A 70567-nucleotide genomic window follows, 5' to 3' on the forward strand; every position below is an offset into this window, starting at 1 on the left:
CCGAGTTCTAACCGACCACAAGAATCTGGTCCCATTCATGACCACGAAGGAGTTGAATGACTGCCAGATAAGGTGGATGGAACACCTCTGCAAATACAACTTCAAAATTGAATACCAACCAGGTAAAGAAAGTGGAAAGCCAGACGCTCTCACAAAGATTGCAAGTGACAAACCACAAATAAAAGAAGATGAAAGGATCAAACAAAAAACACTAGTATAGTTACCAAAGACCTACTTCAAGGCAATAGAGGTTATCCAATTTACATCAATGGAAGAAAAGAAAAGTGAGAAGGCAAATGAAGGAGACAAAACAATTCAGGCAATAAGAGAAGCATTGGAGGAAGGAAAAAAGGAGATGAAAGGAATCACTCTGCTTTTATGCCAATAGGAGGATGGAAATATGTGGTACGATGGAAAATAAGGGATTCCTGAAGAAGAAAAGATAAGAACAGACATCATATGACAACATCACGATATTCAAACAGCAGGACATGGAGGAACAGCAAAAACCACAGAATCCATCATGAGGTCATTCTATTGGCCAAGACTGCGCGAAGATGTCAAAAGATATGTCAAGAATTGCAACATATGCCAAAGGACGAAAACTGCAAAACACGCACCACACACATTACTGAAATCAAATGAAGTTCCTGAACAACCATGGAAAATAATTTCTATAGGTTTTATCATGGACCTACCATTATTGAAGAAATGTAATAGCATCCTGGTCGTGGTGGCTCATCTGATCAAAATGAGTCATTTCATTCCGGTCAGAAAAGATATGGACATGATGGATTTTATACAAACATTCTTTCGAGAAGTCTTCCAACTTCACAGCCTCCCAAAGAATATCATTACCAATCGAGGAACACCATTCACATCAGGACTTTGGAAAAAAGTAACTAGAGAAATGGTGATAATAAACAGGCTGAGCACAGCATTTCACCCATAAACGGATAGACAAACAGAATGGGTAAACGCAATACTCAAACAATATTTACAGGCCTACGTCAATTACGAACAAGATGATTGGTACAAACTGCTATCATTGGCCAAATTCACATACGACAATAGTAAACAGGAAACAATTGGCATGACACCCTGCTTCGAGAATTACAGACAATATCCACAAAGTCAGGCCACATATCATACGATTAACAGTATAATACCGGATAAGACAGACATGGGAAAACTATATGAGACATTACAATATGAAATTAGTCAAGAACATCAGTAAAAAGAACAATACGATAAACACTGAAGACCGGATCCAAACATACAACCGGAAGATATGGTATGGCTAATACCACGCAATATCTATACAACGCAACCATCAAAGAAATTGGACTGCAGGAAAATCGGACCATTTAAAATACTAGAAAGATTGGGCAACCGAGCTTATAAACTCAACCTTCCCTCATCAATGCGAATACACAACACATTCCACATCTCACTCCTCGAATTATATAACAATAAGTTTCCCTCACGAACAATTATTCCTCTTCCTCCAATTGAACTCAATGGAGAACCAGAATACAAACTTGACGAGATAGTCGATTCTTACTTCTTCAATGGAAATCTTCAATACTGAGCCAAGTGGACCAGTTATTCACCAGAACACCATAAAACATAGTACTCTGTACACAACTTCGAACATGCACAAAATGCCATCTCAACCTTCCACCAGTGATACCCAGACAAGCCCGGCCCAGATAACGATCACATTCAACCAAGACAAAGGCAAGGGAAAGGCTCCCGCGCCATTGCAACCACACGAGAGCTGGGGTGATAGCCACCCCTAAACCACACCAACCAGCCCTGAATACTCATTCATGGGGCCAACCGACGAAGAACTCAGAGAAAGGGAAAAACAAGCACAGCATAACACTATGTCATGGACGGTATACTACGATAATGGATGTCCCACAGACTATGGGGACAAGGAAGACTCAGAGTGGCTCCCGAGAGAATACAAAAAGTATGGTCCGTATGTGACCACGCCCTAAAGCACTGGAAACAGTGCTTCAACAACACATGCAAGATGTACAGGATGAAAAAAATCACTGTGGGATACTACCCACAGAAGGATGAAATCAAGAAAGAGTTGGACAGAAAGGAGACCACAATATGGCAGAGGGCTAGGGCCAGGAGGATGACGCCCTGGCAGGGAGGAGCCTAAAATTCATCTACGAAAACGGAACCGAATACCAGAAACCTGCAGAGGTAAATCGGAGGACTCCGGGAATAACTTGGCCAGGCCGAGACCACAATCTCAGCAAACAAAAAAACGATCACAGAGCTAAGACAGCTAAACGACAGTCAACGGCGCACGATCGAGATAGTGAATCTCACGTTAGAAATGATTGAGGATAAAATGGCCGGAAGCAGAAGACAAGTTCAATAGAGTTCGGAGGTCCTTATGTGTAATGATCCCTCTCTGAGTAGTTAGTTCTTGGCGACGGGGAATGATACTTCTCTTTCTGTCTTCTTCTTTCTTCGTCTTACGATAGCTCTAAGCCTCTGCCTATGTTACCGATAGTACAAGACCTTTGTCTTCTATCGGGAACGCCTATCGTAAGCTTTCTCTAACTCTTCCTTGTGAATAACCTTCCTCGGGGTAACGATAATGTTGCAATAAAGATAAATATCGTAAAGATATTTTTATATTCGTTAAAGTAATAAGTAGGAAAAGTACTTAGAACAAAGAGTGAAGAACCTATCTTCCTCAGCCACATCAGCCTCCTTATATAGTATTCTTCCCGCCCGTAGTCATGTAACCTAAAGTGGTCACATGTGCGAAACCAAATCATAACAAACTAGTCATGTGACCAAAGTGATCACATGCTGAAAACCCATGACCTCATAGCGAAGTCATGCACAAAACTCATAAACCAATCATAACACAATAAACCAATCATATGACTCGACTGAGTCATATGTGCAAAACCCATGACTTCATAATGAGGTCATGTGCGAAACATAAATCATCTGCGCAAGGCTTACCCACAAGGCACACTCGCAAGGCATACTCGCCAGGCACACGTCCTATGACTTATATTTGAGCCATGTGCGAAAGCATCACAAATCCCACACATAACAACTCATATAACCCGAATGAGTTATATGCGCAAAACAATAACATACCTGTGACTCATACTCATGTGTCACGTGAAAACCTTTTCCATGCTAAGCCATGTTCGTGACAATACGTTTGGCAGGACAGGAACTATTGAAACTTGGGGATAAAGCCTGATGAGACTTAGGCTTAGGAGGACAGGAGCTAATGTCACGAACATAGCTTGGCATGGAAAAGGTTTTCACATGACTCATTTAGGTCATATGACTTATTATGTTATAATTTGTGATATTTCATACATGACTCGATTATGAGTCATGAGATTTGCGCCTAGCGAATATACCTTGCAAGTATTCATTGTGGGGATGCCTTGCACATATAATTTATATTTTACACATGACCTCAGTATGAGGTCATGGGTTTCACGCATATGACTCAGTCGAGTCATATAACTTGTTTATTCCATTATAATTAGTTTATTATGATTTGATTTCGCACAGGTGACTACTTTGGGTCACATGACTACGTGCAGGAAGAACACTATATATGGAGGCCAAAGCAGCTGAGGAGGATAGGTTCTTCACGCTTTGTTCTAAGTACTTTTCCTCCTTCTTTTACCCCGTGTCGGTAGTGAAGGTTCGGTGTCAGTCCAATCAGAGTCCTTGATTTCTATCTCACGATATAGCTCAAGTCTTTAACTTTGAACATCTTTCTGGAGCTTTGTCATTATACCTCCTCCTACGTTTGTTGGAAGTCTTTTCTTCCTTCTACTTATCCTTTTGGTTGTTCACTACAGTCACCTCCTCACGGTCGCAATGGCTAAGGGAGCCTCCGCCCCCTCTGCCACATCTGCTTTACATTCAGTGGTGGTTCTGTCTCGTGCCGTCGAGAAGAACTTCGCCCTAGAGGCTGAAGTCTCTCGCCTTCAGCATCACATCTCCATCTGTTCTCGGCGATTTCATCGCACTGGGAAAGAGATATCTGTCTTGTCAGTTGCCCTCGAGAATGAATGTGCTATTAATCACAGTTATCTCACGATATTGGCAGCTGAAGCTCCTACAGTTATCCCTTCCTTACCTGTTCCCTCGGTCGCTTCAGTTGCTATGGTGGTCTCGGTTGGGGGGGGTAGGCTAGACCCTGAGAATTCTCAGGGTCAAGCAGAGGAGCTCCCTCGGGGGAATGTTACACCACCCATTATCCCTGCCCTGCCTGCAGCTTCAGCTATAGGTAGTGGTGTGGGTGAACTGGTTCCTGATTTGTCAGGTCCGGTTGAGGTGCTTGCTCCTGGTGTAGGTAGGGTGGATCCTGGTGTGGTGACACCAGCTACAGTGTTATCACCCCCTTCGGTGGGGAAGTTGTCTGAGTCCTCTGGGGCTGAGCCTGTAGCTAGTCAGGGTAACACCTCTGGTGGCGTCCCCCCTGTAGCAGTGGGTGGTGAGGAGAGTGGCCTGTTCACTCCTGTTGCTAGACCTGCACCCGGGGGTGGGAAGAGAAAAAAAAACCAAGAAGCGTCAAGTCAAACAAGACCAGACCTCACTAGTGCCACTTGTTCCCGACTTGGAAGGGCCATCACCTTCGCCGGTTCACTACCGCAAACCAGCTACTACAGAGTCCACAGCGGGGTCGCTGCCAGCAGAGTAAGCTAAGGAGTTGGAAGAGTTGAATACCTGGGCTTGTTAGGTCAAGTGCTGGCGGCTTGGGGACTATCTCGTCCTCGATGCTTCTGTCGAGGCTTTTGGGCTGCGCTGCTGGTGTGGTGCCCCCCTGATTCTCTATGACGGTTCATACCCCCTTGGCTAGTGGACATATGCCCTGTAAGTCGGCTTTCCTTCGGGTCTACGCGCTTGGGTTTTGGATGTTTCTTTTGTTTGGAATGGGGACGGGTGCTGGGGTGGTCGGCGGGGTGTCCCGAGATCATTGAGTGAGGGTGCTCAGGTGGGCTTCTTATGTGGAGGTTATTGCGGGGTCACATTCAGGTTGCAGTAGTGGAATTTTTGAATTTTGTACAGGTAACTTGGCTGACGGGTAGGCTGGGCTGAGGAGGATTTTCTTTACCGTGGATGGTTTTTGTACTTAGTATTCGTGTTAGGGCATGGCACGGGCATGTTTGAGGTACAGGCCGAGAGGTTAAGTTAGTTCATAGTTAGTGGTATCCGGGATGTGACAACCTGAGGGCCCGGCCCTAGGGCTCGTCGTATGCCAGTATTGGCGGTACGAGTTTAAATAAAATTAGATTGAATTCTAAGTACTTTTCCTACTTATTACTTTAACAAATATAAAATACCTTTATGATCTTTATCTTCATTGCAACATTATTATTATGTCAAGGAAAGCTCTTCACAAAGAAGAGTTAGAGAAAGCTTACAATAGGCATTCCCGATAGAAGACAAAGGTCTTGTACTATTGGTAACGTAGGCAGAGGCCTAGTGCTATCATACGACTAAGGAAAGAAACAGAAGGAGAAGAGAAGTATCGTTTTCCATCCCCAAGAACTAACTATCCAAGGAGGGATCATTACAAATGAGCTTTACCAGAAGTTGCCTCATAAGCGCACCATACATCTGGTCGCCACCAGCCTGTATCCAAATACAATCATTCCTACTTGCCTGGTTGCAGAAGAGTTAAGTACCAGTACACCAGGTCCAGTACATATCATAAACATTGGTTTCCTGGATCACAAGCACTGGGTTTTCAAGTATCGTCATTAGTGGAACTGGTAGTGATAGAAGTACCGCCAGATCTTCAGGCAGCCAGTGCCCGAGTGGAAAGTTCAGTCAGCTATCTCGTATCAATTCTTGATAAATTGTTTCCGGGCAGATAATGGACACTCTACTAAAATTGACAATGTTGCATATCTCATCAAGATGTTCTTTCAAAATCTGATGATAGGCAGGTGGGGCTGACACTGCTCTTATTTTCTCTAAATGCTCAACTACCTCTATTGGTAGATCTGCTCCGGTTCATCGCAGGAATTCTAAGTTCAAAAGTGTAATGTGTTCACAAGGTGCTAACCATGTTATCGGTAATAGATACGATAGTTGGCAGGTGGCCTGCTCTTCCAGAGAGGAGGTGAGAGCTGAGAACTAAAGGAGGCTTCGAGGGTGTACTGAGGAACAAAGAAGTAACAGTTCAATCAAGTATATTGAAATACTGTCTGTCGAAGTCTGCCTTTTCTATCGTAGAAACAGGCGGTCTTTAAATACACAAATCTGTTCATGTCTAGCATGAACGAAACTAATCAAAGGTATCAATCGATACTCTTTGGTAAAACTTCTTAAGTATCAAAGCGATACTTAAAACAAAACATAAAACAAAACCAAGTATCAAACGATACTTAAAACAAACCAAGTATCAAAGCAATACTTAAAGCAAAAATAAAACAAAACCAAGTATCAAACAATACTTAAAACAAACCAAGTATCAAAGCGATACTTAAAGCAAAACATAAAACAAAACCAAGTATCAAACGATACTTAAAACAAACCAAGTATCAAAGCGATACTTAAAGCAAAACCAATAACCGAGTACCCGTACCGGTTACAAAAAGTCTCATATGTACCATATACTGTCGGCCGTAGCTGCTTAGAATCTGTCGCACTGGGTCAATTTTGTTTGAACATTGATACCCATCCTTGATCTACTCCTTGTGTGAAAGCTCACCAAACTCGGTAGAATATATGAGAATATTGTCAAACTGGTCGATGTACTCACGAAAGTGAATTATTTGATGCATCTTAATAAAGTTGAAATGGGATTCGGCAGAGATCTGGTCTATACACTGGTCATTTTCTTCTTGGTGATCTTCCTCATATACCCAGTGCCTCTTCAATCAAGCGACTAACTAGTCCACTAGTGTACACTAGTGGCGTAGCTCCTTGCATCACTCATCAGTCTTGGCCTGTGTCTGTTTCAATATCCTCAACTCCGAGAAGATATCTTTTGTCTTATGAAAATATTTCGCATAGTTCTCTATATACTTTATAATCTCCTCCCTATGGCTTCGGTATTAAGCCATCATACTAAAATCAACTAGTAACCCAACGCAGATAAGTGCATGTTTGAAATGTTGTACTTGTGTACTATCTGGCTATCTCAATGCTATGGCGAGAACTCTCAGCAGACACAGTCCGAGAATCCTCATCTCATTTTCTTGCTACTGCGTAATCTCACAGTAAGCTTTTTTTGGGTGTATAGAATCCTGGATATGGTGGCAAAGCCTTCCAGACATCATCAAACGCCTGCTGTTGTGAGTGTTTCTTGAGAAATCTCTATATCCAGTCCATCATATACTTGAGTAGTCCTAGATAAATTATATGTAGCAAATCCGGCATGTGCAGATAAGGCGCCAAAACTCTTTCAAGTTCTTGAAAAATATTTTGCCCCATCTTTATACTAAGGCATTCATAATATTCAGTTCTTGTGTAATTTCTAGTCCAATAATGATTGGCGCCAGTTCCTAACTCATGAGGAGGGACCTCACATTGAGAACTGGCATTGGCTTTTATTCCATGTAGTGTTTTCAATATGGTCTACAATCCACCCAGACAAGATCAGGAAGCATCTCTGAATTTTCCTGTCGGCACAGTCTATTGGGACACCCTCTAGCATAGCAACTCTTAAGAGCTCAAAGATGAGTTCAAATACACCCTGAAGGGTGTCAGTATTAATCTGTCTCTGGAGTTTATCTGCTGCCAAGATCTTGGCGAGCTTGGGCGGAACGGACAATAACTCAAGAAGGAGAACTGCCATTGATGCAGGTCTATTATATCTAGTTGATGGGAGATTTCCAGTAGTAATGTAGACTGGCCACGCCTTCTTGTCCCCTGAGAAATTGGTAAGATGCATCTGATCAGACATCCCAATGATTGGAACCACCCTTGCCCCATCGGGAAGGGTTTCCTATGCACTGTTAACAACCTTAAATGAAGGAGGCTGAAAACTGTACTTGAACGTCCCACCACCAGTCGGCTGTATGCATTTCGGCATATATTCTCTGTTCATTGTGATCGAATTCCCGGCACGGCGCATATACTAAGTCATGTCGGTAGGTTATCTGCCGAAGAAGATATCTCATGCAGTCCAGGATGTTGCGATAGATGACTGGTAACGTGCTCTTACCGTCCTTACTGGTAACTTGTCCTTCGAACCATCATAGATATGGGCCATCCAGATCCAACGATCGAAGAAGATTCTCCAGCATATACATGGAGCTATAGCCAATTGACGCCGGGTCACTGAGACCATTTGCAAAGTAATCATTGATCTGTGACTTCGAGGATTTACTCTCAATAAACCAAGATGCAAGTTTGAAACCCTTCGCACTGGTGAATGGAGCCCATGGGTCCTCACACAGTTTGATAGGTTCTTGCTCATATCCGGTAACGTCTCCAATTACTTCCCCGGCACCTTCATAATGCGTCTGTTTAGCCGTGGACAAAGACGTGTCGTTGTTAAGTCCTTCAGTATCGGAGTTGTACGTAACGTCATTAATTGCGTCGCGTTCATATCCAGCCAGATCACTGGGAGGATCGGATTCGTAGTCTGAATCGGGGCGCTCACTCGGTTCATTGTAGTCAATTATGTCGGTTCTGGAGTCATCAATGCGATTCGGAGGTGGATTTCGTAGGGTGGAAGCAAGTATGATATCAAGATCTGCATGCGCTTTTCGGAGGTGCGTCTAGTATGGGCCTGCACGCATGTATCTTCGACGACAAAATGAACATTTGACCGGCATGGGAGATTTCAGCTCTGTTGATTTCAGGAGTCAAGTGTATATTCCGAGGGTCAGCGTAACTTGAAGGTTGTGGTGATCATGATCTTAACGCGTAAGGGTGAGAAGCTGGGCCCGGTGCCGCGCACGCTTTGAACAATCACAGTGGAATCAGTTTAGCGTTGTTTGTCACGCCATCACGTAGGTTCAGCTGTTTATCACTTTGCGTTCAACTTGAAACAGATAATGACCGAAACACTAATGCGCCTGTTCTGTCAATTCTTGATTCATCTTGGAATCAACTCAAACAATTCATGATGGTTTCAACCTCTCTTGAACGTTTGCGTGTTGTATATAGAATGTGGATTGATCCCGGTAGAAGGGAGTTCATACCAAGAATAATCTCACAACGTCCACAATATCCACCAATATCCACAGCATCCACCATCTTCACAACCTAAGACTCTTATCTTTCAGACGACTATCTATATAGACCAAAATTCAATCGACATGGCGCAAAATATCAACAATGTACAGTACGTCCACATGGCGAATCCGGGAGTGGGGCAGACCTATCAACTTCCGTCAGACTGTCTCGCAGGGCGAATTAGTATGAGTCGCTCGAATCCTAACATTACATCAATTACGGCTCATAAACGAACATGGGGTTCTCTGCTGTTCCAAAGGACCCTGTGTATACAGCATGGCGGGACCTTGCAAAAGATCTGATGATAGCAAGGAACTATGTACCGGGAATCAGGGCCAGTATTTATCCTGTCGCCGACTTCCAGCCAATCGTCGCAGGTATGAGGAGATTGCGCCCTGCATGCGATGAACTCGCCACAGCATCGCCTGCGAATAATCTTGCTCGTATGCAGGATATCGATGAGGCAGTCGTTCAAATCTTTAAGGACTGTGTGAGGAAGTTGTTTACCTCAGTAAAGACTCAGGGAGCTGGTGCCGCCCAGGGTCAGACGGGAGTCCCCTTTGTGCAGGTGATTGATCCGGCGATTTTACTAATCAACAAATGTCCCAGATCACTGGTGTCTTGCAACGGCTGTGCCGAACGTAGCCCCAGTTCACCAAAACGCTCCCCCGGGCAACGCTCCTCCTGCTCCACCTGGGAACAACCAAGCGCCAGGACCACCCCCCGTACCTCCCTGACCAGTTGCCGACCCTGCTCCACCTGGGAACCACCAAGTGCTAGCACCACCACACATACCTCCCCGACCAGTTGCTGCCCCTGCCCCTCCAGTTGATGACCCTGCATCACCGGTTGACGACCCTGCGTTACCAGTTGATGATGACCCTGCGTCACCAGTTGACGACCCTGCTCCGGCACAAATCGCACCGCCCCCACCGGCAAATCGCGTGATGGCCAACCGTATGCCAACAGGTTAGTTCTTTTCTAAATTATCTGCACCTTTCATGCTTTCACTTACTGACGAAGAGAATACAGATTGGAGCGCTCTACTTGGGCGCTCACGTGCCGTGCGTATAGCTTATATTGTGCCTTTGAGACATGGCCTGGAGCTGTCAGAAGAACTAAGGGCAAAGGTAAACGCCCCCATAAACTATCGCGTACTCCATTGGCGTCCCCCCCACATCGCTGGTCTAGATTTCGCCGAGCTAGATTCCTATGACATCCATGGACTGTCAGCAATGCTTTACAGATGCTTACCGAACCGCCGGATTCGCTACATAATTGGCGCCACTGGCGAAGGTCGTAGAAGGTTGTCCAGGTCTCCCAATCAGCCCTTAACCTTCATCGAGTATAACTTCATGGGGTGCAGTGAAGACGTACGCACCTGGCTTCTGTCTAATTCCGGTCTTGACGACACACTCGACCTCTTGGTATATTGCTACCGTGATCGGGATGATGAGAGACCAGCCACGCCAGTGCTGATCACCCTCCCCTATCTCAATCCACAGGCTGTGCGCCATTGGGCTCGTGACCCGACAGCACGTATAGGCCAGCCGCATTTTCGAAAACTGGAACAAGACGCCAGAGCTGATAGCGGGCAGGGTAATGAGGGAGAAGAAGCGCCCAGGGACGATACGTCCAATATTGTGTCCTCAGAATCTGCGCATAAATCGGAGGACATCTCTGGAATATCGCCATCCCCGGTGGGGGAACCCCCTGAATCGTCGGAGGAACCTGAGCCGAAGAGGCTGCGTGAGGATTCCGTCGCGAGGGAAGATTTGAAGTGCGATGCAAGACTTTCACCCAAGCGTCGATTGTTCGCCTGTTCAAACTAGATGAGCAGTGGGTTAGCGGTTTGTTTTGAGATTTCATAGGGATGTTTGTTTCCTTTTCTGTTTCGCGATGAGTTCAGCGATGAGTTCAGCATGTCAATTGTTTGCTTGATACGCCTAGGCATGTAATAGTAGTTTAGTTGCCGAAAGGATGTTCACCCTAGATCGCGTATTCCTTCGTCTGTATTCGTCGCTTTTTAGTGTGCGGTGATTACCGGAAACAGGAATAGTGGGAACAATCGGCTAACAACCAAAACTCAAAGAAGAAGGAGATGTGAGTATCATTATAGATAGCGTCAGGTACAATACACGGGGGTAAAAGAAAGATTTGGAAAGAGCAATCTTGAATACTTTAATAGTAGAAATAGGTTCATTTTCTGATAGATGAATAAACAGTGGATAAATAATACAAGAAAACTGAGGGAAAAAGGCAAAAGAAATAAACTGATCTCACTATTCCTTATTCTCCAAATTCAGTATCATTGAAACCATTAAAAAAATTAAAGTAAGGACTTTTGCAAAGCAGAGCTGTATAATAATTATAGAGAAAGAGAGTTGTACGACGCCGGCCTTTAGGTGGTACCCATCCTCTTGCACATGCTTGGGTGTAAAGTGGTCCATCTAGAGGAGTCTTAGAGAGTAGCAGGTAGAGAAAATACTGAGAATGGCGCTTTTCTGACTGGACAAGTAGATGGCTTCCAGGATGTGTTTGTTAGGAATACCGAGATCCGATACCTAGGAACCACCCTAGGTAGGGTAACCTCTCCCGAAATCGAAATCTCAGGTCTCCAACACCCCCCTCCGGCCCCCTTACGGGGCCCGCGCGTCATCATACATATCGATCTAAGTTGCGTCCTGTGAGTATTATACCACAGAATCGAAGGTGTTAAAATAACACCGTATACGTCGCCGCCGTCCGTCCAACCAGATCCTGTTCGCAGGATATATAAGAGGGGACCTTCGGCTAGGTCTGGAAAGTATAACGGAGTGAATCCGTCAACTACCCAGAAAGTTACAAGGCTTCAAGAACGAGATATCTTCGGTATAAGCCGTAAGTAACGGGACGTTTTCGCGTAAAAAGATGATGATGAATAATAAAGGATCTTAATGAAAGACCAATACATTCACATCTACCCTACGATAACCAGAAGAGTCTGGAACTCCTGAGAATACTACCATCGAACCCAATGAAGTTCGAGGAGTGTTACAACTAGGTTCCGGTACATACTGCAACCGAAGGGGTGACTCCCAAACCGGTAACAGTAACCAGAATCCTATTACCCACGGCAACCAAGGGTTACCGACCGAGGGATTATCTACCAATCCTATGGAAAGGCTTCCTGCAGGCAAGTAGGAAGTCCTCCGGAAAAGACCTATCGGTTGGGTATGGAGTTATGAAGAGTTGAAGTTAGATGACCTAGAAAGTCGGTAATAACAACTATCTTCTCAGATGCAACCCGCAGACGAAACTGATCATTCCGTCGACAAGGGGGACGATTGGAGCCAACACAGTTCGACTTGAGAATTGGGCCATTTGTCTAAAAAGACTCTCACCATCGGATAATTACTATTGGAAACAGCATGACTTCCAAATAGTCATATTATAATTATCAAAGAGGGTGTGATGGTTTTCAGGGTCTCCAGGTGTTCGCACCTTGGAAGAAAACCCGACGTTGCGAGTTATATTGGAAAAAGGTACATGGTTGTATGTTAGTTAGATGTAGTCCGCGAACACTCAGACGCGGAATATAAATATCGAAGTGCCTCCCAAGCTTTAGACATCATCAAGCAATGGAGAAGAGACCTTAACAATATAATATTGTTCCTACGATTTTACTTTACTTTACCCTACTTTACTTCGCTCTTAGTAGTCATAAACGAAACGAGTGAAGTCCGAGCCTTCCGAGACAATCTCCGTCTATAAAAACGAATCTCGATCGGCCTAGACAACTCTGAAGTCTATCAGGTTGTCTCCGCCTAACAGTGTTCAAATGATAGGTAGTGTAGAGCCTTTTGTCACATATCCTACAAATAGTAATTAGTTTAAAGAAAATAAGCAGTTATAGAATAAGAAAGCTCCACATCTCCTGTTGCTGAGAGAGAAGAATTTCCAAGAGGGCGAAGATTGGGACAATGGTGGCTGGTGGAATAAAAATGAGTAGAGAGAGAAGGAAGAAGGATGGAGGCTAGTAAGACAGAGAAAAAGGAAGAAGGAGAAGAGGAAGCAGCGGACTCAGACTGAGATTGAGAAAACAAGTTCGATCTGTGAAGGCTCATTGCATAGGTAGGATTGATAGAAGCAAAACCATACTGGACTAATTTCCAAGCAAGATTGACTCAATACTCTCGCTGTGGGTAAGACTTTAGTTCACAGCACTGTTGATACTCATTGCATATAATCCAGCTGTTGATAGTTGTAATATTAAGTAACCAAAAGAATAGGGTTATCTAGTTTCTTGACATACACAGCTGAGTGGCAGAATAGTACCGGAATTGATCAGAGAGGTCAACCCATTCATCTTCATATTATAGTCGATTGCAATCTGTAAAGTTGGTTGTGTCTTATAGGCTTGGCTTCCCTAAGCAAACTCAATATTTCTTCAATTATAAGGAGTAAACCGTGGACGGCAAGACTCTTTTAATGGCCAATTAAAAGTGGAGGAGGATGGATTAGGGGATCCAGTAATTAAGTGAACAGTAGTTAGAAAGTAAACAAGATTGTTGTCTTGCCACAGTACTGCAAGAACATTTCTGCATAGAACCCCTAAAAGAGTATTATGTGGAAAGTAAAACTTCCTTCTGCCAAATTTAATGGTATCAGGATACTCCTTTAAATTTGACTAGGCTGTTCCACATCCTCTAAAACCTATACTATGCAGTACACTAAGAAGATAGATATTAGTGAAATAGTTATCTATATATAAGGTAAACCTGTGGATATCATAGGGGAGGGCTGAAACTAACTGGTATACAGCTTTCGAGGTTTGGCTCAGAGCCAGGTCGACAGGATATAGAGATTAATTGAATTTGGCAAAGGAATCACGTCAGGAGATTAAGAGATAATTCCAAGTATAGCTGTACTTATATAAGGCTAAAATCTTGATGCCATGTAGAATAGGCTTGCTGGGAATACTCTGTTTGTATGCTAACTGATCTGTAAACCACAATATTCCTTAATTAATACTAATATTAATTCTGTGAAATGTCTGATATCTTACCTGTAAATTGAACTATCAATTCATCTACAGCAATATTGCTTGCTGAAATTAAGAATGTTTGAAACTTGTGAGAAATGTTGCCCGATAATGGTTCCATCTTTTGATACCACCCAGTACATGGGAGGGATTTATAGGGTACAGAAACATGAAAGTATTGCTTAATTTACTCAAAGCGAAACTTTGACATATACTTCCCTATACTATGCTGAAGCCACTTATATGTTTTCGCCCAGTAGTCAGTATATTGGGGAGACTGCCAAACCTCCATATATAGAATCAGAGCCAGAAATACACGTAATTCTGAAGCTGAAGTATTATACCATCTTCGCTTATATGAATCTAAGCACCCTTACTCAAAGTATATCTGTTGGTATTCTGAGCAAGAATTTCAAGCTCTGGCTCATCAAAAAATAAGGTAAAGAAGTCCAATGTGCTGCTTTAATTGCTTGAAATTGTATCTAGAAGTTGAAGGTAATGCTCATGTGGAGGAGCTGGGTGTTTCAGGAATTCGAACTCAGGTGGAGCTGGTAGAATATTTGACAATCTCTTTGGTATGGCGTCTTTTTGAACTATGATGAGCTTCAGGTATATCTTCTTCACCTTCCTTCTCATGACCATCACTCTCATTAATCACAGAGACTACCTCCACTGCCTCTGCTACTGCTCCGTCCCCTGCCTCTTCTACTACTGTCACTATTCCTATTATATTCCTCCTCATGATCTACTTGTTCCTCAACATGATCTACTCTCTCTAGCAATTTCACCTCTTCCTCTATACTCTCATTATCAGACTCAACATCCAGAAATACTAATTCCTCGTCTAGTTCCTGGTCGGTTTCAAGTGTGGTAGTAGTACCACCCGGGGTGAACTGTATTGCTCTTTGATCCGCCGGAATATGTGCATAGTTGGCTACCTGAAAGGTATTTTCCAATTCCATACCGTCTTTAATTTTTTCAGTATACCTATCTCACACCACTATTCATATGCGCAAGCTACTCATACATGGCGATGATATTTTTACTGTGGTTGCATCTTCACACCCTTTCCTCAATTGATCTTCTTGATACAGGGCAAGGTTGCTGTTGATCCTCACAGCAGCGCAACGCTAAAAAGCTGCGAAATCTGCACACAGATTAAGGGATGAGATTCAAGAAAGCCTAGATCACGAACGCAGTGTTGAACACTCCCAAACCCCCTTTGCGTAGGCATCGCTTTCTCTTGCATACCGAGAGATAGTCTGTGAGGCTACCAACCCCCCTAAATCCTAGTGTGCGGGTATAAGACCTAACGCGTCCTATTCAACACAAGAATCTACATAGACTCCTAGCCTTCATCACGCGGGAGATATATTTCAATTGTCATACGTCCTGATTTCTATCTTACCCAACGCTCGCTAACAGTCCAGTATCCCACCATGCATTCGAATTCATGGAGTCAGACAACTGCCCGAGTGGGCAATCTGAACGGGCGTAGGCGCGAAGTTGTACTGTACCCGACAGCATAGGATCCAGTCAGCCAACTCCCCAAGTGGGCAATCTGAGCAGACGTAGGCGCGGCGCCGTACCCGACACCATGGTATCCAGTCAGCCAACTACCCGAGTAGGAAATCGGAACAGGCGTGGACGCAACATTGTACCAGAGGGGTCTGGATCGGGAACGCAGCAGAATGAACCAGGCAGCTTCCATAGTACGCCACACAACGACCAGTTATCAAGTCGGAATTCTTGCCCACCACTAATTGCTGGACGTCTTGGAGGAAGACCGCCAAAGCGCCCACGCAGGAGCACAATTCAGACCACTGCGTATACCGAACCTGAGATGGAGCCTGGTGGACAAGGACATCTGGAACCTCTTCATATTAGCGACGATAGTGGCGATGAGGAGTACCATAATTCAGATGACGGGGAAGAAACGGAACCAGACACCGAACCTGATGTAGAAGTCCTCGATGGCGCAGATGGCACTCTATCCGGACGACGTCGGGGGTCTCAAATGGCTGAGAGACAGGGAAACAATGACTTAAGGACCGTGCGACTTTCGACCACCCCCGGATCGCAGGACGCAACTCTTTTCCGGCGGACCCCCGCGGCTCGTGTAAGGATAATTCCGGGCAGGGCCTACACCCCACCGGCGTTCCCGTCATCAAGTACAGCACGGTATTCGTCTCCACTTGGAATCCCTAGTACTACTACATCTGGTGTTAGAAGCTCGAGCCCACCAACAAGCAAACTAATTACACCATAGCCCGGGCGCATCAGGGGTGTAACCAACTCACGGCGAAACACGGTGACCGGGGTAGAAGGAGAAATAGTAGTCGTGGCAAAGTATCTGATGCTTCAGTACACCCTCTTTGTTGATCCACTCCCGGACCCGGTTACTTTGATGTCCGCGGTACACGGTGCATGGAGTCGCGCGCAGGATGAGATTGCTGACGCCGGGAATATTGAAGCATCCGAGAAAAGTGTTGACCTTGTAAGTGGATTCGGACGTGATAAGATACAGGGTGTTTTACTAACTATCAAAGATACGGCAAAAACACTCGGCCGTGCGGGGGCAATTCGTATATTATATAAAAAATAACAGAGAAATTATACGAATTGCGAGGTGACCTGACAGCCATCGCTCGTAGGGTCGAATACCTCCTCGAAGAGGACAGGTTCATGTGTTCCTCAGATGGATATGAGGTTGGTATCACGGATTGAGAAACCTGGACTTTAGATCACTACTGACTATGAACTGGGTGTAGGAAATAACCTTCCGGTTCCTTGCGCCCCAGATTGCTGAGGCAATATATGGTAAGTATTTCGACGGCAAGAGAACGGCGGGGATTTTAAACCCAGGTTTTTTAGAGTTTATCAATGAGACAATCGTCTGCCTCACATGCGCAATACTGTGCCATACCCTGCGGACATGGCGAACTGGGGCACATCTTGACCCTCCGGAGTTCAAGTCTGAGGCCGTCAGAGGTAAGAGTCTCCTGATCTCCGGGTCTTTCGTTCCTTTCGTTTAAGACGTAGAGAGCTTACAAATTTCGCAAGATCTTTTCTTACGGCAGAGGAACACTTGGCGGAGGTTTCCAAGGGCGACGCCAGAGCTGATGCTCCGGAATCTGCGTGAGACGATCATGGATAAGGTTAACCGAGAAAATCGAGTTCTGAAGGAGAGGCGCGAAGGCTTTGTCGACAATCATGAGGCAGTTCATGCGGAACTGGAGCGTCAGCTATCCAGCCGGAATCCGAGACGAGCCGCTGTGCGAGAACCAACACCAATCAACACTGGCGCGAGGGGCCTAGTAGGACACCTGGAGAGTCAACTGGAGCGTCAGCTATCCAGCCAGGAGCCCAGACAAGCTGCTACGCGAGAACCGACACCAATCAACACCGAGGGCAGGGGCCTAGAAGGACACCAGGAGAGTCAAGATGCGTCGCAGGAGAGCGCTAAGTCGTTCGACCTTAGCCAGACGGCCTTTGCTCGGGCGCTTCAAGGCTTGGACGCTGAGTCGGTGACTTTTCATGACTCGCAAGACCTGATCCTGGAGCAGGAGCAGGTGAGCGCTACCAACCCAGATCTAGCCAGTCGCCTCTCCCTGAACCTGGATAACTTTCAGGAAGATCAAGCAGCTGCGGGGGAGAACGTTCGCCAAAACGGCGACAAGGTCATGTAGAATAAATAGATTTAGTAGTAGGCCGAGCGGTGTGAGGAGGACGTAGTGATGGGCACAATCATGCTCTATCATCGAGCATGATCGTGCCCATCGTGCCCATCGCTAGCAGGACGTCGAGGCGATCACAATGTAATAGTAGTAGATAAAATAAAATATGGGAATAAAGCTTAATAGAGTACCAGGCGTGGAGTACTAGTAGTGATGAAGTCGTGAACCAGCGTCAAAGATGTATAGCAATCTCGAAGGCATCTGGAAGATAGACGTATAGAATCTCGATGACGTCAGGAGGCTTTGGCCTAGCCTCAGATGGTATCCTGCAGGCGTCAAAAGAACACGGAGCAGCATCGGGACGTAACAGCAAACGTAAGCTGCATCATGATGCGATTGGTCGACAAGGAGATCGTCAGGAGGTGAGAGGCAAGGAACAAAGGCCGTCAGGATGCGAGAGGCTAGAATCTGAGGCCGTCAGGATGTGAGAGGCTAGAGTCAGAAGGCGTCGGGACGCAGGGGTGGAGCATTGGACGTCTTCAGGAAGCAGAGAACGCAGGAATCGACGTCGGGATGGCGTCAGGACGCGGTGTGACGGGATGGCGACGTCCGGACGGAACGTCACAGGGACGTTGCGTCTAGAATCACGGTTGACGTTTTGAGCGTCCCGAGCGTCAGAAGCACAGGACGCATATAATAATTTTTGCTGATGTCCTAAGTGATAGATATCGAATTGTAGGTAGAATAAGATGTATGAATTCAATTGTCTCTATAGCCACCTCATTTAAAACCTTACTTGCTTGATCACAACTGACTACTATATCTTACCTGAAGACATTTAAAAGTAAGAGTTTTCCTTACAGGTCTTTGACCTTGGAATAGGATTTGTTGTAAAAAGGTAAATTTGAGTTCATTAGAAAGAATTGCTAAAAGTTGTGCTTTCACTGATGTTCAGGGTATCTTGATAGTTGTATAATGATAGGTGGTCTGTCAACACATTTCATATTTTATTCTGTTTACATTCTTTACTTACATATCTTACTGACCTTTTACCTGCCATCCTGACAGGCAAAATTTGTATTATATGGTAAGGTAAAGTAGTTGTAACTGATTTTGGTTATGCCAAGCTTATATGAAACAGCAAAGTATGATAAGCGAAGTTTTTCCAAGTTTTTCAACTTTGAATACCCCTACGAGTACTGTATGATTCCATTGCTAAACGTGGCCATCTGAGCACCCTGCAGCCCTAGCAAAACTCGTGCAGGGGAAGTGACAACCCTTAAACTTGAACCCCAGGTGTTCATGACGCTTTTGTTCCTACCCACCCTTACCAAATTCCCCGTCCTAAACATCGAACTCAACGATGAGTAGGTATGGTGTCCTTGTAATTGGGCCAGCAGGTTGCGGCAAGGTACAGTTACCAAGTCCCTCAACTAATATATACTCATTCCATGCTGACGAGGAACACAGTCAACCTTCTGCGCCGCTTTGATCTCTCATATCGCAAACACCAAGCGATCATGTAGTACCCTTCTGTAGCGCTCTTCTTAGGTTCTTGGGTGCTGATGTGAGAAGGTTTGTATGTGAATCTCGACCCTGCTGCTACCGACTTTGAATACGAGCCTGCAGTCGACATAAAGGACCTAATCACACTCGACGATGCAATGGAAGAAATGGGACTCGGTCCCAATGGCGGATTGATGGCCTGTTTTGAGTTTGTTCAACCCACAACCTTAGCTTATCTTACTTGTGGCGCCCGCTGACTTCTCCCTGCCTTTAGGTTCTTGATGGAAAACCTCGACTGGCTAGATTCCTCGCTCGATGATGTCGGCGAAGATACGCTGGTGATTTTCGACTGCCCCGGCCAGATAGAACTCTACACTCACGTACCAATCCTCCCGAACCTAGCGAAACACCTAACGGGCCACTTACAATTTTCTCTTGCCGCTTCGTACCTGCTCGAATCTACCTTTGTCATTGACAAGTCCAAGTTCTTCGCTGGCACGTTGAGTGCGATGAGCGCTATGATCATGTTGGAGATTCCGCATATCAATATAATGAGCAAGATGGATTTAGTCAAAGGACAGTACAGCAAGAGGGAACTCAAGAAATTTTTGGACCCGGACCCCGGGATCATCCTTAGTGATGTGCACAAGGACACGAATCCAAAATTTCATAGGCTTAATGAATGTTGGTAGACCATCCCGGATCCCACAATTTCCGGCCAATCCCTCAAGAGTTATCCTGACTAAGAATGGCAAAATAGGTGTCGTTGACCTGATCGACGATTTCTCGATGGTCCAGTTCCTTCAACTCGAGAGTCGGGACGAGGACAGTGTTCAGGGAATCTTGAGCTACATTGATGACTGTGTTGGCTGGTCCGAAGTACAGGAACCGCAGATCAGGGATGAACCTGAAATGGATTACACAGAACTAGTCGAGGATTGAAGCTTTCTCTTTTTTGCTCGCTACAATTTTCTGATGGGAGGTTCGCAAAACGTTAATCGTATGGCGCTTTGGCTTAATCTTTGTTTTACATTGGGGTAATGGCGGCGTTTTGTTGGACGGGCGGGTGAAAAGTGTGCTAGCGGAGGAGCTACTATAGATGTCGTGCTCTTGCTGGAGTAATTAATGAGACTGCCAAAGTATTTTGTAGGCAACTCGGATGAAGTGATAGGCTATGCGCTTTATGTTCCCACGACATGGCGATCCCTCCGGTGACCCTAGCACAAAAAAGTACCGCTGCTGCTTCACGCCTCAGTGTTACCCGGCCTTGGGCATCCAAGAAACCAAGAGTTATGCTAACTAGTCCCTCACCAACCAATTCCATTTTCTCTTCTGATCTGATCCCCCACCCTTTCCACCCCATCCCGATTAAATAAACCAACAACTATCCAAACTCCACTCACCAACCCGCCTCAAACAAACTCATTCAAGATGGTTATGCCAGTATGTCACTCACACCCTGCGCCCCCCCTCCCCTCCTCCCATGCAATACCCTTTGATCCTATTCCGAGAGATCAATCGCTGACCAAGTCCTCCTACGAAACAGAAGCAAGAGCAAAGCGGTATTTCATGTCACCCCTCGAAACGGTGTAAGCAGTGACTGAGAAGAAGGGGATCCGCAGCCCATACTATTTCCCAGAGGATCAGGATGTTGAAGAAGGTTCCTCCGGAATTGATCCCCTTGGGAGTCGTTATGGCGTAACCCCCCCCCCCTTTTTTCCATCCCGTTCCCCCTACGTCGCTACCGCACAATTATTGGTCTTTGCTGAAAGTTTCGGGGTGATAGTGCTGGTGTCGGAAGTATGCAATTCCCCTAATCCTGTTGATGGAAGGAAGTAAACAAATTGGAAAGGGGGCAAGAATGAGGGAAAGGCGGAAGCTAGTGGAGGGGGACTTGTGCTAACTTTTAACCCCCCATCGTAGTGGCGATAGTTTCCATGGGAAGGAAATTATACACCGACAAGCAATTGAGGCTTTCCCGTTCTTCCAGGTCCGATCATTAAAGTATGTCATTACAGCGGGTGTGAATAGGTCATATAAGTTGAGGGATTGAAAATTGAGAGACACAATATCACGGGACAATCGCTAGTTCTCATGTTTCGATTCTGATATTATGGTTACCTCTGGTTGGGCTGGGGATGTTCTCTCCTTTTTTCCCCCTTCTCTCGATAATGTGATAGAAACAAGAAAAACAAAACTCCCAATGTAAAAAGAAAAGAAAAGAAAAGCCCATGTCATATCATACAAGATGCCCATTTGCCACCAAGAGTTTCGCTCGCCGTACATAATATACAAGTACAAGTGAAAAGGTATGTATCATCACTCAGGCTTAGGCCCCGCAACATCCAGCCCTTCAAGACCCTGCATAGGATCAACTCCTTCCTTCGCCATAGCTTCCGCCTTAGCCTTCTCAGCAGCAGCCCTATCCTCCTCACTAACCTCATGCTTTGCCAACCACGATTCCTGTATCCCCCATTAACCCCATGGCCCAGAGAGGAAAATAAAAATAAAAAAATAAAAAAAACCCACCTGAGCCCAAACCGCAACCTTACTCCCAAGCACAGTCCCCTCCTTCTGTGGCTTCGCCCGCATCACGTTGAGTACCCGACCCGCGAGCACCGCCTGGTCCATATTATCGATAGCAGCGAGCGCGTCGCCCACCGCCTCGAACTCGACGTAGCCAAATCCCCTGTGCGCCGTGTTCGGTTGACGGTCGTCGCGGGGTAGCTGCACTTCCTGGATATCGCCGAAGGGGAGGAAGGCACTGTGGAGGATTTCCTTCGTGACGGATTGGTCTAGGCCGCCTGGGACGTTGTGTTAGCGGTTTCGAGGAGGAGGAAGAGGGGGGGGCGAGACCGATAAAGATAGTGGATTTAAGACGGGTTTGGTCGGACATTGGGCCTATATGAATTTATGTATGGTAGCGTTGGTGTTGTTGGTTGTTGGGGGTGGGTGGTTGTTCTGGACAACTTTGGTGATTGTTGGATGGAGGGTTCGAGTGCCTGCACCGGTAAATTATCATATCTATCATACCCTACTGTACTTGTACTTTATCTGTCTATCATATCTATGAAACGCCATGCCCTAACCCCAGAATAGGATGAGCAATAGTAAAAACAATCGAATCTTGTCATACCATACCACGCATGATATCATACCCATCATACAAAGACTCGATTCCTTACCCCCTACCGAGTTCAACCTGTAATAAACCAGATATACAGTACGAGTACCGTACCCTCGAAAATATTGTGACCACATATTATATATACGGAGTACCCCATTTCCAATATGACAACAACGACTAACTATATTTCCCATCTTGGCACCCACCCAACAAACAACCTCACACAAACTCAACCAACTTATCAAACTATAGAACTTCCGCTCCGAAAGATCCCAAACAACCCACAATACTTGTACTCTCTCTAACCCTCTAAATCTTCTTGAATCCTCCACCGATTACCTCATCTCCCTTCGCCTCCACCTCTAAATGCCCAGAGCGGTGAAAGGTATCTCATCACACATCCGATCCACAACTATTATTGCTAAAAAAAAGAAATCCACCAATCCACAGGCGTCCTAATCGAATGCGACCCCTCCATCAAAGCCATAATTCTCAAGATCGATAAGGATTCTGGTCACGGGTATATTGTCGAGGACCTCGACGATGAGACGCTGGTGGTGAAGGAGCCGAAGCTGGCGGAGCTGAAGTTGCGGCTGGAGAAGATTCTGGAGAGAACGCAGATGCTGGAGAAGGATGAGGAGAGCGACCCTGAGAATCCGGGCTAGGAGCTTGAGAGGATGTTAGGACTGCTGAGGGGATTGGTACGTGAAGAGGGGGGGGAGGAGAGTGCTTCTGGATAGTGGTGGTCTGGTTGGTCTGGTCTGGGTTGAGGTGGGCGACAGCAATTTGACATAATTCCGGCCCTTTCCCCCTTTTCTCTCGATAGAAAAAAAATACAATTGAGTGGCCGCACAGCCCTATCCCGACCCCAGTTTGTCCCAACTAACGAACTAACGCTTGGTAGTATTGTTGTTGAAGGGACTGGCGATTTACATGTTTCTTTCTTCCTTTTCCCCCTTTAAAAACTCCAGTTTGAACATCCAATGAAAGAAATTGTCGAATATATGGAAAGAAAGTCTTCTGATGCAGCGACAGAAGCAGGAATGACAAAACACAAGATATCTTACGGGAAAGAACAGAAAAGGGGTGAAAAGCGAAGCGGAGACATAATACTTTTTTGAGTTGAGGGAAAAGTGAAGGGATGGGGGGAAAAATGGGTCGTCAAGATCTGAGAATGTATAAAACCAAAATGAAGAATGCAAAGAAAAATGTGAACCAAAAAAGGGGGGGGTAATAATAGGTAGAACAGAGAACAAAGATGAAAGAACACAAGCCAATTGTATTACCATAACTCATTCATTATACGCGGTTCATTACCCATCAACCCATAAATCCCTTTAAACTCCTGACAATTTCACCAACCTCGAATGCCAACCTCCTAATAACCTTTTCTTCCCAGGCTTTTCTCCCAAGTTCCCCGACTTCTTTCTTCACAAAAACCACTTTTCCCCCCTCTTTCGCCTCAACCGCATCTCCACCAATGCTCCCATTAGGCACATTCACAACATATATAGTCATGTCCGGTCCAATGCAACCCCGCCACACAGTCGCACACCACTGCCAATGCTGGAGCGCTGAAAGGCCATCGGATGAGAGCTTTGCATAGGCAGAATTGCTTCTGGAAACCATATACCGATTCACCAAAACCATTCGTTGAGATGCGCCGTTGCTATGCATCACTGCATTCTTGATCCGGAGACATCTCCTCCTCCACGAAGCAACATGATCGAGGTATTTCGCAGCCTCAAGGTCATCTTCGGCGTCTTTAAGGACACCTGCCGAATCGAGATCGTTACCGTCACCTGCCGGCATCAACAATCCATCGCTTATCTCGGTACTCTCCTCCAACTTGTGAGGCTGCTCTGAAACGGAAATATCCGGTTCATCAATGATATCAATAGGGTCAGAATTGGATATCAGCTTCGCAACTGCATGGAAAAGCTCTGATACCGCCTCAATGTCATCGCCTTCGATTGCGATAACCGGCAGTCGAGAAAAGCCCGCACCGGTCGGAAGGGGTTTGCATATACAATTGAAAGCTCTTATTTTCTGCATCGGAGATATCGGTTTGGGGATGTGGGGCTCTGGCAATTCTGGGGAAAAGTTGGAAATCTGGTGTGGGCCGCTGGTTAGGCTCCCGTCAGCATCTAGACTAGGCATACTTTGCTCAAAGCTATTTTGCTGGAGGAAGGGGTCGATGTTAGGATTATGTGACTGCAGGGGGAAATGGCCCGGGTATAGGCTGTGCTGTAGCGGTGATGTCGTAAGCGCATCTGTCGTAGGGGATCCTCCATTCATCTTCTGACGCTTGGTAGATGCTTGGAGTTCTGTAGCCACGATATTTTCGTCATCACCCAGATTCCCAAGCTGGAGCAACGCTTCAATGCCCGCTTGTTCGCCTACCGGACCGGCTGGGCTTCCCGTGCTACATCTGGGGGCATCGTCCTCTGTGCCAGCTCGCCTTCTTTTCGATGGAGGGGGGACCGAGGTTGGAGTTCGTGCACTATGTGGTAGTTGGGACAGTCCAGGTGTCTTGGGCACGGCCGACCCTGGAGTTGCAGGTGTTTGGGGTGTCGAAAGACTCCCAGTACGACCACCGCACGTTGAGCATATGGCAGTCTCGAGAGGCGGTGAAATAGCGCCCCCGGAGGCACTCCCAGAAGCACCTGCGGCTGCGGCAGCATTTTTCTTGCCATTCCTACGAGGCTGGTATCGGTATTCTGGATATCTCGCGAAGTGCTTCTTTTTCTCTTCCTATATAATTCTATTAACTAAAAGTGAACAAAAAAACGGAGGCCAATGGTTGACAAACATCAGCATGCCTTTGCCAAAGATTCTTTGCTTCTTGCGAACTTTCTCTCCACATCTCACCAATTATCTTGGATATTTCCGGATTAGGTTTGCCAGGATGCTTTGCAACAACAGCAGCCTGGTTATGTTGACGAAAAAGAATGAAGGCTAGAGTTTTAGTTAGCTCAAGTCGGAGAGGGTTTGTACAATTCGACACCGGAGCAACGACACATAGGAAATTGCGGACTTTGTTCAAGGGAATTTTTACCATTTCTCGGTCGCGGAATCCTTGCAGGTTGTTGGCAGAGGCATATATTCGACGGTGAGACAACTAACAGAGCTAGATCGGAGGTGCCAGGGGTACCAGGCATTCCATTCTCCTCCTCCACAGTGCTTCTTGATGGGATCTTGATAGGTGCGGCATGTGGTACAGTCTGTTGTGGTAGATCTTGTGTGACGGTGGAGGGGGGTGGGGGAGTTGACGATACTGGTACTTTCTCGGGCGCCTGTGAATGAGCATTATTAATGACATGCTGTAGTTGCGGGTGGTTCTGACGGTGATTCCGCTCTTCCGCAGCATCTGCCTGTTCCAGAGCGGCAGCAGCCCGAGCTTGATGGGCGGCGGCGTGCTGTTGAGCGACCACCATAGCATTAACATCCACCTGTGGCGAAGTTGAACCGGCGGCCATAAGTGAAGGTGTATTATCCATCAAACTTCGTGAATCCGAAAGATCTTCTTCGAGCAAAACCCTCAAACCACCAGCTTCTTCGTCGACATTTGGAGCTTCAACCACTGTCTCTGCCATGGTTCTTTCCTTCCGCCTTCCAAGCTCTCTCAGAAGGAAATGATAGCAAATTAAGCTCCGGAGCTCCAACCAACTTTCTAAGACAGAATTAGACTGCCCCAGGCCGAAACTTATGGCTAAGAAGGATGAAATTGGTCTCGAGGTCTGTTCTTCGCCGTTCTTTGTCAATCGCGGCAAGCTTCGTTTCGCGTTTAAAGTGCAAGCTATCCCAGTGATACTCGTACCGTACCGTATTCCGCAAAAAAACTGTCTTCTAGGTAGCCTCTTCCGTAAATTCTGCTGGTCGTTAATAAGGCTTTTCCCCAGGAACTTTTTTCTAGAAAAACATAAAATTTAATGAAGAGGAACAAAAAAAATTAAAATGCGTTCGTTAGTTGGTTGTAGTCGCACACAAGGCAGTAAAATTCGTTGTTTCTCATAAAATCCGTACGGTATGATACGACAGAAGCGGGAGGCTCCGCGGGGAAAATCCCCTAAAGAGAACAAAAAAGAAGGTTAAGAGAAAACGGGAGAGTAAAAATAAAAAAATAAAATAAAATAGAAAAAGGAGCTGCGCGCGCACCGGCCCGCCAAATCTCGTTTGGCAAGGAGAAGGGAAGAGAGAGAAAAAAAAAAAAAAAAAAGAGGCTACACAACACCCCTCGCTGTCTATTTCGTTTATTTTTAACCCCAGGTTCACCAATGAATTGGTCAGTTATGTTTTCTGCAGGGAATCTTTTTGTTTGCTTCGGTGGTTGAAGAGAAGAATGGATTGTATAGGGGACAGGAGGGAGACACACAGCGATTGTTCGGGCTTGTTGACGGGGGGACGGCGAGAGGGGTGAGGAACGACCCGCGGCTGATTAATCGAATATATTATCCCAGTCATACCAACATGGCTTCAACCTGCTGAGCGCTTGAGCATGTCGCTACGAGTACCAGTACCGATGGCGGACAGCGTTTCTTTCAGCTTACGTAATATTTATCGTGAACGAAAATCCTTGGCGTGCTGACATGAAATAAAGGACCCCCCATGTCAACCCCAGCATCCCTTTTCGTTCTCTTGAAGACTCCCAAAACAGTAGCAAACAGAAACAATAATAGCGACAGACCGAGGCCCAAACAAATCCAAATCAGACAGAGATCTTTGGGTGCGTGCTCTGGCCGAACAGTTGATCAGTGACTGGCTGATAATGGGAAGCTACCATGGGCCACCTCCCAGGCGCCCGGGGAAAGGTGGCATTGATTGCAAATATACCCGCACCAGGCAATTCCCGTGCTCTTCAGCAGCAGTCCGCTAAGGGGTCTCACCCCGCCGGTTTTGCGTGGCTCAAACAAGAGATTCATACTGTACCTGTAGTTCATGAACCGCGAACTGGAAAAATGAATTGCCATATGACACTAGTGCTAGCTCTAGAGTTGGTTTGCGAGGTTACATTGTGAGACAAGAGGTCTCACCACGTACTACTATGAACCCATTCGAACCGTACAGTAGCACACATCCCAGATCCGAACCCGCAGTGAGACCGCCTACTACTTTTCAGCAACAGACCAACCAGAGCCACCAGCAGCTGCTTCGAGTTTTGCCAAACATACGGAACGAGCATCTCCCCGTTCTCGTTTGACCGGGCGGTATTACTAACAGTCCAACCAGACAACTACTATTAATAACACTACTTTGCTATCTAGTTTGAGTTCCTCGGGGCAGCTACTAGGGACACGTCGTGTTCTTTTGTCGTTCACTCGCAAGTGCTCTTCGAGCATCCGCCGGTAATGGAGGTGAAAGTCGTCAATACCCTATAACCCCCGGGTGACCACCTGTGGGCCGCTTCGGTAGTGCCCGATCTTCCCTCATTACCCGAGCACGCCTATGTTGATGAGCGCAGGATGCAAACCATATTCTACCTAGGAATACCATTCTACTAGTAGTCTCTCACCAGGAACTAAAAATCCATCGGTACAACCATTGACCCGTCAAGCATGCACTCGCCCCCGGTAGGGAGATAATTTAATCTTCGGGGGACGATTATAGCTTTGGAGCTTTGGGTACACCTGAATCAAACCACTAGGTATGCGATCAAGTTCTAGCGTATCCCGTGTAATTTCACGGGGGGTTAGAGCTTCACGGTATCCTTGATGGAACCATTTTGTGTGGGAGTTTAGAATAGAGAATATCTCCTAGGCTCAAAGCGCATATCACTATGTAGGCGGTAAATCCGCACAATGTTATGGAGAGCCAAAGCTACAATCACAATTGAAAGGTTCACCCACGTATTCTGTATTCATAATGGAACAAATTCCTCCGATGCCGGTAGCCAAGGCTCCGGTACAAGTTCCATACGAGGACGGTACAATACATTTCAAATTTCCCTCCTTCTACTGGACAATAACTTGGTGAAAGCGATAGGTTTTACTCTCGAGGTACCCAAGGTGGACCTTTACGATAATATTATAAGAGCTTAATTCTTAGGTAAGTGGTAACCAGCTCAAACGGGCGTGAAGCTTCATAGAGGCACTGTGATATGATTAACAAGTGAACCCCCATGTGCACAGTACCATGTGGCCTGGAAATCGTTCAAGGCTTCAAATGCTCTATTACAACAAATGAACCCACACACAGCACCACTAGCTCTTCTCCCACAGAAATAGTTGGACGAATGGCCGTTGGATCTCCGGCGATCCTCTCCCTGCACTTCTTCTGGCCGTTTTGCAAGGAACCATGTAATGTACTGCCACATCCGTGAAGCTCCTTCCATCCCCTTCCTTGTACCCCGGGGGCAAATGCCTACCAATAGCGGAATAATAGCCGGAGCCTTTTGGATAACTTTGTTTGGATATGCCTCTCTAGAGGCATTGTAAACCTTTATCACAATTTGTTTTACTAGACAGTGGAAAGCAAGGACTAGCGAAATATTTCCAGAAACTTGTATAATAGCGCTTGGAAAGGGATAGGAACTTTGCAGACCGGTCCGTAGAAACAACCGTTAATAGACCAATATATTAAACCCCCCCTCCTGTTCGGGCAACTCTTTCTGCGCCTAAATAAGATTATATGGGTGCCGGTATGGATATAAACGGTAAATGTAATTTTAGTATCTGTGCTTAAACGGCATATGATGCCCTGAAAACAACCAGCCAGGTTTTCCAGAATTTGGAAGAGGACAGGAGTCAGCCACGTGTGGGCTGGCCGGCCCGTACTCGGTACTGTTTTCGGAACCATCAGAATGTTTTCCTGTGAGGATTTCTGAGCGCCAAGGATTACTGGCCATGGATCTCAGAACAACGGTACAGTAGTGACTATGATACCCTTTGAGAAATACCGTACCGGTAGGTTGGTAACAAGACAAAGCTCAGAACTCAGCCATCCCACTGGATTCTCCATGTTACAATTACGGGCACGATAGTTATTTCCCCACATTCCGTTAAAATGTGTTTTTTAAATCTTTAAAAGGAAAGGAGGCGCCCGAATTCCACAATACCGTTTTTTACGACTCCTATATGTCTCATATATGTATCATATACGGATGCATTCGGAAAGGTATTTACCTATGAAAACTACTGCCAAAGTATGATGGACATATTACATTGGGCGATGGGAGAAGGCACCAGCACCGCTCTATCCTGGGCGGGCAGAAAAGTCTTAAATTATCATATAAGAACTATGCTCAAGTCCTTGGTGACCTGGGGAGATTTACCCTTATGTCCTTCCTATATTAAATTTTTCATTAAAACTTACTAAACTCTGGTGGCTCCAGAGACCGGTTCTTGTATGAGTATGGTTTTCTTTTCTCCCCCCAGAATCCAGCGGCTGCACTCACACTGCACTCAGTTTGCAGAAATGCTGGACGGGGCGGTAGTAGTAGATATGCCGCCAAGTACCTTGATCGGCATAACCCGTTAAATTATCGAGCAGGGTACCGGTACTGTTCCAAATCCCCTCCTGGCTGGATGGCCATTGGCACCGAGCGGTACACGGGTGGCTGCCGGTACTCGTAGCAACAAGAGACCGGGCAGAGGCGAGGAAGTAGTTTACATTTAGCAGCAAACAAAGGAAATAAACCAATTGAAACGTCGGAGTCCGGGAGGAAGTTTCAGAATAGTAACGTCTTGACGGTGAGATCAATATTTTGACCACCACTGAGCCATCCCCTGAGTATTGGTGCATAGCAGGTACTCGAGTATATACCACCAGGAGGGTACTGGCGCAAGGCTTGGGCAAGGCGGGTCGTGGGCAGCCGGGAAATGATCGGTGGGAGACACCGTTTCTGCTAGAAAGAACCTAAACCCACTCAAATTGATGGCGTATTCCAGGACTTCGCTCAAGAAACAATAAAGAAACAACTATATTCCTGTCCGCCAATTGCCCAAGTATTCCAATGATTCTGATGCATCTCTAATAATTGCGATCAGAAAAGTGCGCCTGTGCTGTTGGATATGTTGGAGACTGTTCTATACCACACATTAATCGGCCCTAGTATGCATGCTTGTTCATGGTCCTATCATACTGGTAGTGGAGAAACTTCACCCGCGCAAGAAAGAGGCCACAGCAAGGTTGTGAACAAGACTGACAAAACAAAAGACCGTCTAAAATCAGTATCGTGGATCATTGGGGAAAAAATTTACGGTTTGGGAAAACTTACTCCATTTTTCGCGAAATCAACTCCAAAAGGGAATCACTTAAGTCACATTACATGTGGAAATGGTCAATGCCCTTACTAGTGATAGTCACTATAGGCGACGGCTGGATTTATATGCATTTCCGAATAAAGAAACAGTCTCTCCCTCCAAACGAGCGGGAGCTCTAGTTTTCCGTGTATCATACTGTCCCTAAGGTTACTTTGGAGGGTTGGGATTCCCTAACAAAGAGCGGCTAACCGTGATTGAATGGATTACATTTTCACATCATGTGTGTGGTAAGAAGTAAAGAGAGCAATTGTTTCTCCGGGAGAAATATCACCCTCGTGGCGCCAGCCAGCCCTCGTATGGCTTTGAAAAATCTCCTCTTTTCAGTTCCTCTTGGCTAATCCATCTCCATCTTGCTTCCCCATCCCCTATAAGCAAGACACAACTCTTAAGGAATAAATTCGAACTTATCTGCAAAAGTGGTTCCATTTCATGGCTCTTTGCCCCCTACTCGGCATCATGTGTCACGCACGATAATACATATCGTAGATAATAAACTGCCGGATTGAACCTATGGTCGGCCCAGGACATGTTCGGCTTGGGATAGAGTCAGGCTGTTAGCGGATATCCACTCACATCTCAGTACTCACCAGACCCAGGGATGAGATTCCGCTCTCCTAACCCTAGGTGACCTTCCAGCTCACTACTTACCTCTCCACTCACCCTCCCACAGCAAGCACCATCCACGCTTTCAATTATTCTGCAAAGTTCGCCAATATTGTCGATATTTTTTAACCATACATACTATTCACTTGGATTGAGAAGATGGTTCATTCACGAATTGTCACTCGGATGTGGGTGAGTGGCATACTGTATTTGGAGAATCCAGTGTATTCATGGCCGGGTTTACAGCTCGTGTGATATCACATTCACAGGGACGGGTGGTGGGAACGAGGTTCACTCAAAGTTGCAAGGGCGATACTGTTCAGGGTTCCAATTCCTCGTTGGTCAAATTGGTTCACAGATATAGAGGCGCTCTAAGGCTAGGTGATGGCTAAAGCCTCATAATCTACCGTATCATTCAAAAACTAGCACACATCCCCTCAGAGCAGCACCTGATGCGATGCATGTCAGCGGGTACCTTAAAATATTGGTAGTCACCCTAAATCTTCCGATCAAATCTGCGACTCGGTTCAGCGCCTCCAGCATGCATCTGCGAAATGAACATCTGAATACCCAATGGATGCTGTTCTGGGGTGTTAAGGCTGGGAGGGAAGAACAAGTCAGGGTTATATTCTCGGAGCCGCACATACATCCATGAAGGTAACTATCTCTATTTCACTGGTATTTAGTTGTTTTCATTTTCACTCGAGTAAATGGAGATTTTATGGGCTGCCATTTTTTGCGGGGTTTGTTTGCAGCTCAGCTCGCCCATTCAGAAGCCAAACAGAGACCAACTAGAGTGGCATCATGGAATGCTCAGGTGTGGAGCTTGAACTGTGTGGGATCATCCAGGTTCTGTGCTTTGAAGGTTTATATTTAAGACTTCAAAGAGCGCTTGGGCGGGATTGTTTCATCGAGATGCAGCATTGGGTACGGGTATTTGAAGGCATTCGCTCGAAATGGTTAGCGAGGATCAGTATGTTATGTTCACTGCTCAGGGGCACAGCTGGTCACGGCACTACCAGGATGACGCAAAATCCGTTTTGACTCTCTGTCCGCCCCTTTCTGCTTCATGAGTTCAATCTTGCTCACCCAACTCTAAAGCCATCCTTTTTTTATAGTCCAACCTTCTTCATTTCTGGATAAAGGGGTCGAATCCTTTCAAATTATTCCTCGGAATGCCTTTAAAGGCCCTTCCTTCTGCTAACACTTTTTTTCCTAACATAGCATGTTTACAGAACATGGCACCAAGAAGCATCGAAATAATATACTTACAGCGCGTCAGTCGGAACTCCTTGGAGTGATCTGAATCTGAAAACAAACATCTGCCCCTCTCACGCCAGTATGTCGGATCAAAATTTCTCACTATTCGGTCGATTCGAGCGGTCTCGCGATTCTGGAGTTGCGATTCAAACATTGTTGCAACTAGCGGACAGGCGAGCGTGCAAACACGGCGGCAAACAAATCGCAACAAGCTCCATTCAAAATGCATAGGGAATGCGGATAGCATCCTAGAAATGCATTTCTTTGAGATACGGTGCGTTTATTCGGCTCCGATTGTGGGGGTTTTCGTATTGTCGGGTTTTAGCGTGGCGGTGGTGGCATTGTTGGCAAGTGGCGAGCCTGGCGCAACCCGTTTCATTCTCGCTACATACCTCATCAATTCATCACAATTGGCCTTTCCATCAGTTGGGCATGTGCAAGAGGAATGAGGAGGGAATATGGGTGGGGATGGAGGCGTATGTTTTGTTCAGAAGTTCCTTTGGTTTTTTGTGCCGTACTTCCTTCTTTGCTTGATTTCTCTTTTACGGCTTCCGCATGAGGTTTGTTGGAGACATGGTGTCAAAAAAGGGGGTTCATGGTACCGTAGTTATCTGCAGGAGTGAGATTCCGTGAGAAATTGGACCAATAGGTAACCCTGGTAGAAGGTCCTTCCCGGAAGGGCTAGGGTTGATATGCAAGATAACTCCTTGGCGCACTGAATTGCCTGCTTGTCTCAGCCAGTGGGGCCGAATACAAAAGGAAGCGCTTTCCCACGCACCTTCTTTCTCCTTGCTGTTCATTTTGCGGTCTCCTGCTCAAAATTTGCATCTTAACGTTTTTCTTTTTTCCATTATCCATTTCCCATTCGATACCCAACGCGAGCAACAGGAGTTTTTCACCGTGTTAAGCGGCTGATAAACTAGAGGAAAAACCTACACGAGAGAAATTAATTAATTTATTTATTCCGATATTGACCTTTTCACGCTGCCTACTCACTGAACCTTTTTCGTCTTTTTTTTTTCATTTTCATTCATTTTTCCTTTTTAACCATCTCCCTCCATTTCGAGCCAACCCTTTTTGACCCAGGCTATTCCGAATTGGAACACGCGTGGCGCGTCGGGCAGGGATATCCAGGAAACAGCTGAGTCATTCTGGCTCGATCAGCTTTAAAGCACTTACCCTGCCAGCTTTTCCTTTTCTTTCTTCCTTCTCGCCCTCTTCACCGTCTTGCAACCACATAACCCTCTCACCACTCAGCCGCCTCCGTTGTCGTGCACAACCACTTTCCACTCCACCCATCACCACCACAAAACACCCCCTAGCAACGACACTACCCCTCATTTTTTTTTATTTTCCTGTCGCCTTGGACGCAAGGCAGCAACAACACAGCACATACACTTACCCACGCGCACACCAGACGCTGGTTCCATCCATTTTATCCCCACCCCCTTGCTGACTACTCACCCCGCTCATCCGCAACCCTGCTCCCATACCTAAAACCGATTCTCCCCATTTACTTAGTGTACGGTGACACAGGAAGACGATTCTGCGGCTCAACCCCAAAGCAGTGGATGCTCTTTAATATCTTACCGTAGTTTCGCCTCTCTCCTCTTCCCACTTCATCCACCTTCGACCCCACCTTTTTCTTCCCTTCTACCCCACCTCTTCCGCATTTGTTTGCAACCTCGGTATCTACAGCTATTTCATCTCCTGTTTCGCCCGCGAATTCTCATCGCGTCCATCCCGCAGTTGTCGCTGTCGCTGGTGGACGTGGGAGAATCATCCATTTCAAACGCTCTGGCTGGTTCGTCTTTGTCTTCCATGGCAGTTATGAGTCCGCAACTATCGGTAAACACGCAGTCAAGCGAGCTGAAGTCCGAAGCGGCCGCTCCTCTTCTCGCTTCGGCGGCAGACGGGAGCGCTGCCTCGGAAGGGGCGATGGCGATGGACTTGGATCTTAACGGGTGAGTTTGCCCTGTCCCTGTCTGCTGTTTGTCGCTGCTTTCTTTCCTTCCACAATCTTGTACCCTCGTTTTATCTCGCAATGTATCTCCTCGACTAGTGTCTTGAGTGAGGATCATGTAGCTGAGATGATGTATGGATCCAATCATGTCGCAAATTTTCTTTTTTCTCCGGTTCCATCGTTTTCTTGTACCAGTATTTTTTTCTTTAACCTTGTATTTACCATTATTATGTTCTTCTAGTTCCATCAAGCAAGATGATAGTACCTCGCCTCAATTTGCTCCATCATCTCCGAAGGATGACCACGTCAGCAACGGATTACGCACGCCATTTGTGAATGGAAGCGCCCCGGACGCGAAGATAAATGCGCCTCCTTCACCCCCCATCCCCACTCCACCACTACACTCCGATAACACACATGACCTTTCTGATCTCCATATCACGTCACCCGCTGGCTTGCCTGGGTCTACAGTTATGTCATTCCAGGAGGCCGTTGGATCGGGGAAGCCGGCAGGAGAACCAATGGACCAAGGTGTATCTGGGGGTAACGTCAAGGATGATGAGAAATCTAATGAAGGGAAGGACATCGGCTCTAATCGGTCGGAGCCACCCCAAAAGTCGGAGCCATCAGGCTCTATGGCTGATTCCTCCCATGATGCCGCTGCCGATAGAACTATGACGGATGCGCCTACCTTCAAGGCTTCACGCAGCCGAGACGATGACGATGGCGAAGGCCCTCCATTGAAGCGAGCTAAAACTGAGGAGGAAATGGATGTTGTTTCCCCAACAACCGCGGCATCTTATAATTCTACCGCTCCGTTGACGGCAACACAAATTAAATACCTTCTGGTGGTGATTCGGAGTTTGCGGCGGACCAAGGATGCTCGTCCCTTTACTATGCCGGTTGATCCTATAAAGCTCAATGTTCCTAATTACTTTGAAGTTATTACCAACCCAATGGATCTTCAAACTATGGAGAAGAAACTGAACAATAAGGAATACTCGTCGTCGCGTGACTTTTTAGCTGACTTCAACCTGATTCTCACGAATTGTGTCACTTTTAATGGCCGCGAGCACCCGGTCTCCGAAAATGGACGAGTTATGAAGGCTGTGTTTGAGAAACATATGGCTGGATTTCCGTCTGCTGACTTTGTCGAACCTCAAAAGTCGAAATCTACTAAAAAGAAGGGTGGGGGAAACACCACCGTCAATACCGCTGCGCCTAAACCACCAAAGCCGGTAGCACCTGTCCCGCAAGCGATTAAAGCGACACAGACTAAGAAGGAATCGAAACGTCCCGTGCCAACCGCAGCTATTACCGCAGCCTCCCCTACATTTGGTCTCCAACCCTCCGGTATCCCCCAAATCCGCAGAGATTCTACCGCAAACGACAGGCCCAAGAGGGAGATACACCCACCAGCGCCTAAGGATTTGCCATATTCTGATGTCAAGCCCCGACGCAAGAAGGCTGCGTCGGAGCTCAGGTTCTGTGATATTGTTCTCAAGGAGCTTCATAAGAAGCAGTACCATGATACGGCATTTCCATTTTATGTACCAGTGGATCCTGTAGCGTTGAACATACCTGATTACTTCAAGATCATCAAGAAGCCCATGGATCTAAGTACAATTTCGACAAAGCTGAAAACGAATCAGTATGACAGCGCTAGTGATTTCGAGGCCGACATTCGCTTAATGTTTTCTAATTGCTACAAATTCAATCCTTCGGACCAGCACGTTCATAAGTGCGGCAAGGCTTTAGAAAATATTTTCGATCAGAAGTGGGCCGAAAAGGCTTCCTACACTCGGGATAATCCTGGCAGCCATTCTCCAGTTTCTGTTTCGCCCCCTGTGGAAGATGAGGATGAGGATATGAGCGGAGATGAGAGCGAGGATCAAGAGCAGAACATCCGTCTGCTCGAGCAGCAACTCGAGGCGATGAAAGATCAGATATCGGCGATGAAGAATGGGCAAAAGAAGAAAAAGACTCCTCCTGCTACCTCTACCAAAAGGTCGAAAGGAGGTTCTTCTCGGAAAGGCTCGTTAGTGTCTACAGCCCCCCCGGCCAATCCTTCTAGACCAAAGAAAGGCAAGGAGAAGAAGGTTCCTTACATTACTATGGAGCAAAAGACGGAACTTTCCGAGAGGATAAATTTTCTGCCAACCGGGAAGATGGCTTATGCTCTTAAGATGATAAGAGAAAACATGCCCGATCTGGGAAATGTATGTACCTATATCTGCCCTTACTATCTGTACTTTTACTAACTGTGTATTAGACAGCTGATGATGAGATTGAGCTCGATATCGATGAACTAGACCCCCAAACATTATACAAACTTCACACATATGTTACCAGACATGCAGAGAAGAAGCCCAGCGGATATGTCCCACCGCCACCCCCCCCTGCACCAGTCACAGAACCAAAGTCGAAGTCCAAAAGTCTCCCGAAATCGAAAAAAAACAAACCTATGTCTGCTGTCGAGCAGGAAGCTAAGATCAAGGACCTTCAAGCTAAGCTCCAGAACTTTGACAATCCAACCCCGCAACCATCTAACTCTGGTATTTCAAAGCCCCTTCCCTTAGAGTTGCACGTTGAAGGACCCATATGGCTAACGATGAATCTAGCTGCCCATGGCGATGATAGTGACTCGAGTGATGATGATGACGAGAGTTCGGGTTCGGAGAGCGAAGAAGAGTAGACCTCTGGTCTGGCGAAGAAAAACACCCTTTGCAGCAAAAATCTGTTACTTCCAAAAACTTAATTGCTTGAGTCATTTCAACTGGTATGAGAGGGGCGGGTGACATAAAAAAGTGCAAGTTCTATCGTTAAGCTATTATTCATGTACCCGTCTGACGAAAAGAACATGGTCCACTGTTCATTTTTGTGTTCGGGGGAGAGTAACCTGCTTGTACTGTGAGCCAGCGTCTGGGGATGTGAACATAGGGGGATAAGTGCGGGGTTTGTTTTAGGGAGAGAGGCGGAATGTTGTCCTATGAGAGACGTGGCACGGGCGGAAGGTTGCAGTTTTTTTTTTTACAATGGCGGGGTTGTCGGCGGCATCTTGGCTTTTTTTCTACATTTTTTTCATTGATTGATTGCATGCTGACTAGCTGACAATTCTTCCATTATAACTTGACTAACGTAATGACCTTTCTTCATCTATACTTTTCTCTCTCCTCTTGTCTTTTAAAAAAACATCCTTGGGCTTCTTTGTTCTTGCTCCTCCTCAATTTTTACTTTTTACTTCTTGTATCTTTACATATTTTTTTTTTATCGGCACAGGGGTGTTCTTTGCTTCATGTTATTTTCTTCCTTCTTCCTTCTTCTCTCTTTCCTCCTTCACTGAACATATTCATTCGGATCTTTTGTATGCATCGTGATGTTCCATTTATCCACCTGTCAAGCCATCAAAATGTCATCAACTTCTCCGACGAATGCCGAGAGAAAACAAATTGACCGAGCGAGAGCATCATAGCATCATGACAAACTCGCAGCCCAAGCATTAAACCTTTTATTTTATTTATTATCTTTTTATTCCTACCCCTTCCATTTCTTGTACAGTACCATGATTCTTTTCTCGTTTCCATTTATTTCCCTTTCATCTCGGCGGTTCACATGATAGCTTAAAAAAACAATTATATTGTACGATAATAGGTGGCATTCCCACAGTATCAATTATTTTATCCGTTTCTGCTACCCTTTGTGCCCGGTTTACTCTTATTTTTATTTATACCACCGTGCATATGATGGTCAAATACCTTCTGACCCTCAGGCTTTTTACTTGAGTTTTTTCTCTCTCCTTTTCTTCCTATTTTTATTTTTATTCCTATTTCCGACGTAGTATTGCCGGTATGAACGTGACATGACGCCGGGCGGGGGGGGGGAGGAGGTTTGGGTGAGTGAGTTTTACGGGTCGAAGTTACTCGTAGGGTGCAGGTGGTTGTTGGGAGAAATTTTTTTCCCCCCTAACTTATTTTCTTGTCAAGTTAGGCTATATTGATTGATGGTGGAACGGATCGCTGATCGTGTTGGCCGTGTTTGGAATAAGTGAACTGAGGTGCACCGAGATGGGATTGAATACAGGTAGTTTAATACAGATATTACTCGTACAGGAGAATAACCGACAGAGACGCCCACACTACGCAGGGTTTGGAAAAGGTGTGGAAATGGTGAAAAGTGTCAAGTAAGAAACGGGCGAATAAGAAGAAAAGAAATGTTGGGTACAGTACAAGCGCAAAAAGAGAGCCAGCTAGTCAGAGAAAAAAGGGGAATCGTGGTACAGTACAGTACGACAGAGAGTAAAATGTACTGGTACGGTGGACCTATCCTTTACACTTATTGCATCCCTTCATACCTTTCCTTCGCTTTTTCCTTGGTCCGCTTGACAAAGTCATTATATCCACCCCCGCCACCCTTTGCAACCTCTTCAACATCTCCAACCTTGGCCCCCTTCATTCCCAATCCAACGCCCTGAGTGTACATTTCGGCAATAACATGCTCCGTCCTTCCATCCCCGCTCGCTCCCAACCCCTGTCCAGAGGTCCAACCCATCTTGCCTAGAAGTGCAGCTCCCCTGCTAGGCAACGCAGGCTCGGGCTCAAGCTCAGGCCCCTCCTTCTTTTTCTTCTTAGATGAGGACTGTGGGGCGGTGGACTTTCCGAATACCTGTCTGCGTTCCTTCGCGCGATCTCTGTACTCGGCTGTGTCGTTGGGGGTTGACACGATTCCGGCTTTTGTCAATTTCCTCATGGCAGTTTCCCGTAGTTTAGGATCCCTGAGGTTTTGGAGGTGAAGGTTGCTGACCCTTTCATGCTCGTATATCTTCTCCGCAGTTTTGAACTGTCGGCTACAGAGGAGACAAGCGAGCTTTTTTAGGTCCGCAAAGGACTGGGGGGCCTGGGTTTCATCAGGTTGGTCCTCGGCCTTACGTTTCTTCGTAGATAAACCGGATCCATTGTTTTCGCTTCCGGATGTGGACTCATTGTCGCCTTTGTTTTCTTGGACCTGTGTAGGGATCCCGTGAAGTTCCGAGTGTCGATTCTGCCAGAATTGAAGATGGGCGGGAACGGACTTCTTGGTTACGGGCACAGCCGCTCCGATCACTTCCTTGTCCAACTTTTTCTTTTTCCCCTTCCCCTTTTCCTCGCTACCTTCTTTTATACCTTTCTGCCTTTCCTTAATTGCGTCATCTGATCCAACGCTGGTTTCCTCCGGCTTTGATACTGTGTGCTCGGAGACAAATCCATCATCGTCCCAATATGCTAATCTCAGCCCATTGCCGACGTGCGCACTCATCGCAGTAAACGTGAATTTGTCCGCACCTTTTGGCGCGTTGTAGACTGGTACAAAGACCCCAGGATGTATGTAAGATACAGTAACAGGTTTGCTGCTAATGGTAAACTTCTCCACTTTGGTGTAGGCAGCCAATGCGGCCTGGGCATCGGATGCTGTCGAGAATTCAGCGAACCCGTACCGCCAAGACTCATTTGTCTTTCTGTCGCGTACAAGTAAAATACGTTTTAAGGAGGATTCTTTTGCACCGATTGGTCCAGTTTTTGACGTTTCGGGAGTTTCGGAATTCGGAATCGTGAGTTTGAGGGCTCCCTTGGCAAGGAGCTCTTCATTCACCGAAGACTCAAGGTTGCGGAACAAGAGGAATTGAGAGGGTGGCGATGCAGCCATATCACGCTCCCCATCGTTGGTGAAGTGTGTAGGAGTAGGGTGAGTCAAAGTCCCGGTGACACTTAACTCTAAAGCTTTTCTTAGAAACCAGTAAGGTGTTTGGATATTCAAGGTGAATCGTACCTGATTTTGGAGTTTGACAGCGGAAACACTCCTGACGGCGCGGGTAATTTACTAGAAGGCACTGTATTTGTCAGTTAGCATTTAGTGGTCTTGGAAATAATGCCCCTGGACATAGTATCCTCTGGGGCAAGGGTGTGAAGTATGGAAACACGCACAACTCTGCATTTCCATTCTTCTTCGTCATCTCGCCTGCGGCTTCTCCGATCGCTTTCATCGCGTTCTCTCGAAAAGGCAATACGACATCTATCAGCTGAAGGACCTAAACTAACAGTAGGATAATACTGCTCCAAAAAGGCCCTGGACTGTTGAACTGTGGTGAAGTGTATGAAAGCAAACTGCCGTGATATGCCTGGATTGTCAAACCACTTGTTAGTTTCTGATAAAATTACGCGAGCCTGCGCGGTGTTTGGGTACCAGTTTTTCGCTCCCTAATGACAGCTACTTTTTCAATACCCTCAACATGCAGTTCATGTCTAAGTTCATTTATAATCTGCAATCCCCTCGACGGCCGTAAGAGACCCCCCAGGCCAAACTTTCAGCAGAGGTCCATCTAAAAAATGCGCAGACAAAAAAAAGAGAAAACAGTCAAGCTGTGTGAAAATCAGGGTGACGATGGTAAGTGTGGTGATGATGGGTGATAATGCCCAAAGTATTGGCACATCAGTCCAAAGGGGAGGGTTAACAACGTATTCGTCATCCATCTCCGGCCCAAGTCCCTCTATTATGACATCTCTGCTTGCTGGTCCCCCGTACCACTCTCGATCCCTGCTCCCGCTTCTGGAACGAGGAGCATCGCGATCATAGTAACCTCCTCCTCTTGGCTCCCGCCCGCGGCTGCGTGCTCTGTCACGGGATCGGGAGCGCGACCGGTAGCCTGAGTGTTGTTGGTGATAGCCTCGTGGTCCTCTGGGGGCATCCCGGGGTGGTGAACGACGGCGAGGCGAGCGGGACCTAGAACCGGAGCCCCCCCTGTAAGCTGGGGAGTAGGGTGAGCGATGAGAGCGATGGCGGTGGTCTCTCAGATCTCTGTCTCTGTCTCTGTCCCGGTCCCGGTCCCGCTCGTGGTCTCGGACGCTAAGGTTTTGGCGGTGCGGGCGATCAGCATAGTAAGGATCCTCGTGTTGGTCTTCCTTGTATCTTCCCTGGGGTGATAACGGTTGCTGATAGTAGGCCATCAGTAATCCGTGGTGCGCAATGAGTATATACGCGGGATATTGTGTTGTGTCTAGATGTTGAAGTAGTTGTTGCGATGTGTTTAGTGGGGAAAGAGAGAACAAGAGATGAGCTTGGCCGCCAAACAATCGTTTTGTAATTCGCGTGAGGCTTGGCAAACTCAGATGAGCAACAAAATTTGCGGACTTCTCCATTTAGGGGCATCATGCACACTTACCGAGTAATACAACAGCGCTTCCGCCGTGTCTTGAAATGCCTGGTTCCGTGTATATTGCCGTAGCATTAGAAGAGCTCATTCAAGAGAACAAAAATGGAAACAAAAGCAGTACAAGCTTGTCATAGGATCTCACTCGAGCAATACTAATGTACCATGAGTTTTGTATTCTTAGGTTGGCAATAAAGTTGGTGCTATAGACTAGACTACCTTGATGAATTTTAAGAGTTTGACGCGCAGGCATTGGTGAGGGTTTTTGTGTTTGGCAGCATGTATTTTTTTTTTTGTATCAAGATTCATTTGTATTCTAAGACAAGCTAAGGTACATGGGTTATATCACCTAATAGTATGTAGACCTACACCTCCACCCCTGTCCAGGTCCTGGTAGCTGGAAGAAAAAATGCTCCTGCCAAAGCAAGTAGGTGGAAAAAGACTCCCCAGAGTAGCAATCTGCAGTGCATACAACCAGAAAACCACATCCTAGTAGGTAAGGACAAGGAAATCCACCACCCTGACAGATGACACTCCTCAGGACAAATGAGAGAAATACTCCAGAATAAAGAAAATCTGATAACTAAAGGATCTAAGTCTACAACTATGGAGTATAAGGACTGGGTTCACATAGCCCCAGAAATCCATCAACAGCTGATCCTGAGTACTAAGTTGGATAAATATATCTGTAGGCATATGGCTTGGTAGCAGGAGTAAGGGAAAACAAGGAAGTAAGGAGAAGATATCTTCTAAGATAAAATAATGAGTACATAGCTGGAAAAAGAAACCCAGGCCATCATCTAAGAGGGATTGGGATAAAGGGTACATGGTTTAGAGGAGTGAAAATAAAGGCAATAGGATACTAGCTAGTAGTAGGTTACTAGTTAGGAGAAAAGATAATGATTGACAGTTGGTGGATGTTAACTGGGAGAGGAGAAGAAGAGTAGTATGGTTCTGACTATCTATATACAATTTCTTGGGCATTGCATTGCAAGACACCTTAGCATTAACTTAATATTATACAATATTAGACCACATACAAATTAGATTGTAAGTATATGTAATGATCTGCCTTTTGAGTGATTAGTACTTGGCAATAGAGAATAATACATCTCTTTTTATTTTCAGATATGATAGCTCTTAGGCCTGGGCCTATATTAGTGATAGTACAAGAACGATGTCTTCTATCTGTAATGCCTATCGTAAACTTTTACTCATTCTGTCTGGTGTAGAGTTTGTTCATTATAATAATAATAGAGGTCATGATAATAGTAAAGAGCTTAAAGGTGTTTTACATTCGTAAGGACATTAGTAGTAAGTAGGAAAAGTACTTAGAAGTCAATCTAATTTTATTAAACTTGTACTGCCAACACTGGCATATGACGAGCTCCCCCCCAACACAGGGATACTGCTAACTAGTATACCACTAACTATAGGCTAACTAAGTCTACAGTCCTGCACCAACTATTCCTGAGTCATGCCTACATAAAATCTAATTACAAAACCATCAAACAACCTAGTACTGTCCGTGGTCCGAGTCCGTAGCCCCTCTGGTATGAAGTCAACCAGTACTAAGTGTAGCTGAAGCTGAACAAAAGACCAATCTGACGAGGTTCTTTGTCCAAAAAAATGTGAAATACTATGCCTAGTCTAAATACTGTCCCATAAAGCCTCCCCTACAATAGAAGCTCACTTGAGCATTCCCATACAATGATCCTGGAACACCCCTACTGACTACTCTGGCAACTGGCCATAAAATTCCCAAAATAAAAGAAATACCCATGACCCAAGCATGTAGACCTAAAGGAAAGCTGACTGACAGAGCAAGAGCTCCCTAGTTAAGTGGGTATGATCTATCTTAAACTATTCGAGGTGCATCACAATAGCAGTGCAGCCCAAATACCTCAATAGAAGTCACTAGAGAGATTGTATCCCTGAGCCATCGGCACCTGGCTGAACATACCCAGACATTATTCTCCACGAATTCCTCAACTTCCTCTATAGATGGCAGACCCACCATGGACTCTGTAGTAGCTGGGCATAACTAGACGCGTACTGGTAAGGGCGATGACCTATCAGAGCTAGTGACAAGTGGTAAAGGTAAGGATTAATCTCATTTAACCTGGCGCTTCTTGTTCTTCTTCTTTTAACCCCTAGGTGTAGGTTAAGAAACAGGAGTGGATAGACCATCCTCATCACCACACACCACTATAGAGGGGACACTACCAGAGGTATTATTCTGACTAGCTAAGGGTTCAGCCACAGAGGTCTCAGGCACCTGCTCCTCCGAAGGAGGTGATACTACTATAACTGACGCCACCGTAAAGAGAACTACATCACTCACACTAGGAGCATACACCTCCATCAGACTTGATGAATCAGGAATCGGACCACCTACACCAGTACCTACCACTATAGCTGCAAGCAATGGCGGGAGAACCGCTAGTATAACATTCCCCTGAGAGGGCTCCACTATTCCTCTCCTTGTCCTCTAAGTCTTTCTTTGAGATTGTGTTTTTAACAGTTGTAAGAAGAATATTGAGGTAGTCAGAAATCTGCTGATATTCCATCTGAAGCTTGTGTAACCCAAAGATTCTCCTTCTGGTAAACTCAGAGAAGTAATGGGTTAAAATAGGCTTTCTTGAATAACTGTGAAGAATAGGAGGTATAGTATTTAAAGGGAAAAAAATCAGATAATGTGATTGAGTTTTGGTTGAGTTGATACAATTTCTTTTGATGGGGTTGAAAATGGGGGGAGGAGTGATGGATGATGGTTGCCACGTACCTTGGGTGATTAGTTATTTTTGTTAACTAACAATAACCATAGCAACTGAGGGGACAGGCAAAGAGGGGATAACTGTAGGAGCATTGGCTGCCAGCATAGTGACCAAACTGTGAACTGTATTACGTTCAGAGACTAGGGCTACCAACAGAGTAGACACTTCCTTCACAGTATGAGGAAGTTGCTGAGAAAGGATAGAGACCTGGCGCTAAAGGTAAATGACTTTAGCCTCCAGGACTAAGTTCTTCTAAATGGCACAAGATAAAACCATGGATGAACATAAAGTAGATGTGGTGGAGGCGGCAGAGGCTCGCTTGGTCATTGCAATGGTAAGAAGGTGACTAAAATGAATAGCTGTAAAGATAAGTAAGAGGAATTAAGAACTTCTAGCAAATGTAGAGGGAGGAATAACAAGGAAGTCTAAAAAGGTGCACAAGGTTAAAGAAGTGAAGTATATCATGAGATAGAAATCAAGGGCTCTGATTGGTCAAAGACAAACCTTTACATTTGGAGATGGGTTGAAAGTAAGGATGAGAAAAGTACTTAGAACATTCAATCAAATTTTATTTATACTTGTACTACCAACTCCGGCATATGACAAGTCCCCACCAGGATGTGGTTAATACAAAATAGAACTACTACTAACTATAAAATAATTAAACCTCTAGCCACATAATTCAAACATTCCTGTACCATGTCCAAACACAAACACTAAATACAAGACCATCAACAGTAAAGAAAGCCTTCCTCGCCTATGCGCCTGAAGTCCTTCTGATATGGAACCAACTGGAGCCCTTGCCGCAAGTCTGTATCATACCTGACCAAGGAGTTCTAAGGACAAATCTTGGAACACCAAGGTGTATGGGTAACAGGTGAGACACAGGCTGAAGCTCTAAAACTACAGGGGTACCTAGTAAATGCAAGTTTCTTGTACAAAAAACTAAAAATCACTACCATCCCATCTATATACCATCCTGCAGTCCTGTTTACTATAAAAGAAAATAAAAAACAATTTAACTCTACAAGCAGCACAAAGATAGGAAGGAGGTGACCAAAATGTCCACTTCTGTATTAGGCGGAGACAACCTGATAAACTTCAGATTTGTTTAAACCAACTAAAATTCATTTCTGTAGACGGAGATTGTCTAGAAAGGCTTAGACTTTGCTTGTTTTATTTATGACTACTGAGAGTGAAGTAAAATAAGTAAAGTAGAATCGAATTGTAAAGATAAAATTATATTGATAAGGTTTCTTCTCCATTGCTTGATAATGTCTAAAGCTTAGGAGGCACTTCAATATTTATATTCCACGTCAGAGTATTTGTGGACTACATCTATTTATTATACAACTATGTAACTCTCTGATTATAACTTACGATACAAATATCTAGAGACCCTGAAAATTACCACAACCTCTTCGGCAATTACGATATAACTAACTAGGAACTATACTGTTCCCAATAGTAGTTATTCAATCATTAGAGTCTTTAGACTTATGGCCTAGTTCTCAAGTCGAACTGAGTTGGCTCCAATTGTCTCCATCATTGATGAAATGATCAGTTTCATCTGCGGATTGTATCTGTGAAGGTAGTCGTAATTATAACCTTTCTAGGTTGCCTGACTTCAAACCTTCATAACTCCTTATCCAACTGATAGATATCTTCTGGAGGATTTCCTACTAATTCGCAGAAAGCTATTCCACTGGTTTGATAAATATTCCCTCAGTTGGCAACCTTTGGTTACTCTGGATAACAGGATTTCAATCGCCATTGTTGTATTGGGAGTTGTCCCCACAGCCACAACGTATTCCGAAATCTAGTTGTAACACTTTGTGAAGTTCATTGGCTTCCATGGTAGTATTCCTAGGAGTTCTAAACTCTTCTGGTTATTGTACAGTAGATGTGAATGTATTGGTCTCTCCTTGAGATCCATTACTATTCGATAGCATTTCTTTATGCGAAACGTCCCATTACTGATGGCCTATGCCAAAGATGTTACATTATTGAAGCCTAGTAACTCCCTGAGTAGTTGTCCGATTTACTATATTCTACTTCTCAGACCCAGCGGAAGGTCCCCTCTCACACATCCTGCAAACGGGATTTAGTCGGACAGACGGTAAAGGATGTATATGGTGTTATTCAGACACCTTTAATTCTGTAGCATTGTAGTCACAGGACACAACTGAGATTGATATGTATGATGACGCGTGGGCCCAGTAAGGGGACATGAGGGGGGTGTTGGAGACCAGGGATTCCGATTCCGAGTGGGGTTATCCTACTTAGAGTGATACATAGGTATTGGATCCCAGTATTCCTAACATGAACTCCCTCCTCTTAAGGCTTCGCCCCAATGCCTTTTGGGTACATACAAAATATATTACAAATTAAAAATTAAATTAAAACAATAAATCATTAAACCTGAAACATTAGCTTCTTTAGGAACTAATGAGAGCAAGGTAAAAAACCTTCCGCATTTGCTTGACCATAGTAGGAAAACCTTTTCTTCATTGTTCTTCCTCTGCTTGTTGTGACATTTCCAGATTATTATGATAGAATTCTTCAACCATTTCCCTTGTATTATCCATACCTATGGTAGGTTTCTAGGTATTCTACTCTTTAGAATAATCATACCTTTCAACAAAATACCATAGTTCACGTATCTCCTGGTCGCGACCGCGTACTTTCTTTATGTAAGAGCATATCTTACTTCTTACAATTTTCTCTATTTCCCATTGAAAGTCACCTTCAATATCTTCGGGCTCTCTGGAAGGTTGTTGTCTATCTATATGAATTGACTTCCTGTGAGGTTCTAACAGAGATATATAGAACACTGAGTTCATGTTCTATCAATCTGAAATATTGAGTTTGTAGGCTCAATTTTTTCATTTTTCCAAGATCACAAATTGTCCATATAATTGTAACGATCCCTTTTTGGATGGTTAGTTCTTGGCGACGGGGAACGATACTTCCCTTCTCTTTCTCCTTCTTTCTTCGTCTTACGATAGTGCTAGGCCTTTGCTTACATCACCGATAGTACAAGACCTCTGTCTTCTATCGGGAACGCATATTGTAAGCTTTTTCTAACTCTTCTTCGTGAAGAACTTTCCTTGGCATAACAATAGCATTGCAATAAAGATAAAGATCATAAAGGTATTTTATATTTGTTAAAGTAATAAGTAGGAAAAGTACTTAGAACAAAGCATGAAGAACTTATCCTCCTTGGCCACATCAGCCTCTTTATATAGTATTCTTCCTGCCATTAATCATGTGACCCAAAGTGGTCACATGTGCAAAACCAAATCATAACAAACTAATCATGTGACCAAAGTGGTCACATGCTCAAAACCCATGACCTCATAGCGAGATCATGTGCAAAAACTCATAAATCAATCATAATGCAATAAACAAGTCATATGACTTGACTGAGTCATTTATGTTTCACAAATGACCTCATAATGAAGTCATGTGTGAAACATAAATCATATGCGCAAGGCTTATCTGTAAGGCACACTAGCAAGGCATACTCACCAGGCGTACCTCCCATGACTCATATTTGAGCCATGTGCGAAAGCATCACAAATCCTACACATAACAAATCATATGACTTGAATGAGTCATATGTATGAAACAATAACATACCTGTGACTCATAGCCATATGTCACGTAAAAATCTTTTTCATGCCAAGCCACGTTCGTGACATTAGCTCCCCTCCTCCTAAGCCTGAGTCCCATCCGGCTTTTTCTTCCAGTTTCAATAGTTCCCATCCTGCCGAGTGCCTGGTACTTCTCAACTTGTGGAACTTTTCGTCTGCTGTCCTCCATCTGACCCTTACCGATTCTAGAGTCAGATTTGCCATTTCAATTGTGTGCCACAGATTATCATTCAGCTGTTTTAGCTCTGCGATCATTTTGTCATTTGCCGAAATTGTGGCCTCGACCTGGCCAAGTTATTCTCGGAGTACTCGGATTTGCCTGTCCAGGCTCCTGACGTCCGGTTTCATGTCTGCTGAGGAGTTTTGGGCCCCTCCCTCCCTGGACCGCGTCCTCGTAGCCCATGCCTTCCTGGTATCTTCTCCTTCCAACTCTTTTCTGCTTCCATCCTTCTGTGGGTAGTATCCCCAGAAACTTTCTGTACCCGGTGCATCCTGCATCCATTTCTGAAGCATTGTTGCCAATGCTTCAGGACGTGGTCCGGTCGTGGACCACGCTTTCGACATCCCCTCGGGAACTATCCTGAGCCTTCTTGGTCGCTAAAGTGTATTTGGCACCCGTCATCATAGCATACTGTCCATGACATGACGTGATGCTGTACTTATTTTTTCCTCTCTCTGAGTTCTTTGTCGGTCGGTCCTATGAATGAGTATTTGGGGCTGGTGGGTGTGGTTTGGTGGGGGCTATCACCCCAGCCCTTGTGTTGTTATAATGGCGTGGGAGCCTTTCCCTCGCCTTTGTCTTGGTTGAATGTGATCGTTACCTGGGCCGGGCTTGCTTGGGTATCGCTGGTGGAAGGTTGAGATGGCATCTTGTTCGTGTTCACAGTTATGTGCGAAGTACCAAGTTTTATCGTGTTCGGGCGAATATCCCGTCCATGTGGCTCGTTATTGGAGGTGATTGTGGAAGAAGTGAGAATCGACTATTTCGTCGAGCTCATATTCTGGTTCTCCGTTAAGTTCAATTGGAGAAGGAGGAATAATTATTTGTGAGGGAAACTTGTTGTCATTGTGTAATTCGAGGAGTGAGATGTGGAATGTGTTGTGTATTCGCATCGAGTGTGGGAGGTCGAGTTTATAAGCTTAGCTGCCCACTTTTTCCAGTATCCTGAATGGTCTAATTTTCTTGTAGGCCAATTTCTTTGATGGTCGCGTCGTATGGATATTGTGTGGTATTAGCCATACCATATCTCCTGGTTGTATGTTCAGATCTGGTCTTTGGTGTTTATCGTATTGTTCTTTTTATCGTTGTTGTGCTTGACTCATTTTGTATTGTAATATTTTGTGTAGTTTTCCCATATCTGCTTTGTCCGGTATTATACCATTAATCGTATGATATGTAGCCTGACTTTGTAGATGTTGTCCGTAATTTGCAAAGAAGGGTGTCATGCCAATCGTTGCTTGCTTTCCATTGTTATATGCGAAATCGTCCATTGATAACAGTTTGTACCAACCATTTTGTTGATAATTGACACAGGCCCTTATGTATTGTTCGAGTATTGCATTTACCCGTTCCGTTTGTCCATCCGTTTGCGGGTAGAACACTGTGCTCATCCTGTTTCGTATCCTTATTTCTCTGGTTACTTTGTTCCATAGTCCTGATGTGAATAGTGTTCCTCGATCGGTAATGATATTCTTTGGGAGGCCGTGAAGTCGGAAGACTTCTTGGAAGAATGTTTGTAAAAAATCCCTCATGTCGATATCTTTTCTGACTGGAATGAAATGACTCATTTTGGTCAGACGATCCACCATGACCAGGGTACTATCGCAATTTTCCTATGCCGGTAGGTCCCTGATGAAATCCATAGTAATTGTTTTCCATGGTTATTCGGGAACTTCGTTCAATTTCAGTAATCTATATGGTGTGTGTTTAGCCGTTTTCGTCCTTTGGCATATGTCGTAGTTTTTAATATATCGTTTGACATTTTCGTGCAGTCCTGGCCAATACAATGACCTCGTGATGAATTCTGTAGTTTGAGCCATTTCTCCGTGTCCTGCTGATTGGATATCGTGGTATTGTCGTATGATGTCTGTCCTTATCTCTTCTTTTTCCGGAATCTATTGTTTTTCATCGTACTACATATTTCCATCCTTCCATTGGCATAAACCCAGAGCAATTCCTTTCATCTCCTTTTTTCCTTCTTTCAATGCTTCTCTTATTGCCTGAACTGTTTTGTCTCTTTGGTTTGATTTCTCAATTTCCTTTTCCTCAAGTGATGTGAATTGGATAATCTCCATTGCCTCGAAGTAAGTTTTTGGTAATAGTGTTCATGCTTTTTGTTTGATTCTTTCATCTTTTTTCGTTTGTGGTTTGTCGCTTGCAATCCTTGTGAGATCATCTGGTTTTCCACTCTCTTTGCCTAGTCGGTATTCGATTTTGAAGTTGTATTTGCTAAGGTATTTTATCCACCTTATCTGGTAGGCATTTAGTTCTTTCGTAGTCATGAATGGGACTAGATTCTTATGGTCGGTTAGAACTCGGACTGGATGGTTGTTGTTCAATATGTATCTCCTCCATTCCTTTAATGCTTGAACTATCGCTAATAGTTTATTCTCAACGTCGTAGTTGCACTCTGCGGGGGTCATTGTCATGGATCGATTAGACACTGGCCTCTATTTTCCGTCTTCGCATTGTTGCGATAGTATGCCTGAACACACATATTTTGAGGCATCCGTTTCAATTATTGTCCTTCGGTTTGGGTTGAAATGAATCAATATGGTCGCCGATGTTAGATGCGTTCGTATTGCATCATATGCATTCTGTTCCGTTTTTCCCCATTCCCATTTCTTGTCTTTCTTTGTTAGGTTATAGAGTGGTTTTGCAAGCTTGCTCAATTCCTCTATGAACCTTTGATAAAAGTTGCAGAATCCCATAAAGCATTGAACATCTGTTTTGTTGTTTGGTTTGGCCCAATCCCATATGGCTGCTGTTTTGACAGGGTTGACCTTGACCCTACTTCGATTGATGATAAATCTGAAGTATTCCGTTTCTTCCTTATGGAATTCGCATTTTGTTGGTTTGATCTTCATTCCTGATCCTTGTATTGTGGCCATGATATTGCTGATATCCTTTTGGTGTTGTTGCATGTTTTCCGAGTAGATGAGTATGTTGTCCAAGTATACGATGCAACATATGTCGAGGTACTTATTGAGTACCTTGTTGATCCATCTCTGGAATGAAGCTGGTGCATTGGTTAGCCTGAAAGATATAACCTAGTATTCCAACATTCCGTATCTTGAGGTGAATATAGTCTTTCATTCATCTCCTGCCTTGATGCATATATTATAGTATGCGTTCTTGATGTCCAGTTTGGTGAAGTATTTTGCTGACTGAAGCCTATCCAGTGCCTCTCCAATCAAGGGTAGTGGATATCGATCTTTATTGGTAACCGAATTGAGGGCTCTGTAGTCTACACAGAGTCTTATTTTTCCATTTTTCTTTTTGACGAATAGTATTGGGGATCCTCCTCATACGAAGGAGTCCCTGATCTATCCTTGCTTTCAGTTTTGCTCGATATACTTCCTAAGTTCTTCGAGCTCCGCTTCCCCCAGTAGGTATAACTTCTTGTAGGGAATCTCTTTTGTTTTTCCTGTTTTCTCGTCTTTGTCCAGCTGAATTTCATGATCGATTCCCGGTCTTCAAGGTGGTTGCTCAGTAGCTTCCTCTTCTTGGAAGAGGTTTTTGAATTGATGATATTCATTTGGAATCAATTCTTTCCATCCCTTTTTGCTTTGGTATTTCTTGTCTTGGATTGCTAGTTTTGTGCTGATGTTGATTTTCATTAGGACCGCTTTTTCGTCTTCGTATGTCCATTTGAGAATTCCAGTTGTATCTCCTCTTCGATAGTACCATCCAAAGGCTTGTGCTGTGATCTCTATGATCTCAATTCTCTTCGTTGTATCGGGCTGGTTTTGGTCTGTGCTTCCAAATCCCTTGTCTCCTCTTGTGGTTTCTTCCAGTTGATCTACTTCGGGCAGATCCTCTTTGTTTATTTTTTCGATGATTAACTGTGTAATTCAATCGCCTTTTTGAACTTCATAGTCCTCTTGAGCCAGGTTGGCCAGGACCACTTTGATTTCACCTGTATAGTTGACATCGATTACCCCTGCCATGGTCATAAGTCAATGTTTAACTGCTAGACCACTGCGGGGTGCTATCCGTCTATAGGTACCTTCTGGTAGTCTGATGGCTATCCCTGTTACTATCATTGCCTGCCCATTGGCAGGTATTTTGATTACTTTGTTGGCATACAGGTCATGTCCCACTGCCCCTTTGGAACCCTTGGTAGGTACTTTTACCTCTTGGTCCAGTTTTTGTATCCGGACTCTCTTCTCTTGCCACAACTCGGTGAACTTTGCATGCAAAGTTTCTTCTTCCACTTCTTGTATTAGTGTCAAGTAGACCACAGGCGAACTGTTGAGACATCGTGTCACACATAGTTTACTTGTAAAGGTGTTAGGTGGAGACAACTTGATAGACTTCAAGGTTGTCTAGGCCAATTGAGATTTGTTTCTGTAGACAGAGAATGTCTAGGAAAGCTCGGACTTTGCTCGTTTCGTTTATGACTACTAGGAGTGAAGTAAAATAGGTAAAGTAGGGTAGAATTGTAAAAACAATATTATATTGTTAAGGTCTCTTCTCCGTTGCTTGATGATGTCTAAAGCTTGGGAGGAACTTTGATATTTATATTCCGCCTCTGAGTGTTTGCGGACTACATCTATTTATCATGGAACTATGTACTTCTTCAATCGTAATTTGCGACATCGAGTTTTCTTCTAAGGTGCGAACACCTGTGGACCCTGAAAACCATCACACTGTCTTCGGTAATTATGATATTTCTTCTTAGGAAACGTGTTGCCCCCAATAGTAATATCCCGATTAGCAGGGTCTTTAGACTTATGGCCTAGTTCTTAAGTTGAACTGAGTTGGCCCCAATTGTCTTCGCCATTGATAAAATGATCAGTTTTATCCACGGCTATATCTGCAAAGGTGGTCGTCATTACAACCATCTTAGGTCGTCTGACTCCGATCCTTTGTAACTCTATACCCAACCGATAGATTTTCTCTGGATGACTTCCTATTAACTCGTAGGAAGCTATTCCTCCAGATTGGTAATTAATCCCTCTGTCGACAACCCTTGGTTGCTCTCTGGATAGTAGGTTTCAGTAACTATTATAGTATTGAGAATCACCCCATGGTTACGACGTATTCTGAAACCCAGTTGCAACACTCCGTGAAGTTCGTTGGCTTCTTTGTTAGTGTCTTTTGGAGTTCTAAACTCTTCTGGTAGATGTAAATGTATTGGTCTCCAGTAGCGATCCTTTACCATTTGATACCATCTCTTTGTACAAAATCATCCCGTTACCTACGGCCTATGCCAAAGGTGTCATGTCTTTGAAGCCAGGTAACTCTCTGAGTAGGTGACGGAATTACTCCGTTCCATTTCTTGGACCTAGCCGAAGGTGGCCTCTCATATATCCTGTGAACAAGATCTGGTCGGATGGATGGCTACGACGTATAGGGTGCTATTCTAACACCTTCAATTTTGTGGTAATATAGTCACAGGACGCAACTGAGATTGATATTATAATGACGCGTGGGCCCCGTAAGGAAGCCAGAGGGGGGTGTTGGAGACCAGAGATTCCGATTCCAAGTGGGGTTACCCTACTTAGGGTGGTTCCTAGGTATCAGGTTTTGGCATTCCTAACAAAAGGTCATGTTGTTCTTGTTCCAATCAATTGTCGGATTATGTTTTCGCAACCATGGTATCCCAAGAACTATCTCATGGTTCTTGAGATCTGCTACCTGAAAGGTTGCCATTTCCCTATAGCTGTCAATGTCCATAAGTACTGTCACCATATGGATTATAGGACCCATTGCGCTTGGCTTTCCATCGGCTAGGTAGACTTGTCTCGCATTCTTTGTTTCTTTGGTATGGAGGCCGTATTTGTCGCAGATTTCCTTGTTGATGAAATCTTCAGTAGCCCCTGAGTCGAGAATTGCATATATTGTTGTTTCTTCGTCTTCTTCATTGTATATCTTCGTCTTGATCATCACATGATCTCCATCCTCTTCTCCTCTTTGCCTATGTAGTGCCATGTAGTAGTTTGCTAACTTGATGGGTTTTCCAGGTCCACATCTTGGGTCTCCCAGACCACCGTTTACTGGGGACCCTCATCGTTTTCCACCACTGAATCTTCTGCGATCATTTCACGAATGTTGCTAATCTTTTGATTTTGGAAGAGATTATTTCCAGCAGCTTTGGTGCCTTAGTACCCGCTGTCAGGTCGGCTTCTGCATTCTTGTATCCGATGTCCTGCTTTTCCGCACCTTAGGCAAAGTTTCCCGTTTATTCTTCTGGTGTATTCTTCCTTAGACAGGTTCAGAGCAGGTCTTGCTCTTGATTTGTCCAACTCCATTGGCTTGCCTGGTGGTAATGCTCGCCTTTCACCTCGAGCTGCTTGTGGTTTGAAGGTTCCGTCCACATTCCTGGATGATTGGACCACTTTGTGTGCTATAGTGTTTTCCGAGTTGCTTCAAACTATGTTTAGTTTGCTTTCCTTATCGATCGCCCATCTTGCAAATTGTTTTGCTGTTGTGTAGCGTAAGTCGGAGATTCTCCATGCCTCTCGGAGTTCCTCGCTGCAATTTCTTAGGAGGATAATGTAGAGAGTAGCATCATCAAATTCGGCCTCGTATTCCAATAGTCGGCATTCGTTCCAGTATGCCGAAAAGGTTTATTTTCCTTGTTGGAGTTTTTCCAGCTTTCTTCTTGCTGTTTCTTTGATGTTGGAATCCCCGAATTGCTCGAAGAGTGTTGCCTTGAACTCTTCATACGTGACCCATTCTCTATATTTCCTTCTATCTTCGAAGGGCATGATCCATTGCCCCGCGAGTCTTCTTAGTAGAGATTCCACATATAGAATCTTGATCTCATTGTGGTATTCTCCATATCCCTTAACGGCAAAATATCCTTCGCACTGTGCCAAGAATATTCGTAGCTTGTCTTCGGCTCCTTCGTATGTGTCGGGTTCTTTTGCTTTCGGTCATTGGATGTTTCTTTGTCCTGTATTTCGTGTTGCTGCTAGAAATGCTTAAAACTGATTCTCAGTTATTCCAAGTATGCTAGTGCCTGGTACAGGAGCAGCAGGGGCCGGTGGCCCATGTACTGCTGATCCTGACATTCTCTCGGGTCGTGGAGTTCCTGTGGGAGAGCTATTGATTGGTGATCCTTTCTCTGGAATTACTGGGCTTGCTGTCTTCAAGGGCTCTGCTGAAACGTGATCTAGGGCGTCGCTGAATCCCTCTAGATTAAGGTTTTGATCGTTGATATCGATGTCTCCTTCACTCTCTGGGTTGAAGGATACCATCTTGGATTGTTTGGCGTCACACTAGGTGAAGCTTTGTAATGTAACGATCCCTCCTTAGATGGTTAGTTCTTGTCGACGGGGAATGATACTTCCCTTCTCTTTCACCTTCTTTCTTTGTCTTAGGATAGTGCTAGGCCTTTGCCTACGTTACTGATAGTACAAGACCTCTGTCTTCTATCGGGAACGCCTATTGTAAGCTTTCTCTAACTCTTCTTCATGAAGAAATTTCCTTGGCGTAACAATAGTATTGCAATAAAGACAAAGATCATAAAGGTGTTTTATATTTGTTAAAGTAACAAGTAGGAAAAGTACTTAGAAGTCAATTTAATTTTATTTAAACTCGTACCGCCAACACTGGCATATGACGAGCCCCCGCCGGCACAGGGATACCGCTAACCGGCATACCACTAATCCTAGGCTAACTAAGTCTACGGTCCCGCACCTGCCATCCCCGAGTCATGCCCGCACGGAAACTAATTACAAAACCATCAAACAACCCAGCGCCCTCCCCGGTCCAAGTCCGTAGCCCCTCTGGTATGAAGCCAACCAGCACCAAGCGTAGCCAAAGCCGAGCAAGAGACCGACCCAACCAGGTTCCTCGTCCAACACAAATAAAACCACTACCACCCGGTCTAAATACCATCCCGCAACACCTCCACCACAGTAGAAAACCAACAACAAACCAAAATAAATATAAACTACAGGCGACACAATGGCAGAGAGGAGGTGACCAACATGTCCACCTCTCGCATCCGCATGCCAGGCTGTCGACTCTATAAACCCTCTTTGCCAAGTGCCTCCGAGGAGCGTAATGGTGAGGAGGACCTGTACCCGCTACCTGTCCCCCAAAACAAACTCATAAACAAAAGAAATACATAGAGGTGGTGACAGACTGAGATAGTCAGTGGGGCCTATCTCCCACCCGTGGTGCCTTGCCCCTGTCAGCCATGCCCATTGCCAAACCAAAGAAATCAAACAAACTTCCGCAACACCCAGTACACAGAACCCAAACAAGTCCAACCAGGTGGTCGCAACCCACTATCCGCACAGGTGGCCATCAGTCCAGCGGTCCGCCGGGGAGCTTTACAGCACTCAGCAGCTTCGCCCAGCAGCCCAAACCGGTCCGGAAGCACTTAATTAGACATCGCCCAACCTGACGCATGCCCGACCGGTGCTTGCAGGTGCCTCTCCCCCCCCAATCAGCCCCCCCCAAGCCCCACACACCAGACGCCACAGAGCCCATCCAGCCCCCCCAGCCCCTCAGACAGATTGACCATCCGACGGCCACAGGTCAGCTCATACCCAGCCCCGCCAGGCAGCCATTGATCTTGACCACACGAACAGAGCCCCAACCCCCAGCACCATATAGCCGAGGGGAGCCCACCAGCCACAGCCGGGAGCCACTAAGGAGGCAGCACCAACACCCGAAGGCACAGGCACCAGCCATACCATCCAACCCAGCCGAACCGAAATCCAACCGAGTCGGGAAAGAGTAAGCAGAGCCAGCCATGGCCAGCTCCACCGGTCCGGCAACAGGCACGGACCGAACAATGGGCAAGAGGCATCTCCAACTGACGCGACAAGAAGGGGAAGGGCGAACGAACAGAAGCAGACAAACAGAAGGTAGGCCCCACTTGCAATGGGTGAAGCCGCCAACCACAGACCACAACTGAACCACCCAGACGCACAGACAACGCGAGTGCCTGGCAGCCAATCGTCCCACACCACCCCAGGCAGCAAAGAAAAACCACTCCAGGGGGTAAGGTTTTTCAGGGTCAAAGCCATCCCCACCGTAGCTAGGAGGTGACACCTGACTGAACCACCGTATATGCCGCAAGGACAAAATTTCCAAGGGAACGGTGATAAACAACATCGTAGGATTCCGACCGTAGAAACATAAAGTAACGAGGCAGGGAGGGGCCGGCGAGGCCCACTCCCTTGAGGAAATGATGCGGCCGGTACGACGAGTTGATACTTGGGAAGGTCATCAGTCTAACCCAAGGGCGTTTTGTATCGCGTGAACTAAGGACTCCGTTAAAACCCAACAAAAGACATGAGCTGGCCCAAAGAACGACACGGGTGATCCCCCCAAACACAATGTTCAATCCCCCCAATCGAACGCGAAACCTGCGAGTAGACTATAGACAGGAAGCCGTAGACATTTTACCGAAAGGGGCTCGGAAGCGACCGTGATGAGTGCTCGAAGTGCTAGTATCGTGAGATAACCAGTCCAACGAAACAAGACGCAAACGAGTTATCCGCCACGCAATGCCTAACAGACCTCAACACCAAAGACTCCAGGAACTACTGAGCGAACTCAGATATCTCCCCCAGAATCCAAGGCATCAAGGCCCATCATGATGGCAAAAGAAACGCTCGGGGCGAAGCGACGGCAAGGACGAGGAAAAGTACTTAGAACAAAGCGTGAAGAACCTATCCTCCTTGACCATATTGGCCTCCTTATATAGTATTCTTCCCTCCTGTAATCATGTGACCCAAAGTGGTCACATGTGCGAAACCAAATCATAATAAACTAATCATGTGACCAAAGTGGTCACATGCTCAAAACCCATGACCTCATAGCGAGATCATGTGCAAAAACTCATAAATTAATTATAACGCAATAAACAAGTCATATGACTCGAGTGAGTCATATGTGTAAAACCCATGACCTCATAATGAGGTCATGTGTGAAATATAAATCATATGCACAAGGCTTACCTGTAAGGCATACTCGCAAGGCATACTCGCCAGGCGCACATCCCGTGACTCATATTTGAGCCATTTGCGAAAGCATCACAAATCCTACACATAACAAATCATATGACTTGAATGAGTCATATGTATGAAACAATAATATACCTGTAACTCATAACCATGTGTCATGTGAAAACCTTTTTCATACCAAGCCACGTTCGTGACAATAATTTTGAACTGAGTTTTTTTGACTTTCGACATGTACAAATGTTCTTTGTGTATAACCTTACTTTGTTGGCAATTTTGAAGTCAGGTAGTTGCTTGGCCTTCTTATCATTGTATTTGACCATAGCTTCTCATATATATTGGAGTGACTGCCTTGCTTGCTCATGAATTGTCTTTATCTAGTTTGCATAAAGTGAAGCTCCTGAATTTTGCACTTCGCATTTCTTCATCCATTCAGTTTGTAGATGAAATCCATAGTTTGTGTAGAAAGGGGTCATTCTATGTGCATTGGTTGCCGAGTTATTGTAGGCATATTCGGCTAAGGGTAGCAATTGGTACTAGTTATCCTGATCATAGTTGACAAAACCTCTCCAGTAATCTTCCAGCACTTGGTTAGTTTGCTCAGTTTATCCCTATGTCTGTGGATTATACACTGTAGACATCCTCTTTTTTATGCTTAATATTTTACACAAGGATTCACAAAATTCTCCTGCAAACTTCAAGTCCATATCTGAGACAATTTCTGTTAGTAAGCCATGTAGCTTCCATATTTTCTTTATAAAGGCTGTAGCTATGTCCTTTGCGGTAGCTGTCCCTTCTAATCTAACAAAGTGGGCTCTTTTTTTAAACTAATCAACTACTACCATAATTTGAGTACACCCTTGACTTTAAGGTAACTGTGTAATAAAGTCAACGGAAATTGATTCCTATGCTGTATAGGGTATTGACAGTAGTTGTAGTAGACCATATGTCGTGTATCGTGGAGATTTGTTATGTTGACAATTATCACACAACAGTATGTAATTGTTTACCTAATCTGCCAGGCCTTTCCAATAGAAGTCCCTCATAATTATCTCAAGGGTTTTTTCTTGTCCGAAGTGTCCTCCTATTTTAGCGTCGTGATACCCTTCAACTATTGTTGTATGAAGATCCTGGTTTTTTAGTATAAATAGTCTTAGCTTATAGTAAAGCAACTCATCGGATAGGGTTCTCCTACTATTCCTGAGTCATGCCTGTATAGAAACTAATTACAAGACTATCAAACAACCCAGCATCCTCACTGGTCTGAATCTGTAGCCCCTCTGGTATGAAGCCAACCAGCATTAAGTGTAGCTGAAGTTGAACAAAAGACCAATCCAACCAGGTTCCTTGACCAAAAAATATAAAACACTAATGCTTGGTCTAAATACCATCCCGTAGAAACCTCCTCTACAATAGAAGCCTACCCAGGTATTCCCACTCAATGCTTCTCGGACTCCTCCACCAACTGCTCTGGCAATTCTCTCCAAATCACAAAATAGAAGAAACACCCGGAACCTAAGTGTGTAAACCCGAAGGAAAGCCAACTTACAGAGCGAGAACTGCCTAGTTGAGGGGGTACGAACTGTCGCAAATTATCTGAGAAGCACTACAGTAGCAATGCAATGCAAATACTTTAGTAGAAAGGTACCAGAAAGATCAAACCCCCGAGCTGTTGACACCTGGTTGAATATATCCAAAGAATATCCTCCACAAACTCCTCAACTGCCTCACTGGTAGTAAACATACTGGGGACTGCATAGTAGCCAGTTTGTGAAAGATAATTAGTGAAGGCAACGATCCCTCAGAGTTGGAAACAAGTAGCACACATAAGGATTAATCGAGTTTAACTCACCCCTTCTTGCTTTTCTTTCTCTTTCCACCCCCAGCTGTGTCTAGAAACAGGAGTAGACGGGCTACCCTTGTCCCAATCTACTATTACAGGTAGAATGCCATTAGAGGCATTATCCTGATCAGCTACTGGCTCAGCCACAGAGAACTCAGGCACCTACTCCCATGAAGCAGGTGATACTACTGAAGCCAGTGCCACCACAAGGGGAACCACTCTACCTACACCAGGAGCATACGCCTCTACTGGATCTAATGAATCAGGAACTAGTTTACCCACACCACCACCCACAACTATAGCTATAGGCAAACACAGGATAACTGTTGGTACAAAATTCCCTCAAGGGTGCTCCTCTGTTGGCCTATGAGAATTCTCAGGATCTAACCTACCTTCCACAACTGAGACCACAATAGTACCTGAAGTGACCGAGAGGATAGGTGAAGAAGGGATTACTTTAGGAGCGTCAGCTACCCGTGTAGTGACCAAACTGTAAACTGTATCACATTCTGAAAACAGGACAGCTGACAGAGTAGATACTTTCTTCTTTGCACCATGAAGTCGTTGAGAAAGGACAAAGATATAGTGCCGAAGACGAGAGACTTCAGACTCCAGGATGATATTCTTCTCAACACCACTAGATAAAACCACTGACGAATATAGAGTGGAGGTAGTGGAGGAGATGGAGGTTCACTTAGCCATTGTAATCATAAGGAGGCACCTGAAGTGAACAACTCTAGAGATAAGTAAGTGGAAACTGAGACTTCCAGCAAACATAGAGGGAGGGATAACAATGAGGCCTGAAGACAGTGCTTGTAGTTAAAAACTTGAAGCCTATCTTGAGATAGAAATCAAGGTCTCTGATTGGTTAAGAGTGAATCTTGACGTTCTGAGACAAGTTGAAAGTAAGAATGAGGAAAATACTTAGAATAAAGTATGAAGAGCCTATCCTCCTCGGCTGTACAGGCCTCCTTATATAGTACTCTTCTTACCAATCCTAACCCTAAGAACTCATAACCATAAGTCATATGAAATCCTCATAAACAAGTCATATAACTCGAGTAAGTCATATGAAATCCTCGTAAACAAGTCATATGACTCGAGTAAGTCATATGAAATCCTTGTAAACAAGTCATATGACTCGAGTAAGTCATATGCGCAAAACTGAAGACTCATATTTGAGTCATGTGCAAAACATAACAAATCATACCATAAACCATTCATTTGACTCAAGTGAGTCATATGCACAAAACTCATGACTAATAATCAACTCAGGTACGAAACGTAACAACTCATAACATAAACAAATCATATAACTCGAGTGAGTCATATGCGTGAGACTCATGACTTATAATCGAATCATGTGTGAAATCCTGTCACAACCATGATACGTAGTTACTTGTGATGCAACCTTCTCTGCAATTTCTTCATAAGTTATTGTTCTCTGATGAAGAGCTGCCTCCAACATTTCATTATCTTGCTCTTTAGTAGACCCTCTTGTTCTCCTTGAAGGCTTTTTCTCTTTCCATTTGGTTGTATTTTGTGAACTGTATTCAAAACAGTTGATAGAGAGATTTTAAGGTTTTCTGAAATTTTGCAAAAAGGGATACAACTGTCTCGCTGGCCAATGATTTGGCCTCTTTGAAATGTGGTAAGATGTTTGGTAGGAATTGGCTTGTACCTATGGCTCCTGCGAGGATGCATTATAGACAATATTTTGTTGTGGTAAAAGTACCATGGGTTTTGGAAGTGTAGGGGAGGGGTTACGATGTTGCAAAATCAAGCATTGCCGCACCAAATGTTCACTTACTTTTGCTAATGCACAATAGCTCTTGGCACCAGGTAAATATGTGTTCTTGTGGGGCTCTCAATTATATTACTTGAAATCTGTTTATACAATTGACTGATAGTATAAAGTACCCTAATGCAAGATCCCACATTTACCTTTACTAAAAATTTCTTTTTTTTTCGACTTTGATCACTCCTAGTAACTTTACGGCTTTCTGAAATTGCGATGGAACTAAAACTAAACTGTGATGGCGAAACGGCGAAACGAAAATTAATGGCGGTTAGTATGCAACAGAAGAAATCCCTGATCGCCAACTCACGGCTTTGGCAAATGGGGAAATTCTCTCTATTCAACTGCGCTCCATCTCTCAGCACAACTAACCTACGAAGCACTCCAAATTTTGTTGCCATATCATAGCTTTCAAGTTCGCGTCTAACTTATATTAAGAAATGGGCTTGTGGCGCAAAAGCTCTTGAAATCCGCCATCATAAATCGCGACACAGCCCAGATAAGTTTAGCGCAGCATGTTAACCGAATTGCGAAAGCAAGTTAATCGGATCCCACACAGCCAAGCGGTTTGCGCTATCATGTCAAGGGGCAGCTAATCCTCCATAAAACATTTTGACACGGAAGCCGGAGAACACAGGAATGACAGAGATGGCAGGATTTGGAGAGTTCTTATGGTATGATGTGTTAGCATACAATGATACCCTTGATCAATACCACAGTGCATCATACCAGTATTTGCTATCGTTTTCATCATTTGCCTCGTCAATTGTCCTAATTGTTCGTCATAAGCCAAAATATATTATAACTTTGTATATTTGCTTTTGCATCCTAACAAAGCTTTTTGGAGCCCAAAGAGGCACATATGTGGGCTTTAGCGTAACAATATCTTGGAGAGGTATGACTGTACGCGTACAGTCTTGGTGGTCAGAAGAAACTGACCTTTAGTAAGTTACTGCTCTAGTCGTTTTCCCGCATAGGATGTTCATTTTCATCGTGTGAGGAATGATTATCCCAAGAATGAAAATTTTAAAAAAAATATCTGAAAATTTAAGGTGAAAATCAAAAATTGAAAGATTTAGCTATCACACCCAATGAGTATAATGGAATCCACAGCTGAGAAAGGCGTCCCCCGAAATACTAGTTATCGCTGATATCTCGACTGGAGTTCCACCATTGCCTCACTCAAGCATGCATATGGCTCTCTATGCATGGCACCTGCGGTGGTGTGGAATACGACATTATAGAAACAATGGTTACACATGTGACTTTTCTAGATAAAGTGATGAAGGTTAAAGCTTTGTTGCTAAGCTCCAATTCTGAGCAATGTTTGGTACGAACTTTTGCCAGGTGACCGCAAGGGCCAATATCATTGACGTGCACTAAGAAGCCATGAATTATAAACAAGATGGTTTCCTCTTCAATGAGTTTTCGCATAGTAAAGTTTAAATTTGAATATGCTTTTGAATTTGGATAACATCTTATAAGTAGGTCGGTGTAGTATAGTGGTTTAATGCACTAACCCACTCGTTTTTTATCTTACCTATTCACCATTCACCACACCAAAAGCCTGACTAGCCTATCACTCGAAAGTGCATCCTCGGGCGAAGAGTCTATGCGAACCACATCGGTATAAGTATGCGTGCACACACCTCGTCCCAATGGTCTCTTTCCACCACCGGCAGAGATCGAGTATTACTCACCCAACAGTCTGCCATCCACCTTAGGCTAGCACTTCGAATAATCCAGGCGCCGCGCCGGGTGGGATCGGGGTTAACCTTATCTAGTGATGGATCAAGAAAGAGGGAATGGCGAATGACCGACGTCACTCTGGATTGATTCCGGGATCTCGTTGTATATAAAGGTTTGTCAGATTTCGGATTATAAACGGGGAGGTCGTCCTCCGTTGTGTCGTGATGTTGCAGGCGTTTTCAATGAGCCTTGAGAATCAGGGTAAGCGAAAAGGCTTGAACGTTGTACAAGTATCATACTCGCGGGATTATGGTGAATAAGCTGCCATCCTTATGTCCTCTCCGTGAATATTGGCTCCAGCCCGATGTATTGCGGGCTCTAGGAGGGTGGGTTCGGAATAATAAAGTCAGTCAGCCAGCCAGGCCCGCTGGAATGATAGGCGATCACGGCATATCACTCGGTATCAAATTTATAAAGGCAGGAAGTGCTACCGCAATAATGAAATGTGAATCACTCTTGCAACTAAGGGTTACAACGAGGCAATCGATGTGAGGGGTTTTATGACAAATACTGAATTGTCTATCATAGACTTTTAACCTCGTGGTTTCGGGCTGGATACGAATTACAAAAAAGGGCAGTGGGTAGCTGTCATCAATCTTCGATTTGTTGAGAGGGGGGTGGCGGTAGAACTCTCGCAGCTCTACTGGCTTGCATCAATACCTAGCACCTGGAGGGACTTTCTTGGAATCGTTCTTTTATTACCATAAAGTTTCCTCACAATCCGAACATCAATGAGGCGTACCCTTCTAGCGGCTTGCATGGAATATTTCCAGATGTGGCTCTTTTCGTTCTGTGGCTAATGTCTTTGGGTTACTAACTCTTGGGGCATGGAAGATTAATGTTGGGCTTTGCGCAAAGGTGGAACTTTGGATTCTTACATTAGCAGGGTTTTCTAGCATTAAAATCTTCAAGTTGCGATTCCACGGAACTAATGTTTTCCAACAGGATAGCAGGGGCGAGGGTATGGTGCCCAGGTTTGGGAATACCTATCCGCGCCGGGGGCGGCGAAGGAAAGAACAAAATAGGATCGAAACCTCCCCTTTGTAAGTGCAACCACAACTTGACCCCGCGGGGGGATTTTGTTAATGTTTTCATTACTCAGAAGACAATTACAATATCATTTCCTTCTTGAAGGGCGGTTGATTTAGTATCCGCTGAACTATTCCGATACCACACGCTAACTTACTCCGTATCCTGCTCTAGTCATGGCTGTATCTCATCACCAACCGCTATCGGTATCTTCCCCTTGGTCTTCTTCCTGCATCTCAAAGGGTCCCTGGACTGAAACAGATTGCATATCCTCATCACCAAACACGAGACAAAACTGCTTCACCTCCAGGTGGGATCCAGGTGGGCTAATCGCGGCAGCGTCAGGTATATTTTGAGTCCTCGAATAGTCGCCCTGATGGCTCTCCGGGACAACAAAAACAACCTGCACTCCTTTGATCGTTTTTGGCAACACCTTCAGTAGCGCCTCTATTCCATGTGATTTGATATTGTGCTGCTTAGCAAGAGTCATTTGGAATAAGACTAATGTCCGCAGGTCACTAAAGATGATCCCATCGACTGCTTCATAGTTGCGGCTGAAGGGTATGAAATATTTTTCAGTGGCAGCAGGATCAAGGCCCTTGCCATGGGTATTTCTAACCTGGCCGGCTAAGTCGTCGGCCGTCATAAAATAGTTGGGGGTACAGGATTTGGACTTCACGGTTTTGAATTCAAAGGGATGTGTGCTGTCCCCACCATTGGAAATTTCCTCGGCGGTGAAGTTTCCCCCAAGTCGGAACCGGTCATGGACATAGCCCTCGAAAAATGAACCTGCCGCACTTCTAAGACCTGGTTGACGTGAAAGATGTTTGTACAACAGGAAACAATCCTGCTGCGAGCGCTTTAGAGCCATATCGTAAACCCTATAGGCCATCCATCTGGTGATTATACGCGCCTTATATGACAAGCCTGTCTTGGTCGGTTGCATAATGGCCATCCGGTGGGATGAGTCCTGATGAACAGTATGTTCTATCGTCTCACGTCCTCCATGTGCGATGAAGGCCTCAATTTCTCTATCTACCTGACTAAGGTAGATGTCCAGGGTCTTGTTATAAGACTCGTCACTTCTTACATCAATAGCCTTCAAACATGTCCTGGCGACCGGGCCCAAGCATGCAAAGGTGGTGAATAGTTTCTTGATTTGATCGTCGTGAGGTGGTTCCGCTAGCCCTAAGCTATTACAAGTCACACGGGTTATTGTCTGTATTCATTAGGCTATGTTTGGATACGACCGTTCCATTCCATTGCCATATACAACGAGATCATTTCGAGAAGGAAGAATGATCATTTTTATATGGAGAACAGTCACCAAACACAACGGAATGGTCGTATCCAAACATACCCTTGGTGTCACTGGGACCGACGACACAGTCAAACCTGTAGCCTGATCTGTCTGTGAACTGCTTTGTGAGAAACTCGATTGAAGTAGAGCAGTAAACACAGTCACTTCATGATAAGAACTTCTCGCAAAGGATAGCTTGTCACTTCTATAGAAACTTGAATAATTAAACCATCGACTATGTCGTTGGACTTTCCTTTCGCAATGATGTCAACTAATCTTTCATTTTTTTTTTCTGTCTCGGAAGAGGGAAAGAGGATGTGTTTTTGCAGTGTTTTATTGCCTCCTATCGGGTGAAGGAAATTTTGCGCTTCATAGCAAATGGTTCAATTATTCCAGCTTCTCCGGGAACAGAGGTCAGACGTAGCGACAAGGCTACAAGTTTGACTGTGGTATCAGCTGTCCAATAGACAAATGGGGGGTTGGTACCTGTAGGCAGCGAATATTTCTGGCCATTCCCATGGGCTCATAAAATATACATCAGGATTTCGCTCTTTTTGCCATTGCCGTGAGGCTTTCACCTTTTCCGGAGAAGCCGCCAGCACAACAAACCACCCCGAAGTAGGCATATGCCACCTAGGATTCTGTATAGTCTCATCCGTTAATACCCACAGTTTGCGTTTCTTCTGCGGTGTAAGGCGCGATAGGGACTTGGAACTAATTTCGTGTCCTGGGGTATCTTCATCGAAGAGGAAGCAGGACTTGTCATCCGCACGATACACTGTTGGCTGACGTTTTTGAAGTCGGCGAACGAGGAGATAGGATAGAAAAAACGTTTTCCCTGGATATGAGTTAGGCAAGTCGGGAACCAAAACTGCAAAGAACGCCATACCTGTCCCGGGCTGACCAGAAACATCATAATCCAGCCTTGCACTTACACGGGGGTTTACACTGCTCTGTCCAACTCCATCCCACCTTGCTTCCTCGGCTCGGATGAGCCGCTGGCGAACCTTTTCATACTCTGGACGAATGAGAAGTTTCTTCACACCACATGGCAGATTTGCCCCGACCTCAATTAGTTTAAACGACTGCTGTTTCCTCTTTGCCATGAATTGTGGTAGTGAAGAAGGCCCCCGTTGCTGACGGTCGCATACTCATTTTATACCCAGGGCGGATGCCATAGTCGGCTTGCGGAACTTGGGCTGTAAACTCTTGGGTAATTGGTAGCTCCCTTCCCCATAATTCGTGGTATAGATCTTGCATGGAGCTCTGCATTAGAATAATAATACTCGTTAACAGTGGTCGAAAAAGTGGGGTGTGGAGACTTCGGACATGTGGCATCATCATGGCCAAATAGGAGTTGTTATGACAGTCGTAATGAGAAATTGTGCATAATTTGTGGCAAATTGCGTATGCTGTAATACTTCCGAATACTGACAATTTGCGAGGTGCAGTACTGAATGTGGCACGTGTTAAAATCATTCTCTTGACATTACTTGTAAACACAACGCGACAATAATGACCAGCTTATTTCAACAGTGGAGAGAGGGTTAAAGAGGGTATGAAAGAGCCATTCAAGGCGGTGATAATGGTAATGCAGACTGATGATATGGCGGTCGCCATTGCCCGACTAGGATGGATAACGGACTCTGTCACCGAGTTCCAAGACGGACAGTAGTTCTTGCCGTTTTGCTAGCGTTTGTGGATACGGGGGTTGAGAGGCCTAGAGTTTTGATGTTGCCGTATTTCCAGTGATATTTCCATGGACAATAACAGGACTACTCTGCCGGAATATTGACTCTAGGCCGATATACTCGAGTATTGCAGGCTCCGGGGGTGGATCCGTATCAGGTCAGCCGGCAGGGCCAGAATTGTGAGCGATCACGGTGTATCACTCGGCATCAAAGAAATCTACTACATGATGTCACCGGTGGGAATAGTACTTCCATGTCGTTCTGCGTCGTATATTGCACAACTGCAATCCGGGTCAAAAGCAGAACCTACGGTATAGCCCATCATGAGCATGCTAATTCTTGCGATCGAAATTAAAAAGTAGAAAGTACGACCCCGTTCCATAGCTAACCTTCCCACCTCTTAGTTCGAGACCCCTTCGATATTCCCCAAACACAACTCCCCATATTTGTGATAACTCCCGCATCATCTCTACTCCCATGATCTAAAATGCCCTATACCCTATTAGCCTTTGTCAGGTGGAAGGGCTCCCGCCGGACGAAAGTATACCTTTAGGCTTCGCCGAAGATCCCTGAGGTGTTTTGGAAGCTTGGGCTATTTGAGGGGTATCACCTTGGTGACCTGCCGCACACGATTCCCCAGGTGGTCGATCGCCATTGGTTTGTACTAAGGGGGACTACATTTACTCTGGGTAGAGAATGGACCCATTCACGAAAAGGGAAAATCTGTTTCTCCTGTGAGTTTTTCTTTGTGCTAATGATTTCCAGGCTCGCGCCATTCTCCAGGTCGCATATTTTCGGGATGCGAACTGTAGATATCTCGTTTCAATCCAAGTGTAGAGTTCGTCTCCCACAGGTCGCCTGATTTCCTCTGGAATCCTACTAGATGTGTGATCCTGCCCGCCCATATTATGCTTTTCGTAGAGGTTCTTCGCCCCTGCCTATATCTAGCCCCTTCGCTCGGGGTTAGTTAGCCATATGTATCTATTCAACGAAAACTCTCGATAGTTTCCCCCTCTTTCCGGTCCCACTAATAACCCCCTTTTACTCTCTACGGATTCACCTCTTACCTTTATCTCATCCCCAGCTCTTCTACCAATTCCCCTGGCGTCAACAACATCCCGAGGTTTGGATGAATGGAGGGGTGGGATGACAGGACAAAAGCAACTTCACAAAGATATCACGAATCCTCGTTCTCCCCCTGAGCTCTGGACTTCATGAACAAACCACCCAGCCCCCCACCACTCCCGCTAAACACCCTGGTATACCTCTGGATAATCCTAGATTGACATGGAATATATGCACTGTACGTTCCCAACTGATGGGGTTTCTGAAGTGGGGGCAACGCGTTGTGCGGAAATGATCGCAGAGAGGGCGAGGGGGACTACTCCTATGTTTCTCTGGTTCAGGTAGCTAGCTCCTAGTGCGATCGTATACATTCACGATCCCGCTCTGACTACCACCGATGGCGATCCGCCTGGTCCCACCGTTCTTGAGGACCGTGGTTGCGTGTCCGCCCTCATCTTTCCGGCGCGCGGCTACTGTTTCCGAGAGTACGTCGAATTCCCATATCCCGTCTGCTTTATTCCCTATTGTCAGGCTGCGACCGTTACCCCACCAGGATATGTCTGCAGCCAAACCTTTGATCTTTGCGGCGCAGACCCACTGGTATGTCGTCGCGTTCGGGATTTTGACGAATCCATGGCATGTCCAGTTTGTAGCACTCCTTAAAATCTCCTCAAGACTAGGCGCAGATCTCAATGCTTCTTGTTCTCCACCTTCCTCCTCCACCTCCCCGCACCTGTGCCATACAACCTCGCCTTCTTCCTAACCTAATCACTAACAGCCTACTCAAGTACGAGATGGGTCCACTCAAACTGCCTGCACAGCCGCGCAGAATATTCCTTCCCGCTGATGAGGTCTTCAGTCTCGGTGTCCTGAAGCTTGCGCAGCAAGTCCCGGTTAGCAAGTGAGATGGTGAGCGTTTCGTCATCGGAGTCTTGTCATGTTGGAAGATCTTCCTCTCCTTCCCATCTGAAGAGTCATGGCTGGCATCCCGAATACTCTCGGAGGGGATTATAGCGGTGTCGGACGGCCCCTCATCGACAAAGAATAACTCATCGTCTTGAAGCGCTTGTAAGTCTGCTCCCGCATCTTCATTTCCATCTCCACCATTAACTTCATTCAACCCATCCTCGAAACCCTCCGCGTTGCCAAAGATTAATTTTTCGAGGAACTCCTCTTCGGCATCCTTCTTTTGAACCGATACTCCATTATTCGTTCTTTCCGAGGGTGCGGGCTCCGCGTGGACTAGGGAGGTGGATTTTGAGGGCCTAGCTTTCGAGTGCGATTTTTTTCCCCCTCTTCAAGTTTGCCACGCTTGTTGGGGGTGAGAGGATAATTGTAGACTTGCTGATAGAGGGTTGTGGTGGGGAAGTGGTGTTCAAATAGCTCGTTTTTTCGGGTTAGGAAAAAAAAACTTTGTGGGGAGTCTATGCCACGTGATTTGAGCCGCATGTTTGGTGCAGGAGTCCAAAGGCGGCAAAGGACGAGTGAGGTGATGTGATTTATGCGGGTTATCATCATCATATATGTGCTGAGCAGTTAATCAGATGTGCGCAATCTCATCTTATCCAAAAACAACAATCTGATAAGATCTGTGCTGTAATGTACCACGCTCAGAGTTTGTGATCACAACATGTGATGAGGGTGAAATTGCCGAGATGCCAAGCCAGAATGCGAAAATTCTTATTCCTTAAATG

At 45.2% G+C, this 70567-nt stretch overlaps 7 protein-coding genes; 4 read left to right on the plus strand and 3 right to left on the minus strand.

Moving 5' to 3' along the window:
• Window positions 1-19276: 19276 nt before the first annotated feature.
• GSTUM_00008640001 (uncharacterized protein) lies at window positions 19277-20567 on the plus strand (the record flags this gene model as incomplete). XM_002840176.2 has 5 exons in its annotated part: window positions 19277-19324; window positions 19384-19438; window positions 19489-19627; window positions 19694-20103; window positions 20180-20567. 5 exons carry the CDS (start codon window positions 19277-19279, stop codon window positions 20359-20361), a joined length of 834 nt encoding a protein of 277 aa, XP_002840222.1. The 3' UTR covers window positions 20362-20567.
• Window positions 20568-21505: 938 nt separating this feature from the next.
• Window positions 21506-22404, minus strand: GSTUM_00008642001 (uncharacterized protein). XM_002840177.2 has 3 exons: window positions 22276-22404; window positions 21949-22223; window positions 21506-21882 (listed from the first exon to the last, which is right to left on the minus strand). Exons 1-3 carry the CDS (start codon window positions 22313-22315, stop codon window positions 21739-21741), a joined length of 459 nt encoding a protein of 152 aa, XP_002840223.1. The 5' UTR covers window positions 22316-22404; the 3' UTR covers window positions 21506-21738.
• Window positions 22405-22912: 508 nt separating this feature from the next.
• On the plus strand, window positions 22913-23211 carry GSTUM_00008643001 (uncharacterized protein; the record flags this gene model as incomplete). The annotated part of the gene is made up of 2 exons (XM_002840178.1): window positions 22913-22931; window positions 22979-23211. The coding sequence occupies 2 exons, from the start codon at window positions 22913-22915 to the stop codon at window positions 23209-23211; spliced, it is 252 nt and encodes an 83-aa protein (XP_002840224.1).
• A 218-nt stretch (window positions 23212-23429) lies between these two features.
• GSTUM_00008644001 (uncharacterized protein) lies at window positions 23430-26508 on the minus strand. XM_002840179.2 has 3 exons: window positions 25605-26508; window positions 25359-25504; window positions 23430-25300 (listed from the first exon to the last, which is right to left on the minus strand). Exons 1-3 carry the CDS (start codon window positions 26140-26142, stop codon window positions 23867-23869), a joined length of 2118 nt encoding a protein of 705 aa, XP_002840225.1. The 5' UTR covers window positions 26143-26508; the 3' UTR covers window positions 23430-23866.
• Window positions 26509-33237: 6729 nt separating this feature from the next.
• On the plus strand, window positions 33238-37761 carry GSTUM_00008645001 (uncharacterized protein). XM_002840180.2 has 4 exons: window positions 33238-34634; window positions 34875-36852; window positions 36906-37188; window positions 37255-37761. Exons 1-4 carry the CDS (start codon window positions 34492-34494, stop codon window positions 37326-37328), a joined length of 2478 nt encoding a protein of 825 aa, XP_002840226.1. The 5' UTR covers window positions 33238-34491; the 3' UTR covers window positions 37329-37761.
• A 13-nt stretch (window positions 37762-37774) lies between these two features.
• Window positions 37775-38326, plus strand: GSTUM_00008646001 (uncharacterized protein; the record flags this gene model as incomplete). XM_002840181.2 has 1 exon in its annotated part: window positions 37775-38326. The coding sequence occupies one exon, from the start codon at window positions 37775-37777 to the stop codon at window positions 38084-38086; it is 312 nt and encodes a 103-aa protein (XP_002840227.1). The 3' UTR covers window positions 38087-38326.
• Window positions 38327-38698: 372 nt separating this feature from the next.
• GSTUM_00008647001 (uncharacterized protein) lies at window positions 38699-41683 on the minus strand. XM_002840182.2 has 6 exons: window positions 41509-41683; window positions 41122-41386; window positions 40850-40925; window positions 40591-40784; window positions 40436-40496; window positions 38699-40380 (listed from the first exon to the last, which is right to left on the minus strand). The coding sequence occupies exons 1-6, from the start codon at window positions 41538-41540 to the stop codon at window positions 38966-38968; spliced, it is 2043 nt and encodes a 680-aa protein (XP_002840228.1). The 5' UTR covers window positions 41541-41683; the 3' UTR covers window positions 38699-38965.
• Between the last annotated feature and the right edge of the window lie 28884 nt (window positions 41684-70567).

The sequence above is a fragment of the Tuber melanosporum genome, assembly GCF_000151645.1.
Source record: "Tuber melanosporum whole genome shotgun sequence assembly, scaffold_49, strain Mel28".
Lineage (NCBI taxonomy): Eukaryota > Fungi > Ascomycota > Pezizomycetes > Pezizales > Tuberaceae > Tuber > Tuber melanosporum.

What these genes read in the sequence shown, in the direction of transcription:
- GSTUM_00008645001 (XM_002840180.2), top strand. Translation starts at nt 34,492, where the DNA reads ATGGCAGTTATGAGTCCGCAACTATCGGTAAACACGCAGTCAAGCGAG. An exon ending in ATGGACTTGGATCTTAACGG is followed by an intron (nt 34,635 to 34,874) that starts GTGAGTTTGCCC and finishes ATGTTCTTCTAG; the next exon opens with TTCCATCAAGCAAGATGATA. An exon ending in ACATGCCCGATCTGGGAAAT is followed by an intron (nt 36,853 to 36,905) that starts GTATGTACCTAT and finishes ACTGTGTATTAG; the next exon opens with ACAGCTGATGATGAGATTGA.
- GSTUM_00008644001 (XM_002840179.2), bottom strand. Translation starts at nt 26,142, where the DNA reads ATGGCAGAGACAGTGGTTGAAGCTCCAAATGTCGACGAAGAAGCTGGT. An exon ending in GATTCCGCGACCGAGAAATG is followed by an intron (nt 25,505 to 25,604) that starts GTAAAAATTCCC and finishes CTAAAACTCTAG; the next exon opens with CCTTCATTCTTTTTCGTCAA. An exon ending in TTTGGCAAAGGCATGCTGAT is followed by an intron (nt 25,301 to 25,358) that starts GTTTGTCAACCA and finishes AGAATTATATAG; the next exon opens with GAAGAGAAAAAGAAGCACTT.
- GSTUM_00008642001 (XM_002840177.2), bottom strand. Translation starts at nt 22,315, where the DNA reads ATGTCCGACCAAACCCGTCTTAAATCCACTATCTTTATCG. An exon ending in TAAATCCACTATCTTTATCG is followed by an intron (nt 22,224 to 22,275) that starts GTCTCGCCCCCC and finishes ACAACGTCCCAG; the next exon opens with GCGGCCTAGACCAATCCGTC. An exon ending in AGGTTGCGGTTTGGGCTCAG is followed by an intron (nt 21,883 to 21,948) that starts GTGGGTTTTTTT and finishes TGGGGGATACAG; the next exon opens with GAATCGTGGTTGGCAAAGCA.
- GSTUM_00008647001 (XM_002840182.2), bottom strand. Translation starts at nt 41,540, where the DNA reads ATGCTGATCGCCCGCACCGCCAAAACCTTAGC. An exon ending in CGCACCGCCAAAACCTTAGC is followed by an intron (nt 41,387 to 41,508) that starts GTCCGAGACCAC and finishes CTCCGGTTCTAG; the next exon opens with GTCCCGCTCGCCTCGCCGTC. An exon ending in CGGAGATGGATGACGAATAC is followed by an intron (nt 40,926 to 41,121) that starts GTTGTTAACCCT and finishes AGGGGATTGCAG; the next exon opens with ATTATAAATGAACTTAGACA.